Genomic DNA, 72,089 nt, shown 5'->3' with positions numbered 1-72,089 from the left:
GATATTTAAAGGGATTTTCAATCTCATTAGTTTGATCAGTCTGACTTGTATTTTCTTTTATAAAACGTGCAAACTGGTCATTTTGAAACCCATGTGAACTGTCTTAATAGTTAAAGAATCCCTTAATTGGGTCAATAACTTAAAATCATTAAAAAAAGTGTACAAATAAATCAATAGTCTACAAGCCCTTTGGGGATCCTGGATACAAAGAGTTAAAGGTTCTGTGATTCACTGCGAATAGAAAAAAAAATAACAAGCTAAAAAGAACAGACTGTTCTGCATGATCACATTTGAATCAAAGCCGCTCCACAGCAGACCGGTCCTGTGGCTCACCTTTGATTCAAATGTGATCATGCAAAACAACTCTAGATATGTCACATGGGGGAAAGCAACCTGTTTGCAAATCAGAACTGGTGTCCTGCCTTTCACCTTGCTGTGGAGGCCTGGGGTCCTAGCAGGGGGAGGGGCGGGGGGCTAGGTGCTGCACTGGGTTTATGTTAATGTTAAGAAATACTTTCTTTTAGTATTTCTAAATGTAGCACTATTGAGTCTTTAATATGGCTATTGTTAATGCATCAGGTTAGTCTGTCACCTTTCTCTGGAGGCCTGGGTTCCAAGGGGCTGAGGGGCTAGGTGGTGCAGTGGGTTAAATTCACCTCTACAACACACGTGGTTATACATTTTATATGTGTTTTTGCTCAAATATAATATGTTTACTTAGTGCAAGAAAAGTGTCCTGATATACAGTTTTAGGAATGTTATCTGAACTGTTGAATAATTTCAGAAAATATATTTATTTGGACACAGAGAGACAGACCCCAGGTGGTCAGTGATGTAATTGTAGTTTGTATCTTTTCAAACAAGAAGGCGATAATAATAATAATAATAATAATAATAATAATAATAATAATAATAATAATAATAATAATAATAGCAAATTATACATTATTGTTTTGAGATTCAGCTTTTATTACCTTAAATACCTTGTTTAGAAAGACATTAATGTTTGTGACAGAGTAGTCGTCTGCCGTGTATTGAGACAGAGGTTGAAGTTGATACGCCCCCTGCAAGCGAACAGGATTTATTTTCACATCAACACACTGAACAGCTCATGTGACACTACCAGCAATGGCAGTGCACGGAATACATACAATACAGTATACAAAAACTTTGGTGGGATCTACAATCTCTGAATTAATCTTCTCTGTTCAATAATAAACTAACGTTGCTGAAGAGGTTTATCATGGCGGATAAACACTTAGGATCAATCAATGAATCAATCTTTATTTTATATAGCGCCTTTCATAGTGGACCACCATTACAAAGCGTTTACAAGATGCAGTAACAAGAAAATTCATAATATTTTAGATACGGAGAAATGCATAATTCATGATATACAGTTTAAAAAAAAAAGCATAATACATTAAATACAGTGGAAAGTGCATGATACATGATAGCAGCATAATACATGAAATAGTACATTAAATACAGTGGAAAGTGCATAATACATGAAATAGTAGCAGCAACACAGCAGCTAATAGCAGATATCAGGCTCAAAGAGCATGGAAAGCAAGAGAGAACAGGTGGGTTTTGATTTAACGCGACTGACGGTGGGAGCATCACGCTCTAAAGCTGGGAGAGCGTTCCAAAGAATCTGAGCCACAAAGCTAAACGAGCGTTCTCCCAAGTGTGGTGCACTTTTGCTTGGGGATAACATGCAGGCCAGAGTTGGAGGACCTCAGCTTGCGGGCAGGGACATAGCGGGTCAGCAGGTTGAGGAGGTACTCAGGACCTGTGTGATGAAGGGCATTGTAGGTGAGCAGGAGAGTTTTGAAAATAATCCTGAACTTTACAGCTAGCCAGTGCAGCTGAGCAAGGCGGGGGTTGATGTGTTCACTGTTTTTAAATCTGGTACGGATCCTGGCAGCAGCATTCTGAACTAGCTACAGTCGGTTGATGGTGCATGCCGGGAGACCACCATATAGAGAGTTGCAGTAGTCGAGTCGAGAGGAGACAAATGCATGACAAAGTATCACCGCATCCGGGAGGGAAAGGTAGGGATGGACTTTGGAGGTGTTTGGAAGATGGTAGAAGGAAGATTTGACCACGGAGGAGATGTGGACATCAAAGGAGAGGTTGCTGTGAAGAAGTACCCCAAGGTTTCATACTGTTGGAGAAGGCAGCAGCAGAGAGTTTCCGAGGTTCAGAGCAGCTACATTGAGATTCTTAAGTTGAGTTTTAGGAGTTCAGGTTTGCTAGTGTTCAGCTGAAGAAAAGTGGCAGACATCCAGGCCTCGATGTCTTGAATGCAAGATGAGAGCCGGACCGTGGCAGAGGGGCTTCCAGGGTCTAGTTTTAACTAGAGCTGGGTGTCGTCAGCATAGGAGTGAAACATGAGGCTGTGTTGGTAGATGAGGTGACCCAAGGGAAGCATGTAGATATTGAAGAGAATGGGCCCAAGAACAGTTCCTTGGGGGACACCACAAATGACTGGGTTTGCAACACCACTGCGTCCAGCATAGAAAACAGACTGCATGCGTCCGGATAGGTAAGAGGACATCCAGGAGAGACAGGTTCCACAGATCCCAGCATACTTATGAAGGTGGTCAAGATGAATGCCATGATCTATGGTGTCAAAAGCGGCTGTTAGGTCAAGGAGGACAAGCACAGAGGGAGCACCAGCATCAGCATTAAGCAGGAGATCATTCACAATCAGGAGCAGAGCAGTTTCAGTTCTGTGATGCGGCCAGAAACCAGACTATAGATTCAAGCAGATTGTTATCCGTGAGATGTTTCATCAGCTGACTGGCTACATCCCTTTCGAGAGTTTTTGGAGATGGGATGGAAATTAGATAAGTCATCCGCGTCAAGGGAGGGTTTTTTGAGTACCGGCGTAACTCGGGCAAGCTTAAGGGCAGCAGGAACCGAGCCAAAACTGTAAAGTAAACCTTAGCTTCTTGTATTTACTTTCATCATATCCCAGTTTCTTGTCGAAATATGTAGATTTTTTTATAAACGGTTTTGTGATTAAGTATTGTTCTTTAAGAATGGAGATGGTTGTAGAACTTTTTTATGTTATGTCTGCGCGGTCGCACAGGCATAGTTTGAATGAAGGTCCTGTTTAAAGTCGATTTTACAACCAGCTCAAAACGGGGGTGAAACCCCACCAATATGGATGAAAATGTTTATGTGTGGTCGGATTGGCAGGCTCAACAAACCCTGAGAACGGGGTAGCATTTGGTTGAATCCCTTTTGAGATACAGAGTGGCAAAAAAACTGCTGTTTTTCTTTCTTTTTTAAAAAAATGATTAAGACGCTTTTTTATACACCTGTATCTCAAAGTATAGCAAATTAAGAAACCCCGCTCAACATACAAATAGCCCCCCAGGGTGTACATGTGGAACGGGGTATTCATATATTTTGGGTGGACCCTAGTTTTACAGAAACTGAACCCCAAAGATAACGGTCTGACATCACTGCTGCCTGACGTCGTTGCTAGGCAGAGGAACTAGCGACCGTTCCATTGCACTGAATAGGGAGACATGGAATATACAATTCAGGTCACATCTGTGTTTCTGTCTGGATAAAACATTGATAACACTATGTAACACAATTTTTGTTCCTGGGTAGTAAGTGTTATTTCCTAATTGCTTATGCCTCAAAAGTATAGAAAATGGCTATTATTCCCCACAAACTTTGCTTTTGTGACCAGGACAGTGATATTTTGAAATTTACCTATTTTCCAGAACATTCCAGATAGATTCAATGCTGAGTAAACTTGGAGTAACTTCTAGAACTTTCAACGATTAATACAGCACTTGTCAATTTCAAGCATGACAGGGTTGTAATTCCCACAAAGGGAAACCATCAGCCACGGTCACTGTGTTGCCTGGGTGTGAAAAGATGAGCAATGGTTTCAATGTAATGATAGCCATGCACACAACGCATCAGACTGCCTAAAAACCTGCAGGATTCTTACATGATCTTTCTAGAGAGAGTGAACAGAGCCATACAACATGAAGAATCACTGCTCTCAGCACTACTATTCAAATGAGTCCCCACCTCTTCAGCCTCAGGGGCAGGGATTAACATTTTTCACATTTGATTTGGTGTCAATAAATCTAGCGTTTTTTTTTTTTTTTTTTAAACTTAACATACTTGGTGTGTGTCTCTTTTTTCTGTGCTGTTTAGTGTCTCAAGTTGTATTTTCACCACTGCATTTATGTGGAAGATGTGGTTGTTTGATTTTCCAGGTGGGGGGACACTGCTGCTGTACCCTTGAGCAAGGTACTTTACCTAGATTGCTCCAGTAAAAACTGTATAAATGGGTAATTCTATGTAAAAATAATGTGTAAAAAATAATGTGATATCTTGTAACAATTGTAAGTCGCCCTGGATAAGGGTGTCTGCTAACAAATAAATAATAATAATAATAATAATAATTTTGAAATGTTGACCCTAGTAAACATGAAGACCCAGTACAGGGCACGTTATAAAATGTCATATATTTACTTTTTATTTGGTTCTATTTGTAATGCTCAAGCCAATCTTTGTTAAGAACACCAAAAAAGAAAACTATTAAAAGCAATTATTGTCCGACTTTCATCGAACATGTTTTATTACCCAGGGTGCACCTCGTTTTCAGAAAGGAAACATTGTTGATTGTTGTCACCTCACTTTCAGGCCTTTGTAATATTTCATGGATGTGTTACCAATACACATTTTTACCTAATGAACCGATTAATTTTTTAAGACAGATTCATTATTTTATTTAGACTCAACAGAATTGGGAAATCATTCAGCGCTTTCCTTTTTAAAGCTGTGATAAGCATCTAGTGCTGACAGCATCACTGATGTGCTCCTCACACACTCTTACAGCTAGCTGTGAAATGGTAGCTTTAGAACACTTTAGAACACTTTAGAACACTTTGTAACCATAATGGGTTCTTATAAATGTATGTTACAGTATCAGGCCCATAGAAGTGATTTGTTAATATTTTTCAGTTCCATACACTGAGGTTATTCAAATAGGTACAGTTCCAGGACGCGGATAAGGTGTTTTCCCCTCATATTCTACCCATCGACGGTCTGGGCCTTCTTTATGAGCATACAGGTCATTAAAGACAGCTGGTATATCAGCCATTCTGCACACACAGACTGCAGAGCCTTTAAACATAGAACTGAAGTATCCGAGCATCGGATTTAATAGAAATATCTTGTGACCGCAGCGCATTGCAGACCACTTTCATTCCTTCTTCAATTTGAACTGTAATTGTTTTAGCATTTTTTACATGGGTTATACAATAAATGTACGATGGTTTGTGCCATGCTTGTCTACGCTTTGTCATGCATCCACTATGCTTTACTACACTTGCTATGGTTTTAGCATGAGTTTTATTTTGTATTGTAGCAGGTGGACTGCAACAGATAGGATTGTAGGACCCAGGGGAATCCTGTCTATAGACACATTGGCTTCCCTATTAATTTTTGTTTCTTATTATCATTGACTCATTTTTTATTACCAATTTGGGCGAGTTATATAAACCTATCGTTTTGTTGCACTATATTCAAACACGACCTGATTAGAGACACTGTGGGGGTTGCGCCATACTAGATAGAACGGTTCGTTTTGCTGGCTTTGCGTGATTGCATCGTCTACGTTTCGGTGTATTTTTGTGGATTTGTTGTTTATTATGTTGGTAATTTGTGGGGCAAGGCTGGGTGGCGCACTGATTATGCGTCCCTGCTGTGTTTGCCCGAGGTAAATATTGTTTTCTTTCTTTTTGGTATGTTACTGTAAGGTTTTTTAAGCATGGTTTGATTCCTGGGGAAGTATTGCGGGTTGTGTGTGTGTGTGTGTGTGTGTTTTTTTTTGTTTGTTTTGTTTTTTTTAATTGTATTTTTATAATGGCAATACAGTTAAGCATGCAATGATTTGATTGGGATTGAAATTGTAAAATGTATTCTTACGAGACTTTAAGGATGTGTGCAATAAAGGCAGCTATCTAGTTTTATTCTGCATCAATAAACGTATAGGCACAGTGTCTGAAGTAGGGGAATATATCGGTACGTAACTTGATAGCAGAGCTGATGTTTGTGTGTTTTTGTTTCTGTTTTTAGCGAGCATCAATCGCTGTTTTCATCTTAAAGATTTATTTTTGTTGTCACGGATTGTGTTTTGGGATTTATATTGGTTTTTATTTTCTTTAGATTTGTTTTGATGTATATTCGATCTGCTGCTAATTCTTTCTTCTGTGCAATAAAACATTATTTTAATTGACTGTGTCCTGGTTGCTCTCTTCCCTGATTTGCCCTCTGGGGGGGAAAAAAAAGAACTTTAATTTTTGAGGGTGCAAGTCCATCGGTGACCTAGTCAGGGCTACCTTGCAGGTGTTACAGTATGAAAGATACAAAAAGTGATAAAGTAAATGACATGGGATGTGTGACGAACCTCTATATATAATTATGCAAACACCCATGCAGATGTAAGCATGAGTCAAAGGAGCAGTAGTAATAACGTTGAGCGTGTGGCATGCAATTAAGAACATAAAGTTTACAAATGAGAGGAGGCCATTCGGCCCATCTTGCTCGTTTGGTTGTTAGTAGCTTATTGATCCCAGAATCTCATCAAGCAGCTTCTTGAAGGATCCCAGGGTGTCAGCTTCAACAACATTACAGGGGAGTTGGTTCCAGACCCTCACAATTCTCTGTGTAAAAAAGTGCCTCCTATTTTCTGTTCTGAATGCCCCTTTATCTAATCTCCATTTGAGCCCCCTGGTCCTTGTTTCTGTTTTCAGGTCAAAAAAGTCCCCTGGGTCGATATTGTCTATACCTTTTAGGATTTTGAATGCTTGAATCAGATCACCACGTAGTCATCTTTATTTCAAGACTGAATAGGTTCAATTCTTTGAGCCTGTCTGCATACGACATGCCTTTTAAACCCGGGATAATTCTGGTTGCTCTTCTTTGCACCCTTTCTACAGCAGCAATAACCTTTTTGTAACGAGGTGACCAGAACTGAACACAATATTCTAGGTGAGGTCTTTACTAATGCATTGTAAAGTTCTAACATTACTTCCTTTGATTTTAAATTCAACACTTCTCGCAATATATCCAAGCATCTTGTTGTTTTTTTTTTTATAGCTTCCCCACTTTGTCTAGGTGAAGATATTTCTGAGTCAACATAAACTCCTAGGTCTTTTTCATAGATTCCTTCTTCAATTTCAGTATCTCCCATATGATATTTACTGCCTGTATGCAATACTTTACACTTCTCTATTAAATATAATTTTCCATGTGTCTGCCCAGTTCTGAATGCTGTCTAGCTCATTTTGAATGACCTTTGCTGCTGCAACAGTGTTTGCCACTCCTCCTAATTTTTTGTCATCTGCAAATTTAACAAGTTTGCTTACTATACCGGAATCTAAATCATTAATGTAGATTAGATTAGGAAGGGCAGATGACCTAATACTGATCTCTGTGGTACTCCACTGGTTTCCTCACGCCAATTGAGGTGTCTAAAACAATTGCAGTTCATGGATGTACAGGTGAAGGGCATGGCAGTGACGTAAAAGTACAAAACAAGTCACACCTTACTGTGAGATTTAAAACAAAAAAATTCACTACAAGGAAATCTACGTTCCTAGAAGCCCGGGGCAGACAGGAGCGGCACGGCGTGGCACTGCTGCGCATTTCCACAGTGCGGTACCGCTAGTCTGCACCCGGACACACAGGAGCGCTATGCACTATGTGGAACAATAGTTGTCAGTACCACACCGTAGGCTATGTACTGAAATATAATTTACATACAGTTTTGCATCACCTAGAAGAATATTAGGATGCAGATAGAATTTAAAAACAAAAAACAAAAAAACTACCTGAACATAATTGAGATTTTATTCAACATCATGCAATCTAAGAAACTACACAATGGTATCTCAAAAGTCTACCGGAAACTACAATAGTAGTACAGTATTTCATGTTAGATTTTGAAATGTCACATTTTTCAATGTTTGGAAAACTACAAAGCGATATGTAATTAATATGTCAGCGTAAGATCATTAATTCTATAATATGTAACCCAAAACTTTTGGCCATAGCTGTAATGCCCCCCATATAATCTATTAAATAAAAACACTGGTTTGTTTTTCAACGTTATCTATATGCAGGTGTATGAAATGAGCGATCTGAGTTTAGTGTGACAAAGTGGCGGGTTAAACGAATGAATATTCGACTATTTCACTTTTGGAATTTCACCCAAATAAATCTTTTTTTTTCCTTTTATTAAAACAGTTTTATAATGCGTAAGGTAAGAGTATACATATTGTGATAAAGTCTCAAGTGCCACCAGGCGGAGAAGGGTTAGCAGTGCTATTCCAATTAAAACGAAATGAAAACAACTCCAACCAAAATAAAAATGTGCAAACAAAATAAGAAAGTGAAATAATGAATCAATCCAAATCAAACAAAACCACAGTGATCAACAACAAACAAATTAAAAGAAAACCCAACCACCTGTTCAACAAGAGACACAGACTAACAGAGGCAAATTAAATATATGATTACCCCTCGCATTTACCAATACCAAAAGAAAACAAAACTGTATAAAATAAACGTAAAAGAAACAGCAGCTGACAATTGCTCCATCTGCAAAAACAAGAATGACAATTAATAGCAATGTCAGCACTACATTAAATCTGATTACCTCGGGATCCCTTTAACTCACCCTACAATACCCGCTACACTTTAACTAAGATATTATCCACATTACCTTGGGCAGCACCAGGCTTACCCTACCAGTACCTGTAACCATCAAAATAAGTTGAACATTACCTCGATAAGCAGCAATATTAGCAGCGTCCTGCACAGTTCAACCTACAAATACCAGTAAGTAATTATAGCAATGATTATTACAAACATTTTAAAAATAAAATAAAACAAATATTGTACTGAGACACTGGAACATACCTTCAACACAGGTAGGACTCGCTTCAGCTGTTAGCTAGCAACCCCAGCCTTGAGCGAAATGAATGCTTTTTTTCTAACAAAGCTGAGGTGCCAGCTTATAGGCACAGAAGCTGTTAATGAGTGCTTGTTAAGCACTCAAATAGAAACGAGTCCCACCTGCTACAATCTACCCCCAGGTTTTGCATCGTTGTCACGACGATGGCTACCATTACTGTCAAGGTCGAAATATGGCAGAAGCACTAAAGCAGCTACTGGAACCCCTCTAACATAGTTCCCAGGACTGCAGAGACTGTGGTTCTAGGAAGGTGCTGCACGTTATGGTGCCTTCCAGCAGTGCTGCAAGTTGTTCTTCACAGGCTTACCTCTCCTGCAAGGGGAATGTTTTCTTCAGCCACTGGTGGCACTTCAGACCATGCAGCAGACTCATCTTGCGTCACCAGTAGCCACAGGTCATTGCCCTTGGAATCGTCTTCCTCTGCAACACCTGAGGAATCCAGGCCTGGATCTAGGGAAATAGCACTTTACTGCTCGAAGGGTACAGATTTAGGTACTGGGCGCATCTGCGTTCAGTGCACATGTTTAATATTTCCAATGTTATCCAAAGGTACGACAGTGTAAATGACCCCTCCATCCTTTGGAGCTTTCACTACTCTGTATACTGTTGGGCCTGAATGATCCTGAATCTTATTCCTTTCCCGTACACTATGATCCCTTAAGTATACCAGTTGCCATTCAGGTATTGTAACATCCCTCACTTTGTCGTTGTGCCTTTCCCCTCTCTGAGCTGCAGCTGCCTCCAAGCGACTTCTTGTCCCTTTATAGACCACTCTGAGTCTTTTCTGATGCTCCATCATCCAATCTTCCACCTGGCCACTTGTTGGTTCCTCAACAGCACCCACTCACCGGTGGACTGGTGTACTGAAGTGTTGTAGGCAAACGTCACCTGGGGAATATGCTCAGTCCAGTTCCGCTTCTGTACAGGGAGGAGGGTACGCAGCAAGTCGGTCATGATTAGAACCTGTTCTCTCCCATCACTAGATGGTTCTAAGAGTGTGAAATCAATAGCTAAGACTTCAAGAGGCTGGGAAGCTAGTAGATGACTCAAATGTGTATGAACAGAGGGGTGCCTTTCCTTTGCCAAGGTACAGCACTCACAATCTCGACACCACTGCTTAATATCATTGTACATACCTGGCCAATAGCAGCGATTACAAACTAGCTGCATCGTTCGTTCCACCCCTTGATGGCCATGACCATCATGCAGTCACGTTTACACCTATTTTTGTAAACCTTAGGAAGCAGGAGCTGGTACACTTCTTGATTGCCTTTCACCTTGGTCGGGTCCCCTCTTCCTCTGCCAGAATTCTATTAATTTACTCCTCTTTTGAATCCACTATGTTACTATTTCCAACATATATTTTATCACATTTTATCACATGGCTTGCTGTGTTCTTTTTGGCCATTTGCCATTTTTCGGGACATGATTCTGATCATTCGTTTGTAGAAATTTATTTTAAAAACATGCCAAGAATTTTTCCTTTTTGATGCCATGTTTTTTAAAAAATAATTTTTACAAACGGTGCCGTCCGCTGACTGTTTTTAATTAGAACCTCTGTCCTACCGCCAAACACAACATTTGTGATATGCATGTGTTACATGATCAAGCTAAAGTGCTTTCATTGGGCGAAATTAATTCAAACCAAACAGTGTCTGTATTGATTCATCTACCAGCACACGTTAAAAACAATCATGCTGGCAGTCTTGCACGAGTTCATTTTTCAAAGCCTTTGCCACCGTGGCGAACTTGATGCAAAATAGTTGAGCCAGAAGGGAAAACGTTTTGCTTGTGGTGACGCGGCGGGAACTTAGCAAGGAAATCTATTTGTGTTTTTTTTCACTTATTAATGTACTGGATTGGAAAGGCTGAATAACAGATAATACATCCTGTACCTGGTAGTAGTAGATAATGAGTAGATAATGAATTGCATTCTAACTTTAACAATGTAAAAGACATATGTTTGATCTGGAGCATCACTTACGTAATTAATCGAAATGTGCATCTGGCCCAGGAATGGAGCAAACCAGTCTGGCTTTAAGAAATGTTGTCCACTTGTTTGTCAAGCTCCTCAGACCCCCCTGGAATATTACAGAATAATATAAGAATACATACATTTCCATGAAGACATTCTAATAGCTAATCCAGTGACAGGGAGTTTGCTGAATGTTTCCTACTGTTATAAGTAAATATGACAAGAACATTGGAAACTGACCAGCAGTGTAGAGACCTCAATCTTGTACCCCTCGTCAGGATTTTGAAGCCATCATTACTGCTTGTTTGTGTTAACCCACTGTGCAATCTAAAAAGACAAGCTAACCACTGCTACCTATGCAGTTAAAGCAGCAAACATATCAAAATAAACAGGCAGTTAAACTAAAGACCTTCTGTACCAATTATAAGTATCCTGAGGCAAGTGAGGGACAAGCTGGCCAGGTCCCCACTGAGCTGTACCAGATTCAGTGTTGTCAGACCTAGTCCAGGATTGGCTCTCGCATTATCCTGGAGTCACACTTCAGGGATACACTTTGCGTATTTTCCAATAGGTTCTAGGTCCGCTGAACCCAATGTTTTCCAGGTCCTGTTACCAAGAGGTGAATTCATACATACAAACATAAGAAATATAAAAACCTTTACTTCAAACTGGGTCATTCATGTAAACTGTATTAAAAGCGTGTATTCGAAAACACTGAAGGCTCACTATGTTAAGAAAGCAATGCTGAAAGAGCATATACTTTACAGTATCTATATGTGTCTTGTTGATGCAGGTTTATTTTGAATAAAAAAAAAAACGGGCTACAACAAATGATGAACATGAAGACTAGAACAAATGAAATGCAAGAAAAATACATTTCAACAAGTGTTCAAGAGTTAAAATCTCCTGCAGTTAACTTTTAAAAAGCAGATGCATTTGATCCTGTATGATCTCCTCTATTAACCAATGGATCTCTGGCCTGTCCCATTAACATACAAACGAGAGGAGGCCAATCGGTCCATATTAGTACATATGCTGGTACCAACAGGAGGTTGTGTGGTCCAGTGGTTAAAGATAAGGGCTTGTAACCAGAAGGTCCCCGGTTAAAATCCCATCTCAGCCACTGACTCATTGTGTGACCCTGAGCAAGTCACTTAACCTCCTTGTGCTGCGTCTTTCGGGTGAGACGTAGTTGTAAGCGACTCTGCAGCTGATGCATAGCTCACACACCCTAGTCTTTGTAAGTCGCCTTGGATAAAAGCATCTGCTAAATAAACAAATAATAATAATAACAGTACAGATGGAAACTGATCACCACACATTTTATTGTGTGTCTAAAACAGTAAATTCGCTCTTAGCGGGACAGAATGTGTTCAGTTGCATAGAAAAACCAGGCACTAGAAAAGACGAGGGGCATTGCTGCAGTCAAAAAGGGAGTCCGAAAGACGGTGCATTTGGCAATTCACTTTCACCTTTTATATATTACAGTAGTCACTAAGTTCACATAAAACAGAACAAGAAAGCGAGTGATTAATATAATCGCTGTACCGTTAAAAAGCTGAAATAATATTTTTTTTTGTTGTTTTTTAAACTCCATTTCTGTCTTGGGTTAACACACACACTGGTCCAAAAGAAAACCCAAACTGTCAAATTACTTTGGCATGGACTGTAAAATAAAGTAAGAACTGTTTTTGGAACGCAGTTTTATAAATTGTCAAATAGTGTATTACAATGCTTTGATTTTAGTACTGCACTTCTTTTGCAGTCAGTTTTACAGATTTTCTTTGTATAGTATATGTGCAATACTGCACTGCGGTGTTTTAGACACACTGCTCTATCTGAATTTGTTCATTTATAATGCACTGACATTAAGAAACTACAAAGTAGTATAACAACTCCCTCTGAGTTATTGTCACATATCCAGCAGACCCCTGGAACCAATTAAATTGGATATTGCAGGTTCCTATTGTAATTGTTAACAAGTAAAACATAACTGTGAAAGTACCAATACATCATGAACCAAAAGAATTTTTTTTTTTTTTTTTTTATGTATTTAAGCATGGGCATACATCAAACTCTTCAATACTGAACACTGAACTCAACAAAATAAAATATTCAGTTCTAATTATATTATTTCTCTTCAGCACTGTGGTATCACAGACCTATCAAATATATTGTGGTCTTTATTTTGCAAACCGCAATCTTGGAACATGGAACACATATACAATGTAATTCCTCCATAAATAATAAAATAAAAAATTATATTGAGGTTCGAATGTGTGAATATTCTTTTTGTAGTGTTTTATTGTTATTTTGTTTTGCTGTTTTTTTATATATTTGAAGCTTTCCCTCTATGAAGGTGATTAATAGAAAGTCTTGTCTTTCTAATGCAGAGTCTGCTGTGATGGGGGAGAGAGGGCTGCTCATCCTTCTGCTTGCAGGTGGGTTTCCTTTATTTCTGTTTTTCTCACTATATGCTTTGATATTTTCACATTCCTTGTCTATGTTACACATTTTTTTCCATATATCAAGAGAGGTTCCCAGTCCTCTTGTGTTCAGTCTGCCTGTCACAGGGTGTGTGTGTGGGTGTGTGTGGGTGGGTGGGTGTGTGTGTAGGGGGTGGGGGTTGGCAGGGAGGGAGGGGGTTACATTTCTCCCTGTCAGGACACGTGGGAATGTGGCTGGAGCTGACAAGTGAATACATGATTAAATGATTAATTAGGATCCAGACACGGGTGTATAAAATAGGTATTCATGGGTGGTAATTAGTAAGGACACAGATCTTCTATCTACACAAGATGGTCAACTCTGCTGATTTAACATTGGAACTTCCATCCGTGTCTAAGCGGTGCATCATGGGAATCCAAAGAGTTTTGGTAGCGACTTTTCCTCTATCTATATAATGTAAAATCTGCCTCATTTCTTATTCCATGCCTTCTCTTTTTAAAACAATTGCATTTTTAAACACAATTCACCTATATTTATTTAGAGATAACACTCCTTAACACATACGTGTTATTACACTGTGTAACAATTATTATTATTTTTTATTTTTTTTGTTATTTCCTAATTGCGTATGCCTCAAAAGTATAGAAAATGGCTATTATTCCCCACAAACTTTGCTTTTGTGACCATGTGGCAATGTGCCCCGCCCCTGTGTGCATGTGTGTGTTAAGTGTTGTATGTTGCGTGTGTTAATGTTGGTGTATAGAGATTGGTACACAGGATATAAACGGGTCTGTGTTTCACGTGTATTTAAAAATGTAGATTTGTATTTAGGCACGAGGAGGGCACAAATAACTTCACGTGCTGGTTAAATGTAATATGTGAGCACGGGGTTGCACAGAATTAATTCACGTGCTGGGATTCAAGTGAATAATTAATTAGTAATTGAATCCCAGCACAACAGTATATATATAGAGACATGTAGCACTCACTCGGGGTTGGGTGTTCGAGAGTGGAGAACGGGTGAGAAAGAGAAGGAGAAACGTTAAAGTAAAGTGAAATAATCTATAAGTGTTTGTACTCACCGTGTTTGTTTGTCTCTCCGTGCACCGTTTGTTAAGTGTTTAGTACGTTTTCTTAGTCTATTTATTTGGCTCAAGTGCCGTGTCCTGTTTTGTGTTTAAAACCTTTTATTTTCTGTTCTGTTTAATTATTAAATGCTGAGCGCGATCACGCGCTCAGCTTCATCAAAACCCCAAGTCTCTGTTTATTTCCTGCTTCTGTTCTGACGCCACCCACTCCGGCCGTCTTTGTGACAGACCAGGACAGTGATATTTTGAAATTTACCTATTTTCCAGAACATTCCAGATAGATTCGGTGCTGAGTAAACTTGGAGTAACTTCTAGAACTTTCTAGAACTTTCCAGTAATATAAATAGTAGTATAAATACAGGGGCCTTAAGCCCACCAGTTCAGTTTAGTTCCAGCTGCCTAAGTGGATACATATCTGCATTTTTCTGAGATGGCATCAAGAGGCTGCAAACATCCGGCAGACGCATTTTGCTATGTCTGCGGCCAATTTATCAAGACAAGAGCGAAAAAGTACTCCGTGGAAGCATCTGCTAAGATGTGTGAGGCCTACAAGGCATATTTCGGCATGCCTGTCGGGGATCAAGACAAACCTTGGGCACCTCATTTCACCTGTGAGCACTGCAAAAAAACTCTGGAAGGTAAGATGGACAATTGTTGCTCGGAATTTTATGTTATAAAATGTGTTAAAATTTTTAAAATTGTAAAAGTTTTTAATTTTAAAATGTTTTACAATTTTCAATGTTACTGAAAAAATATATCATATATGAAAAATGTTGCGAGAATCTCTTAGACATTAGTCATGGGTGAAATAAATGTATTTTTGTAGGATGGTACAGAGGGGAAAAGAGAGCCATGAAGTTCGCTATCCCAAGAATTTGGCGGGAACCCACTGACCACTCAAGCAACTGCTACTTCTGCATGGTGGACCCTTCCAAACGTCGGACTGGCAAGAATGCACCTGCTATCACGTATCCGGACCTTCCTTCATCCATCGCCCTGGTGCCACACTGCCATGAGCTCCCCGTACCCACTCCTCCGGAGAGAGAGCAGCTGTCTTTAGAAGAGAGCAGCAAGTGAGAGAGCGAGGAAGACGTTGTAGATCCAGATGACAATTTCAGAGGTGGAGCTGAGGAGAGAAACCCATACTACCCCAACCAAAAAGACCTCAACGACTTGATTAGAGATCTTGGTCTTACCAAGTCCAATGCCAAGCTTTTGACGTCTAGGCTCAAGCAGTGGAACTTGTTGAATGAAAATGTGCAAGTCGCAGATCAGAGGAAGCGTCACCAACCTTTTTCCAGCTTCTTCACCCGTCAAGATGGGCTCTGCTTCTGCCACAATGTGACCAGTCTGTTCGAGGAATCACCTGTAACCAGAATGAGTGGCGCCTCTTCATTGACAGCTCATCCAGGAGCCTCAAAGCCGTGCTGCTCCATAATGGTAACAAGTACCCGTCTCTTCCCCTGGCTCACTCGGTGCACCTCAAATAGGATTACAACAGCATCAAGACCTTGCTGGACAACTTGAAGTATGATGAGTACGGCTGGGAGGTCATAGGAGACTTCAAAATGGTGGCATGCCTGATGGGTCTCCAAGGCGTTTACCAAGTTTCCCTGCTATCTTTGCCTTTGGGACAGCAGGGACACCAAGGCGCACTACCACAGGCGGGACTGGAAACAGCGGACCGAGTTCTCTGTGGGTAGGAACAATGTCAAGTGGGAGCCACTGGTGGACCCCCGGAAGGTGCTGATGCCACCACTGCACATCAAATTGGGCCTTATGAAACAATTTGTCAGAGCTCTAGATAAGGAGTCGGCAGCCTTCAAGTACCTTCAAGACTTCTTCCCTAAGCTGTCTGAGGCAAAGGTCAAAGCCGGTGTCTTCGTCGGACCACAGATAAAGAAGATCCTGGAGTGCAATGAATTCCCCAAGAAGCTCACTAGTAAGGAGAAAGCGGCTTGGAACAGCTTTGTCGCAGTGGTTCGGGGCTTCCTGGGCAATCACAAGGCCGAAAACTATGTGGAGCTGGTTGAGACTCTGGTGAAGAACTACGGCACAATGGGCTGTAGGATATCCCTCAAAGTCCATATCCTTGATGCTCATCTTGATAAATTCAAGGAGAACATGGGAGCGTCCTACTCACTTCTAAATCTTTTGTAGTCATTTTTGTATTACTTTAGTATAAATACATGTTAATTTGGATTCATATGTTGTTTTTTTCTGACTTTATGTGAACGAAAAGACACAAATTCGCCCGTTTTCTCATTGGAAATAGGTAAATTTCAAAATATCACTGTCCTGGTAAGAAAAGCAAAGTTTGTGTGGAATAATAGCCATTTTCTATACTTTTGAGGCATAAGCAATTAGGAAATAACACTTACTACCCAGGAACAAAAATTGTGTTACATAGTGTTATTTCTACAATCAATGTTTTCACCTGGCCTGACAAGCTGTTTATCGCCAAAGTGCTGTCTGAAATTGCCACTGTCATGCATATTCATGAGCAGTCAAGACTGGGGTGTGGTTTGGTTTGGTAGCAGGTAGATTAGGCCTATTATTATCACTACTACAAATAGTACTAATGCCTCGGGGGTGTTCCTCATTTAATTGTGGCAAGCCAGAAAAAAAATAGTAATATCTCCCTTTTCAATTTTCCACGGGATGATCTTTTGTAAGTTTTACAACTCCTGAATTCAGCTTTTTATTTATATACAGTAGATGCTGCTTGGTAGCCATCAAAAAGTTGTCATTATCTGAAAGTTGTTAAGCGAAAAAACAAAGGTTAGGATTGGTTCCTGTAAAAATGTTAATAACCAAAAGTTGTCTTTATCAGATGCTAATAAGCGGCATCTATTGTAGAAATTATATATCTGTTTATAATGTTTATCTGTACGAATTGACAGTCAGGTGATTTGAAATGGGATACATATAAATTGTTTCAGATTTAATTCTATGTTAATACCATTTAAAAAATATGTAAATTTGTCTCTTTTTAAAATGATCAGCTTGAATTTATATTCTTAGCTCAGTTCTCAGTTAATGGTTGCAATTCATGACTGAACAGTTTTTAATACTCTAACAATAATAGTTAATATATATATATATATATATATATTTTCTTCAATATTTTATTTATATAATTTTTTCTTATAAGTATACTCTGTTGGGGTAGAACAGAGCATTAACATCAGATTACAGGTTACATAGATCATTACATACGTGCACATACACACCTATGCTCTTCCATGTCAATGCTGTCTAAGGTAAGTAAATTGCATGTGTTTCCAGTCATTCCCCCTACGAATAGATGGGTCACAAACTCAAAGCATTTTTGGTTCCAATGTTTCATAAAATAATTAACGAAGAAACAAATGTTACTGCTAGATAACATAAATGTCTTTAAGCATGCTGATTTGGTATATGGGATGATTTCTTTTTTTAGTAATAATCATCCCATATACTACAGCACTCTGTTCCTCCTTACTTTTATTCATAATGAGCTCAGAACACCCCAGTATATTATTTAATATTATCATTTATTTCTTAACAGACACCCTTATCAAGGGCGACTTACAATTGTTACAAGATATCACATTTTGACATACAATGACATTATTTTTACATACAAATACTCATTTATGCAGTTGGGTTTTTACTGGAGCAATATAGGTAAAGTACCTTGCTCAAGGATACAGCAGCATTGTCCCCGCCTGGGATTGAACCCACGACCCTCCGTTCAAGAGCCCAGAGCCCTAACCACTACTCCACACTGCTGTCTCTGGATCAGGTGGAAAATCACATTGAAATATCTGAGTAACACCTAAATATATATCACCAGAATTCATAAAGCTTAGGGCATGTCCAGAAATGGTGTAGCAAAATACTCTCATAAATTCTACATGATGTCTGGCATTAACAGAACAGGATGTATTTGTTATTGTCCAATCCCCTTCTCCCATACGCTTTTGATAACATTTATAGAGCTATCTGTTTGTTTTGAAAAAAAGTCATAGAAACAGGTTAAACGCTTTTTTGCATCAGGAGGACACAGTAAAAGTCTATATACCTCGGGTTCTTTTGGTTTTATTTTTTATTTGTAAATATCTGAAAAAATTGTTTGCCTGCAAGGTATATTTTTTCCTCAGCTGGTCAAATGAGGCAAAGTGGCCATCTACTGTACGTACAGATCTTCTAAAGTTTATTCCTAGCTTTCTCCAAATCTTAAACATAGCATCTGACTGGGATGGAGGGAAAGAGTGATTAAAACATATAGGGCTGTGGATTGAGGTGCCTGCTAAATTAAGGGCAGTCTTTATCTGTTTCCATATCCTCAGAGATTTGTGTAACACAATTGTTATTCGTTATTTTATATGATGTTTCCAGTGAGAATAGCAATGCAGGAAGTGAGGATTTAGAGTTAACATCTGCCTCAGGAAAGCCATCTTGCCAGCACACCAGTGCTTCTAGATTGGCTGCCCAGTAATAGTGCTGAAAGGAAGTGCCAGACCTCCTACTGCTCTTGGTTTACACAAGTGTTTCTTACTTATTCTGTGCGCTTTAAACCCCCAAATAAATGGCATTACTATAGAATCTACAGTCTTAAAGAAAGATTTTGGTAAAAAAAAAAGGTACATTCTGAAAGAGGTATAGCATCTTGGCAGAGAGACCATTTTAATGGCATTTACACGCCCGATCAGCGAAAGTGGTACAATTCTACACTCTTCAATGTTCTGCTTTAGACTATAAGATTTTTGAATTATATTAGATTTTTGAATATAAGTTTAGGATTTTTAGGGACTATAATTTCCTGTGACCGGGTCTTACTCGTGTCACTTGCGTGGATAACCGCTGTTTACAAACTACAGAGAGACAACTGGGGGGTGGAGTTGAAACGCCGGCACAGGCGCGCAGGTTTTATTCACAAACAAACAGAAGAGAAAGTAAAGGTGGTCATGTGACGTTACCAGCCATGGTAACGCACAGAGGACACCTACAGCAAATTGTACAAAAGGCAAAATAAAGCACAGTACAAAAACTACAAATGAAAGGTGCCCCAGAGGGCGAGCGCTAGCCTTAAAACGAGGCGTCCCGCTCCAGGAACCGGCTACACTACGTAACCCTCGCTATACATCACATGGGATCACTATCCCCTAACTAACCTACTCATGAGCCGGTATTCATACAACGACTCGTGCTGCTTCATACGGCCTTGGCTGGGCATTGCCTTCACAAGCACCGCTTGCAGTCTCAGGGTTGCGTAGCTGTCGTTCCTGCAGAGCGGACCCTCTCCTCCCGAGTATACGCCGCTCCCCTCTGGCAATGGCGTTGCAGTCGCCTCGAACCATCTCCCGCGGATGCTTTTGAACTGACGGACACTCGGTCAAGACCTGCCCACCTGCTGATTGAGGTCCAGCACAGCCAATCACTTGCTGCCCTTCCCCTCAACCAAGCCTAGCAGGCAGCAAGTCTCAATCGAGCGCCCGTCTGTAAAACAATAATTCAGTTAAACAAATCAACTCCAAAACAACACACAAACCCATTTCCCCATACAAATGATACCCACACTAAATACACACGTGCAGGGCAATCGCCCTGCTACATACCTCCCATTTAATATATAACTACTACCATATTACAATTTACACTAACAGACACCTTAAACCTACAAAAACACCCAGTCTAAAACAAAACAAAAAAATTACTCTTTATATCTACTCCCCCATCCCCCCCAATTTTTATTTTTTTTTATTTTTTTTTAAATATACTATTCTAACACATATGGGCGGGTGGGAGGGAACATTAGAGCCCATCCAGCCACCAGACAGCTCACTGGCTCCAATGTTAATCATCACAATTATAACTATACTTTATCATTCACTATTATTTACCATCATTATCATTTATCAATATTCCCATCACCACAAGTATTACTATAAATTTAACCATAATCCTTATTACTATTACCTTCACCATACACATCACTAGTTTACTATTATCATTATAATTTATCATCATTATTATCACTATTTAACTATTATCATTTAACCTTAATTTATCATTCCTATAATTACCAATTATTAACATCACTACAATAATCTCACATTATCAATAACTATCATTTATCCAATAAATCATTTAACAATAAACAACTAACATTTATAACTATTCACCAACAATTAATTACCCCTGGGCTTCTGTGAGGGGGCGCCCATTCAACCCCGCTTACCCCCTAAACCCAGTGTCCCTTCACGGGGCTCCGCTCCGGAGGATTGCCCCGCCTCCTTCTGAGACGATCTCTCACGAACGACAGGTCCTCCTTCGCTGACGCTCGGCAGGCAGTTCCTCCCGCTGGCTTCCAGGCAGGCAGTCTCTCCGGCTCCTCCCTCGCCAGCTTCCAGGACCGGAACTCCTCCTTCTGCAGCTCTCGGGGACGGACCTCCCTCAGCCTCACTGACATTCGGGATCTCGCGGCTCCATCCATCTTCAGCAGCCCCTCAGGGTTACCTGCGGTCTGCCCTTGTCCCCCCCAAAAAATTTCAGGGGTTTGCTCCTCCATGTCTCTCTGTAGCGATCTAGCCTTGCTTCGGCAGGATGCAGCGGAATCCCCTTCCGACACCATATGGTACCGGGTCTTCCTCGTGTCACTTGCGTGGATAGCCGCTGTTTAGCAAAACAGAGAGACAACTGGGGGTGGAGTTGACACGCCGGCACAGGCGCACAGGATTTATTCACAAACAGAAAAGAAAGTAAAAGTGGTCATGTGACGTTACCAGCCATGGTAACACACAGAGGACACATACAGCAAGCTGTACAAAAGGCAAAATAAAACACAGTACAAAAACTACAAATAAAAGGTGCCCCAGAGGGCGAGCGCTAGCCTTATAAACGAGGCGTCCCGCTCCAGGAACCGGCTACACTACGTCACCCTCGCTATACATCACATGGGATCACAATCCCCTAACTAACCTACTCATGAGCCGGTATTCATACAACGACTCGTGCTGCTTCATACGGCCTTGGCTGGGCATTGCCTTCACAAGCACCGCTTGCAGTCTCAGGGTTGCGTAGCTGTCGTTCCTGCAGCGCGGACCCTCTCCTCCCGAGTATATGCCGCTCCCCTCTGGCAATGGCGTTGCAGTCGCCTCGAACCATCTCCCGCGGATGCTTTTGAACTGACGGACACTCGGTCAAGACCTGCCCACCTGCTGATTGAGGTCCAGCACAGCCAATCACTTGCTGCCCTTCCCCTCAACCAAGCCTAGCAGGCAGCAAGTCTCAATCGAGCGCCCGTCTGTAAAACAATAATTCAATTAAACAAATCGACTCCAAAACGACACACAGACCCATTTCCCCATACAAATGATACCCACACTAAATACACACGTGCAGGGCAATCACCCTGCTACATTTCCAAATAACTAATCTGATCCCATGCAATCTTTAAAAAAATGGGATCTATATCAGTGGTAAGTGGCATTAGTTCACTCCTCTGCCAGTTTATGGTATACCCTAAAAATTCACCAGATGTTTCAATAAGGTTTAAAAAAGGAGGGATAGATAGTTCTGGTTGTGATATATATAGCAGAATATCATCTGCATATAGAGAGATGCGATGTTCAATATTTCCCACCTTTAGAGCTCTAATACCTGTGTGTTTTCTAATACTGACTGCTAATGGCTCTATTGCTATTGCAAATAACAGTAGTGAGAGGGGGCATCCCTGTCGTGTTCCTCTATGTAAATGAAAAGGGGCCAACTTGTTTTGATTTGTGAGAATCAATGCCGCTGGACATGCATATAAAGTCTTTATCCATGAAATGAAAGTCTCCCATCCCAAACTCCTCCAGCGCTATAAGAATATATTTCCATTCAATTTGGTCCAAAGCTTTTCGACATCCAAAGCTAAGACAGCGGCACTTACATTCTTTTCATACTTACTGTACACAATATTCAGCAGTCGTCTCACGTTTAAAGAAGAGAACCTATTTGGAATGAACCCTGTCTGATCGGAGTGTATAATAGATGAGATGTGTTTGTTTAATCTGTCAGCTAAAAATGTTCTAAATATTTTTATTTCTGAGGTCAATAAGGACACTGAACGGTATGATGACATATTAGTTTCATCTCGGTCTTTCTTTAATAATAAGGAAATGCTCGCTTCATATAGTGTAGGCGGGAAACATGAACTGCAAAGGGAATGCTTTATCATTCTTAGTAGTAGTGGGGCTATTTCCTTATTGTACTTGCAGAATTATATAACAAACCCATCTGGTCCAGCCGCTTTACCATTCGGAAATGCTTTTATTGTGTCTTGTATTTCCTCTACTGTGTAATCTTAATCAAGGGTCTCTCTGGCTATGTCATTCAGTTTTGGTAAATTAAGAGATTTTAAAAAGTCTGTAATAGTTGTGGTACTCGAGATAGATTTAGATTTATACAATTCAGAATAAAACTCTTTGAAGCACTGGGAGAGAAGTACAATGATTCTTGGTTGTAAATCTCCCTCCCGACCTGTGAAGATGCTAAGCAGCAAGAACAGAGTTATCTGGACGGGCTGGTCTGACAGTTCTTTCCCAGGGTTCAAAGGAAGTTGGCCAGTCTGGAAATGGACGAGACTCAGTTGCAAAAACGCATTGACCCGGAAGGGAAACGATGTGGCAGCCGCATATTGGAGAGGTGATTGCACTCATTTACCAAGGGGTCATGTGTGACAGCATAAAAGGGGATGGAGAATCGCAATGTGTTCCTTAGTTTTGAATCTTAAAACTGTAAGGGCCCACCAGAGACCCTGTGATATAAGTACCGTGAGTGTTTTGTTTTGTTTATCTATAATTGTTTGTTTGTTATTATTAGACGGCTAATACGTTCTGGAGCTGTCACCAAGGGCCAGCACAAAAACCGGAACAGCACTTCACTTTTGGCATGAATAAACTTGTATCACCCACCACGAGCACTACAGCATGCACCCAGGACTGCTGACTGTGTTTTGTGCATTGTGGGAAAGATACATGTGTTTATTATTTGGGACTGTAACCCGTTTATTTACTTCCATTGTTTGGTCACCAGGCTGGGATTATAATCAATAAAACCTGTTCCTCTGAAGCCGAGGGAAGGAGCTGCATCTGTAAAGAGTTGAATGTATTTGAGGAACAGGAGGCAGTCATCATAAAAAATATGATTCCGTTCCATTCTTTCAGCAAGAGTTCCCAAAGGCGGAGATCCTCACGGCAGAAAGAGTCTAGACATATAACATAATTGAGAGAATCAACAGATGAGACTAATTGGAGAAGATAGGATATGAAATCTCTTCCTTGGGGAATTATCCTCATGGCATAATTCAGATGGCCTAGTAGAGACAGGAGATCATGTTTGGTAGGAGGAGGACCTACATGGAAAGTAGAAATGATAGATGTGATGCAATCTATTTTTTCCTGAGGTAGTGAAGCTGAAAAAGATTGAGAGTCCAGAGTGTTGCCTAGAAACCCAAATGGAAGTGAGTGGACCCAAAGTTTTTTCTGATGCTAGGGGTACACCTAAATTTGAAAACACATAGGAGAGTGAGGAAAATCAATGAGGAGAAAGTCATCCAGGAGATGCAGCAGGAAGGGAATGCGGTTGTTGTTTAGAAGAATCCAGCACAGGGCTTCTGACAGTGTTAAAAATCTTGGGGCTGCTCTACAGCTGAAAGTCAGACGAGCTGAAAAAAAGAATTTGGAAAGCCACTGTACTCCTAAGAGGTGCCATAGAGTAGGATCTATGGGCATGATCTTAAATGCATTTGAAATGTCAGCCTTGGACAAACATGCATTTCTCCCAGCGACTTTGGTTAATGAAATTGCATGGTCAGTTGTTGCATATTGTAGTGAAAAATCTTCATGGGGAATTAAACTATTGATGCTGGGAGTAGAGGAGTTATGGAGAGCAGAAAGGTCAATTATCAGTTTCTTTTTGCCAGAATATTTTCTTATTGCAATGCCAATGGGGTTAATGCAAAACAGAAAAAGGAGGAGATTCAAAAGGACCTATCATGAATTGATTTTCTAACTCACAGTGGCTGCAGATGTGGAAGAAGTTACAGGAAGAAAAGGAGCTTCTTTGTTGAAATTATTACAAATCTGATGGCCGCCAGAGAAAGTAATACTACGGCCATGTCCATCCTTAGATCTGGAAGGATTGAAAGAAAAAGAAGGATTGCGAGGAAGGGACAGAAAGGGGGGGCTGAGGGGCAGTAAGGGAGCAGGAAATGGTGGAGTGAGAGGTGGAGTTACATATGGAGCATGCCAACAGCCGGAGAAAAAAAAGAATATAAATCTTGATCCAAGGCTCCCCAGTAAATCCTTTGGCTCCATTACTGGAGACGTTTTTGCAGCGGCTTTTGCAGAAAAGGCTTTATGGTATTCGAAGAAGTATGATCCTCCGAATCTAACGGAAAGGTCTAGAATAATTGACATGTAATCATCCAGCTCACGGCGCCGGTCAGGATAGAATTCACAGATGATGGTGAATGGTGAGAGTTTTGAATAAGCGGGAGTTAGATGTTCTGAGGGTAACAAAGATCTGTGCACTGAACCACTCTGGTAGTGGCTGAATCTAGGGTGTTTGTAAGGAGGGAAACCAAATTAATATCTGCACCTGCTAAAATCTGGTGGAGCAGGAAAAGGGAGACAGGCTTGGCGTTGAAGATCAGGGAGTTTTCAGGAGGAGGCGAAGCAACAGCATTGTTTAAAGAAAAAACAGAACTTGCTGAGGGAGGAAGTAAAGGGTGGTTATTAAGAAACTGGACAGCTGGGGGAAAAATGCTGAGGGAGAGTAAGAGGAGGGTGCAGTTATGGGGGCCTGTTGGATGCCCATAGCTGTGGGGAAAGAACAGGAAAAAAGAGCTGGGCCCAGCTGAGATGGGAGTGAGGAGCCTGCTGTGTGGGTTTGCTGGGAACTGGGCATAGAAAGAAGAAATGGAGGAGCCTGTTGCAAGCCTGTGAAGGAGGAAGGGCATGCTGGGATAGAGGAAAGATTGGACAGAAAGGCTGGATGCCCGTGAGAGGCAAAGAATAGGAAGTGGCTGTAGGGGCCTGCTGGACACCCAAAGTTGGAAAGGCAGAAGAAAAGCATGCAGGGGCTTGCTGAACACCTGCATTGGACAGAGAAGGAACTGCTGTGAGGGCCTGCTGGACGCACACAGCGGCCACAGTGGCTGCAGGGGCCTGCTGGACACCTGAATTAGACAAAAAAGGAACCACTGAGGGGGCCTGCGGACACCTGTAGTGGTCCTAGATGTAACTGCCGAGGCTTGCTGGACGTCTGGACTGAGGAGAATAACCTGGGAGGTTATAGTTGAAGGCAAGGCAGGGGCCTGTAGAATACCCGCAGCAGACACTGAAAACCCGGGACGAATCACGGGAGCAGCCGCTTCTGACTGTAAAAAAAAGCCTCAGTACTCACTTGCCCAGGAGCTGCTGTGTGAGCCTTTGATAGATGGCTGCTGTGGTGCCTCCACCCACTGGGTCTTCAGGAGGTGGAGGCGGGGCTTTGAGAGGCTGATTCAGAGGGTGCGGAGGGGACTGGAAAGCGACGATCCGAGGTTTTGTCATAACGCCTGCGACAAGGGGAAATCTGAAGACTAGATAGATACATGTTAAACAGTTTTTCCTTACGTGCTGTCGATTTGAATGGAATATTTTTATTGCGGAGAAACTGCTGAAGCTTTGGGATTGTCCAGTTTTTGATGTCTGAAGCTGGAGCCGATCTAGTATACAGGCGGAAGCTACGGTGAACAGGAGAATGACCGGAATGTTGTGCTGATCTGCAGTTGTGGCGGAGAGCAGGCAAAGGATCCGATGAAGGTGATGGAGAGGCGGACATCTGGGCTGAAAAGGTTGGAGTTGGAAACTGTAGATTGCAGTTGCCTTTGAGTAGATACATCTGAGATGGGGAGAGCTGGTTGAACTGAAAGAAGGGATTTCTGCTACGGGGAATGAGCAAACAATTCGTCGTCCGACGAAACGCAGAAATCCAAAATATTATCCACGATTGTACGAGAACGAATGAATCAAAACGCATACAAGGAGTAAGTGGAGAGAGTATTTATAATGTTTGCAGGAATTAATTGCTGACATGTAAATGGAATGATTCAATTGGTGACGTGGAGATTGGTGCGTGCCCCTCCTCCTTTTAATTATAAATTTCATTTATTTAGCTGAGAATACTGCTGACGCTCAGGGGCGGCAGTAGGGGGGGCTTGAGGGGGGCTTGAAGGGGGCTTGGGGGGGGCTGATTAAAAAGGGATATTATTATTATTATTATTATTTATTTCTTAACAGACACCCTTATCCAGGGTCACTTACAATCGTAAGCAAATACATTTCAAGTGTTACAGTACAAGTAACTCAGATGAATGATTTACTGACATGACAAAGTTGTGTAAGACTTTCCAGACTTCATGTGGGTTTCAACAATCGAAAACCATTCCAGGTATCGTCTACAACAAAGGGACTTTAAATCAGAGACCAACAATACAGTACAGACATTCAACATGAACTCAGGACTGGGTGCTTGCTGTGTGAGCACCCACAACAAACTACTTGCTATTGTGCTGAAGGGGGAACTGTGTTACTACTAGCATTTCCTGGAGGAAACGTACATCTCAGAAACTCGTGTTGATTCCATTTCAGCACGTTCAAAAATTCCTACTAGTTTCTATTAAAAATATATATTATTATTATTATTATTTGTTTATTTAGCAGACGCCTTTATCCAAGGCAACTTATAGAGACTTACAGAGAATTTAGAGAATTTAGTAATTCTTATTGGTTTACTTTTAAGTATTAGATTTATTTTCACTTTTAGTTGTAAACAATCAATGTTATTTAACGATTCTAATTATTTAAACTTCTAACCCTTGCTTAAACGTTTAAATATAACCTGTATTAATATAAACTGTTATAGGACTCAGCAGAACACTCATTGTATATGGCTAAACCCTATTATAACTTCGATCAGAATTAATAAGACTAATTGATTACCCTGCTCCATTTATTAACAGCATGATCTTCAATATTTCAATATGAGCACAGCTTTCATTTCACAGTATTAATACATTTAATAAATGTTAGAATACATCTTTAAATAGAAAGTCATTCAAGTTAATCATTTGAACACATTTATAAATATCCCAGATGTTTCACTGCTATTATGCCATGCCATTTATATTCTGTTAAAACCCCAAAAAGATAACTAGGTAAATAACAGTAACATTTTATACCATCAGAAAGACAAATAACTCTAAATAAATACTCAATACTATTTAAAAATGTCATGGCATAAAACAGTGAATATGCAATGCATTGCATTTAGAAAAAATAATTAAATAGCACAGCACCATAAAATGAACATGGGAAACATTCTAACCAACAACATGTGTGCATTTAAGCAAGGACAACTATAAATGTTGTATTAGCAAGTTAGCAACATAACACATTATAAATATGTGTAAACAGTTAATCAACAATAAGTTATTCACAACTGCAAAATGCAGACAGTCTAAAAGAATTGAATCTGTTCAGTCTTGAACAAAGAAGACTACGCAGCGATCTGATTCAAACGTTCAAAATCCTAAAAGGTATAGACAATGTCGACCCAGGGGACTTCTTTGACCTGAAAAAAGAAACAAGGACCAGGGGTCACAAATGGAGATTTGATAAAGGGGCATTCAGAACAGAAAATAGGAGGCACTTTTTTACACAGAGAATTGTGAGGGTCTGGAACCAACTCCTCAGTAATGTTGTTGAAGCTGACACCCTGGGATCCTTCAAGAAGCTGCTTGATGAGATTCTGGGATCAATAAGCTACTAACAACCAAACGAGCAAGATGGGCCGAATGGCCTCCTCTCCTTTGTAAACTTTCTTATGTTCTTATGCCCCACGCACTCTATCCGTCCTTAGCGCTTAGCCTTAGCCCTTAGCGGTCCATTTATTCAGCGCGTGTCAAGCGCGTCAGGCCCAATTTATTTTCACACGAGCAGTTTATTTTAGACACGCTGTTTAAAAGTGTTTTTTTCACAGTAAAACAGGTTTAAAAGGCACTGCATATCAACAGGACACTCAGTACTGCATCTCCAGCACCACCCCACCCCTCGTTCACTATAGTTTTCAAATAACTCTTAATAATAGTACATACCGATAAATATGATCACTCGTTTTATCACCAAACTCCTCAATAATGTGATCCAAGTCGTTATTTTATTACTATAACATCTAAAAAAAGCTCTGCAAATGTCTGTGATATTCTTTGAGTGCTGGATGCGGAAGCAGCTATCTTGTTTGTTTGTCCGTGTTATCTATGTGGAATCGGGTCTATCAGTATTCATGAGATACGCCCCCTTTTTTTTCGGCTTCTCTCGACTCCTATCAGTCTCACTCGGCCATTGAATGGTTTTCTTAGCTTTTTCCGGAGAAAATACGACTAGAGACCTGTTTTTTGCGTCTTTTTGATGATGTCGGACAGGGTCCGACATTGGACCGGAAAGGAAAAATTGCGATGTCGGACCAGGTCCGACATAGGACTGCAAAGGGCTAGTCCTACTACGTCAGAGGCATTACTCTGCCGGATGAAATGTATGAATAAGGCTCAATTTACGTATTCACTTATTTCAGTTTTAGGGCCAATTTACAGTGCCTTGCATAAGTATTCACCCCCTTTGGACTTTTCCACATTTTGTAGTGTTACAACCTGGAATTAAAATGGATTTAATTGAGATTTTTACAATTTGATTTACGCAACATACACTTTGAAGGTGCAAAATATCTTTTTATTGTGACACAAAAGTTAATTAAACAAAAAAAAAGTCATTTGTTGGTTGCATAAGTATTCACCCCCCTGAGTCAATACTTGGTAGAAGCACCTTTGGCAGCAATTACAGTCTTTTTGGGTAAGTCTCTATCAGCTTTGCACATCTGGATCCTGCAATTTTTGCCCATTCTTCTTGGCAAAATTGCTCAAGCTCTGTCAAGTTGGATGGGGACCGTTGGTGAACAGCAATTTTCAAGTCTTTCCACAGATTCTCAACCGGATTGAGGTCTGGGCTTTGACTGGGCCATTCTAAGACTTTCAGGTTCTTGTTTTTAAACCACTCCAGTGTAGCTTTGGCTGTGTGTTTAGGGTCATTGTCCAGCTGGAAGGTGAACCTCCGCCCCAGTCCCAGGTCTCTTGCAGACTCAAACAGGTTTTCTTCTAGAATTTCCCTGTATTTGGCTCCATAAATCTTGCCCTCAATCCTGACCAGTTTCCCAGTCCCTGCCGATGAAAAGCATCCCCATAACATGATGATGCCATCACCATGCTTCACCGTGGGGATGGTGTTCTCAGGGTGATGAGCAGTGTTGGCTTTGCACCACACATAGCGTTTTGTGCTAAGGCCAAAAAGTTTGATTTTGGTCTCATCAGATCAGAGAAGATTTTTCCACATGTTTGCTGTGTCTCTGTGGCAAAGTGGCTAGTGAAGGGGAACAGGTGTAGCGGTGATGCGATGCAGGAGTGACAGGCAGACAACGGTATACAGTGGGAAAGAAAGTGCTTTATTTATAATCCAGGTCTGGTGACCGTCAACTAATAAACCCCCGGCTATACACACCAATGTGTAAAGCACAGGGATAACAAAACGGGGCACAGTCCCGAACAAAAATAAACACACAGTCACCAGTCCTGGGTGAGTGCAGTCGTGCTGGTGCTTAGTGCAAACACAAGTATTTCGTGACAGTTAGTGCAGTCGTGCTCCGGATTGTGCTGACCCTCGGCGACAGCTCCGGAGATGTGCTCTAACTGTCTGGTGAAGTAAAACACAAACAATTACTACACAGACAAACACAACACAAAAAACACGTATCACGTCTTTTTTTATTATTATTATTATTGAGAGCTCCTCTCTCAGTCCTTCTCTCTCTCGCGCTTTACCCAAAACGAAGGAAAAGAACAGCGTTACCCTGGCCCCTATATGTAATCCCGCATGATATCTAGGTAAATGGTTGCAGCTGCCTTATTACTTGCAGCTGCCCCTCGTTTACCTGTCAAACCAATATGGTCTTACAACAGAGTCTCGCTTCCTTCCAGGCTGACCCACTTCCCGGTCCTGGAAACGAACTGTCAGGCCAGCCCTTCCAGATACTTCTCCTCCCGTTCTTTAGCGCCCTCACAGCTCAGGAGGAAGATTTATCACCAGAACTCATTGTATTTCTGTCACAGTCTCCCACATGCCTTTTGACAAAATCCAAACGGGATTTGATATGGGTTTTTTTCAGCAATGGCTTTCTTCTCGACACTCTTCCATAAAGCCCAGCTTTGTGGAGCGTCCGGGTTATAGTTGTCCCATAGACGGTTTCTCCCATCTCAGCTGTGGATCTCTCCAGCTCCTTCAGAGTTACCATTGGCCTCTTGGTTGCTTCTCTGACTAATGCCCTCCTTACCTGGTCACTGAGTTTTGGTGGACGGCCTTCTCTAGGCAGAGTCGCGGTTGTGCCATATTCTTTCCATTTTTTAATAATGGATTTAACGGTGCTCCAGGGGATGTTCAAAGTTTGGGATATTTTTTTATAACCCAACCATGATTGGTGCTTCTCCAGAACTTTATCCCAGACTTGTTTTGATAGCTCCTTGGTCTTCATGATGCTGTTTGTTTAGATATGCTCTCTAACAAACTCTGTGGCCTTCCAGAAACAGGTGTATTTAATCTGAGATCATGTGACACTTTAATTGCACACAGGTGGACTCCATTCAACTAATTATGTGACTTCTGAAGGCAATTGGTTGCACCAGAGCTTATTTAGGGGTGTCACAGCAAAGGGGGTGAATACTTATGCAATCAAGACTTTTCAGTTTTTTATTTGTAAATAATTTTGAAAAATAAGTAGATTTTTTTCACCACTTCGACATTATGGACTATTTTGTGTAGATCAGTGACAAAAAATCCTAATTAAATCCATTTTAATTCCAGGTTGTAACACTACAAAATGTGGAAAAGTCCAAGGGGGGTGAATACTTATGCAAGGCACTGTAAACACATGTCCTGTCTCAGATGTGCACAGCATGCCTCTTTTAAATTTTGAGAAACTTTCCTTTTTCATTTGGGGGTTGGAAATTTAGAAGAAAGGCGGGTAAAAGTAAACGTGTACAATGCGGGAGGCTGAAGGAAATTCAAATGTGGATTTTTGCAGCCAGCAAGAAGGGTTTCAGACCATAGTGTTTGTTTCTCTCATTACAAAAGAAAACCCAAAAAGAAGTAACGAACAGAAAAGTTATTCCCTTTTTTTGTTAAACTACATTGTTTTGTTCTATCGAATGCAATGCTACTACTGGTCCGTTCTGTACTGGTGTATTGGGACATAATCGTAGAACTGTATAAGAACATGTGGCAAAGTGGTTAACAGTGTGCAGGTGATCAATGAACAGACAGAGAATTATAATCCAGGTGCAAAGTTGTTTAATGGGTTTGTATGTCTAGTGCCTGACAGCAAAACAAACAGTAAACAATAAATGCTGCTAAGTAATACAGCGGTGTGTGTTACTTAAATTGTAATCCCTGGGTTTGTCTCGAAATAATAGTCCTGTTCTTTATACACCCACACGAAACACAAAACACATACACAAGTCTGTTAGTGAGTGAAGTAGTGCTCGTGGTGCAAACACAGTTGTTTGTGATACAAGTGCAGTGCTGTTCCCGGATTGTTGATGGAAAATACTATATACTGACTGCTTCTTTTTTCTTTAATTTCCTGTGCAAACTCCCTGGCCAAACATGTATTTAAGAAAAATCAACCCGTGTTCAGTTGTTAGTGCTGTGAAAGAGCAGGCTCTGCTCCCCCGCTCCATATACAATGGGCTCGCTCCGCTCCACACACAGCCTGGCACCGTGAGCTGTCAAGGCTGATTGATGGGCTATCAGGAGGCTCATTGAAACAATAGAAATGTCAACAGACCGCTCACTTGAGGAATGCAGACTGATATAATCAAACTTCAATACATGTCTGCAAGTCCTGACTGATGAATACAAATAATACCGCAACACCTCATTGTTTTAATATGTTTTCTATGTAGCGGTCGATTTGTCTGCTCCTGGTCGGAATAGGTATGACATTATTTTATCTCTCTAATTTTTGCAGCTACACAATTCTTTCTTTGTCAGGGTAATTGGTACATATATTTAGTAAAAGTCAGGAAAGCACAGCTCTGTATCTTAATATTTAAATTTAAATCCAAAAACCGGTCAAAATGCCCACCTTGCTCGTTCTAGTGTTAATCATGCTGTTTTTTTCTTTATCAGGGTTTTGTGTGCCTGCATACAACCAGATCAGAAAACACGTGTTTGTGAAAACTGTGAAGAGCTGGTCTGAAGCTCAGAGCTACTGTAGAGAGAAGCACACAGACCTGGCCACTGTGCGCAGCCAGGAAGAAGCAAAGCAGCTCTTAACTATTACAGGAGCTTCTCTCGGGGATTCCTGGATCGGGCTGGATCGTGATGACACACAGAACTGGCAGTGGTCTAACAGCGATGATGTCATCTACTCCAACTGGAGGGCAGACCTCTTCTGTGCTTCAGTCAATTCAGAGGGAAAGTGGATTGATTTACCCTGCCACCTTCAGAAAGCCTTCATGTGCTACAAAGGTAAAGGCATAATTATTGCTATATTGCAATTGATTATTCATTTATTTTAGTTATTATAATTATTAAGCATCCATGTGAGGGGAGCTTGTAGAGTTTGCAAATCCACCCACTCCTACAGCTGCTAATATCTCATAAACTATTTCAACTTGCAAATATTTTCAGTCAAAACCTGAATCCAAGTTACCCTTGAAAGGATACAAAAACATATAGTCAATGATGTGTTTGTGTTTCAGAGGCAGTTCCATAAAATACCTACATTTCGTTAGTGATAGAGGGATGGATCTATAACACTGTGTTTCCCCACTCTGGTGAGGTGTAGGGCTGTCAGTTTTACCTTCCCCTCTGGGCTGGGGTTTGCTGTGGTTTGGAGCATTTCCCTGTTAAGGCAATGCACAGTTTATCAGTTTGTCCTGGTCTTAGCTGACACTGTAGATGTCCACTCCAGTACAGTGTCTACAAGTGTGAGAAAGAGCAGTCTGGCCTTATGCAGATCACTTGTCAGTCTCCAATCGTCAAAAATGTCCTGGATATGACTGGTGTGTCCCTCAGTGGTGATGCTCTTTTTAGCTGCTGATAGTTGACGCTAACTTGTGGTGTAAACCATTAGTTCTCAGTTCAAGTTGGCGTGCTTCACCATTGCGCATTGCAGAGTTGTAGACTGGGCTCTGGGCTCTCCAGGGACTTGCCTTCTGGGTTGTGCAGTGTATTCAGGGAGTGAGGTTACACTCTTAGCAGTGCTTGGAACAGCTTCTTGGAGACGTTGGTCTATCCTGGAGCCATGCTACTTCCCTGTAGAGTTTTTACTGAGTCCTTTAGGCTCTCTGCCTCAGTATTGTTCACAATTGGAGAGGTTGTTTTAATTCCAAGTAAAAGTATTTGAGTAAAAATCAGTTCCCGATGACCCTTTCGGAGGCTGCAAATCTCTGCGTTAGCTTTCTCGAGCTCCTCCTCTCCATGTTCTAGCTCTGCATGGAGTCTGGGAATGTCCTCCTCTTGTTGCAGCAGCGTACTTAGTGGTTTATTTGATGCTCCATCTGTTGCTGGAGATCTTCGATCTGTTCCTCTCAGTTCTGTAAATCCTCGGCTGCAGTGCTTAGGTCAAGTTCACCCACTCTCCTCTCCAATCTTGTTACATCAGAAGTAAGGAAGGAAGTTAGGGTTTTTCTTTTGGACCATGTCCTTTTGCCCCACACATCACACACTCAGCGTCATTAAATTAGGGTTTTTAGAGCTAATTGATCTTTTCCTTAATGAGTAACTGGGTTATTCCTAATTTTTGTATCAAAATTAGTTAAATCATTTCTCCATGCAAGTCAAGAAAAAAAGAGAATTCCACAAACGATTGGTTATCTGACTATGTTCAAGGCGTCTGAACTTTGTAGTTTAACAATAATAGTAAAACTGATTTAAAGGATAATGCAAATAATAAAGGTAATAACAGCTTCAAATATTGACTGTAGAAAATATTAAAACAGACAGTTAAATAATCAAGCTCCGGAACATGTTAGCCGTCTAGTTAATACACTCAACAACAGACAGTACAAACAAACACTCCCGATTTATTTCATCAACAGTACGGGTCCTTCCAGGTCAATGACACAACCAAAATGAAGGAACAGATAACATTGCTTTGACCCCTATTTACATCGTCACTCATGACCCCTTGGTGAACGATTGCAGTTGCTTTTTATGATCTGCAGCTGCCACATCATTTCCCCTACAGGTCAATGAATTAGTGAACCGAAGCTCTGTCTCTTTTCTATGTGACCGACTTCTTTTTACCCCTCGGAATTAAGTGTCAAGCCACATAGTCCAGAGTTCCCTGTTCCTGTTACTTCCTCATGAAGCCAATGACGCTTCTTTGAAAATGGCTGCCTGTATGTCATGGATGATTCAAGACTGGACAGGAAGGTTTTGGTACTTTTCTCAGCAGTCAGTCACGTTGCTGCTTGTGTATTCGGGCAGTGATGTCTTTGTTTCTCATTTCTCAGCAGTCAGTCACGTTGCTGCTTGTGTATTCAGACAGTGATGTCTTTGTTCCTCTTTTCTCAGCAGTCAGTCACGTTGCTGCTTGTGTATTCGGGCAGTGATGTCTTTGACTGCTGAGAAAAGAGGAACAAAGACATCACTGCCCAAATACACAAGCAGCAACGTGACTGACTGCTGAGAATTGGAACAAAGACATCACTGCCCGAATACACAAGCAGCAATGTGACTGACTGCTGAGAAAAGAGGAACAAAGACATCACTGTCCGAATACACAAGCAGCAACGTGACTGACTGCTGAGAAATGAGGAACAGAGACATCACTGCCTGAATACACAAGCAGCAACGTGACTGACTGCTGAGAAAAGAGAAAAAAAGACATCACTGTCTGAATACACGTTGCCGCTTGTGTACTCGGGTAGACACATCTTTTGCTGGTGATTTTAATACACTCATCACTATACTGTACTCATTTAAGACACAGTCTATTTGAGAAGCAAAAAATGGTTCAGAAAGTGCGGCTTAAATTTGAAGGAAAATGGTATATTAAAATATAGACAAATATTATTGATGGTTATTATGATTTCCATTACATGAGAGTAGATTTTAAAACTTCATGCTGATTTGAACTCGGCTCTTGCCAAGATAAGCACCAACTAAGACGTAGCTTCACAGTAAACTAATGTGATCCATATGTGTCTCCATCCATTTGTGTTTCCTTCCATATTTCCTTCTGTCTGGTGTTAATGGCTGAAGTGTAATGCTGGTTCCAGGGATCAGCTTATTTTGCCTCCCTGGCGCATCAGCACACACAACGGCTGCGATGCTGGCTCCGGGGATCAACCACAGTGCGGCCTCCCCAGCGCATCAGCATGACAACCGTCTGGATTGAACTAAGTAGGGTACATCTCTGGGGTCTTCAAGTGGGCACCTTCCATCCTCAGTGTTTCGTCGACTAGCCCACGACACCTCAAGAGGGCTCGACTGTGATTCTGGTGTCCCAGCATCACCCCCCTCCATCCCCCACTCAACTCAGCCCAGCTTACTTACCTGTACATCAGCGTTTCTTTCTTTCTATTGTGCTTGAGATCCCCAGCCAGAATCTTTCCGTCTCAACCACAGCCAGTTGCTGCTCCTCTCTGCTGCTTCAGATAAGTTCTTCGCTGTGCAACGCCACTCTTGGCCACTGAATCCGACGTATCTGAGAAACCGGGTTGTAGAGTGTGCCACAAATCCTCGACAACCCACTTCCACTGGGTAAACCCGGACTCTCCATCCTCACTGTTCCGTTTCAGTGGCGAGTTGAGCATAGCGCAGTTTATTCCTCTCATACACCTCATCTACAGCATCCTCCCATGGCACTGTTAACTTTACCAGGTGAACAAGGTGTGCTGATCCAGACCACAAGACAATATCTAGTCAAAGGTTAGTGGTGGCAAAAAAATAAGCCGTTGACCAACATCTGCCAGCATTTTCCAGTCTCTAGCAGCTTCCAGTTGTCCTGGGCGAGGATTGGTTTTAACACCTTTACTTGGTGGTTGCTCTCCTGGGCGGAGGAATGTTGTCTTTTGTGTGTAATGTTTTGATGGAACAGGTGGCAACTTATTGGTCATGTTACGCTTGTCTTCCAATGCTAAGGCCAAACATCGCAGCACCTGGTCATGGCGCCAAGTAAACCGTCCTTGGCTGAGAGCCACCTTACATCCTGTCAAAATGTGCCTTAATGTTGCAGGTGATGAACACAAAGGATATGAGAGATCCTCTCCTACCCAGAGGTTTAGGTTCTGTGGTGATGGGAGAACATCATATGTTGACCTGATGAGGAAACTGATCCTATTCTGTTCCATTGACCATAGGTCTTGCCAGCCAATCTTGCGTTGTTCCACACTCTCCCATCTCATCCATTCTCCCTGCTTGGCCTGGGAAATGGCCTTTATACACCTCATCCTCTCCTCCTGCACCTCGTTGACTACCAGCTTCCTCCTTTGAGCTGGGGCTGCCTTGTGCCATGTAGGAGGAGCTGAACTGAGACCAAGACCCCCTCTTCCATGCTGAACTTGCTCCATGATATCACCGATTCGAAGGGCAGCCTTTGCATCTTCCACAGATTTCTTTGCCGCCCACTTTCTTCCACTTTTCAACACAGGTGCTGCCTCCCTTACGCATTTGTCGCGTGACTCTACTAATGTCATTTCCAGTCTGACCTTGGCGCACTTAAACTCCTCGGTTACAGGGGAGACTGGTAGCTGCAGTATTCCTTTACCATAAAGTCCCACTCTGCTGAGGCAGCGTGGAACTCCCAACCATTTCCTGATGTATGAACTGATTAAAGCTTCCAGCTTCTCTACTGTTGTCAAAGAAACCTTGTACACAGTCAGTGGCCACAGCAACCTCGGCAGTAGACCAAACTGAAAGCACCAGAGTTTTAGTTTGCCTGGTAGAGCGCAGCTGTCTATGCTCTTTAACCCTTCCACTGCTTGTTGTCTAACTTCTCCCACACAAACTGTGTCCTTTAGATCCCCGTCGTACCATCTCCCAAGACTCTTCACTGGCTTCTCAGACACTGTTGGTATTGCCTCACCATTAATGAAGAATGTTTTATCTACTACTTTGCCTTTAATTATAGAGATGCTCCTTGATTTAGTGGGCTTGAATTGCATTCGTGCCCATTCAAAGTTATTGGTTAATTTGCCCAATAACCGATTAGTGCAGGCTACTGTTGTAATCATGGTTGTCATGTCATCCATGTATGCTCGAATTGGTGGTAGTCGCATTCCAGAAGCCAAGCGCTCTCCTCCTACTACCCATTTTGATGCCCTAATGATTACTTCCATTGTCATGGTAAAAGCCAGTGGAGAAATGGTGCGTCCTGCCATTATTCCAACCTCTAGGCATTGCCATGTAGTGCTGAATTCAGAGGTTGAAAAAATAAATTGCAAATCTCCAAAGTAGGCTTTCACTAAATTTGTTATTGTAATCGGTACACTGAAAAAATCAAATGCTGCCCAAAGTAGTTCATGTGGCACTGAACCATATGCATTAGCCAAATCCAGGAATGTCACATGAAGCTCCTTCCTCTCCTTTTTAGCTGATTGAATTTGTTGCCAGACTACATTGATGTGTTCTAAGCATCCTGGGAAACCTGGAATGCCCGCTTTTTGTATTGAAGTGTCAATGAAGCAGTTCTTTAATAGGTAAGTTGACAATCTCTGAGCAATAATGCTGAAGAAAATCTTGCCTTCTACGTTTAATAGGGAAATAGGACGGAATTGACTGATACTTGTAGAATCTTTTTCTTCAGGTATAAAGACTCCACCTGCTCGGCGCCATGCTCTTGGTACAACCTGTTTTTCCCATGCCACTTTCATCAATTTCCCCAGAATTCGTAGAACTCCTGAAGCACTCTTGTACACTCTGGTGATGATGAAGCCCTTGCTTTTTTCACCGCTTGCTCTACTTCTTTCCACTTAGGTGCACAGTCCTCCATTTGGTATTCTGGTGGATTGATAGGTGGGATGTCTGACGGAATTGACATAGGCTCCTGCCTTTTTGAATCTGTATGTGTTTCCTCCAAATATCTCTCCAGCTCAACCTTAGATGCTTTTAGTGTGCCATTCTTCTCACTGGTGAATAACTTCTTTACAAATTTGAATGGGTCTTTATAAAAGTTAGCTCTCGCACGCTTCTTCTTTTTGTAGTGTTTCCGTAGGCGCTCAGCTCTGCGCAATGTTGCAAGTTTATCTTTTATGACCCTTTGTAAGAGATTGAGTCCCTCCTTCTGACTTTGTTCTGCTCTTCTCCATTGCTTCCTCAGCTGTCTCCTTTCTCTAACTAAGCGTTCAATCTCCTGTTGCCATCTAGACTTTCCAGGAGAAGTTTGTACTTTTTCCTTCCTTTTTTCAACTCTAAACCTCTCACTTCCATATGCGTCTGACCGGGTTGACAAGGATCATTAAGTTCATCACTAACTGTGTCCATGCAAGTCGTCCTCACGTCTATGACGGGGGTGCTGATATCCTGCGAACTGTGGTTTGCTTCCTGTCACTGGATTTCATTCGACTGACTTGACTGACTTTGTAAGAAGTACTGATCAATGCGAGGCCCTTGTCCCTTCTCCCTCAAGCATTTTATTCTCCCTTGATGAATCTTCAAACCCCTGACCGTTGTCGCCTTGCTCCAGCCGCAGACACAAACCTGGAGTTCCATGTCTTTGCTAACTGCAGATCTTGAACTAGTCTTTTGTGAAGTACTCTCCATACTCATATCCGTTTCCGTTCCTAAGTCGTTACCCGTGTTGTCTAACGTTGAGTCATCTTCCACCCCCGCTCTCAGACTCTAGGGGTATTTTTCTCTTTAATTTCTTAGAAGCCTTGGGTGTCTCTAGCATCCTGTAAACACAGAGCTGGATACTGCCGACAAGGGTAGCTAACCCTTACCAGCCCCAATGGGGTCTTTTTCCTCCTGTCAGCTGTCTCTCCAGGCTGTCACAAGGTCTTTCCCTTGTTGCCAGCTGCACTATTCACAGCAGTCGCTGGATGTATACAGATCTTCATGATTTCCATTACACGAGAGTAGATGTTAAAACTTCATGCTGATTTGAACTCGGCTCTCGCCAAGATAAGCACCAACTAAGACGTAGCTTTACAGTAAACTAATGTGATCCATATGTGTCTCCATTCATTTGCGTTTCCTTCCATATGATGATGTAGATATCCTTCTGTCTGGTGTTAATGGCTGAAGTGTAATGCTGGCTCCAGGGATCAGCTTATTTTGCCTCCCTGGCGCATCAGCACACACAACGGCTGCGATGCTGGCTCCGGGGATCAACCACAGTGCAGCCTCCCCAGCACATCAGCATGACAACCGTCTTGATTGAGCTAAGTAGGGTACATTTCTGGGGTCTTCAAGTGGGTAAAAGTAAAAGTTTAGTAAGGAGAAATGAGGGGAAAACATAATAGGCAATAGAAGAGGCATAAGGATTCTACTCAACAAACTACAAATAGAACACAATCTAGTTCATAAATCGAGGTTGTTACACAGGCAAATGATTTATTAGGAATCTATTAAAACAAGGGGATTTATTAAACATGCATTCAATCTAATAGTATGTTCAGAAAAATAAAAACAAGCAATGTAAAAACATCAGAATGTCAACATAAACAATGAAGCAGGCAATACATTAAAACAATTGCACAGTCAATATTTCATTGAGCAACGTTACGACAAACAAGGCATTTAGACAACAATATATCAATGAACTAACTAATAACATTCGAGTCAAAGCAACTTCTATAGATTTCACTGTAAGAGATTCTCTTCTAATCGCTTAGCTTCAAAACTGTAAATTGCATGCAATTACAATAGAAACTCCTTCATAGCTTACCATACACAAAACAAGGTTTTCGGCTCTTCAAATGCAATGTTCTACTAGCGAAACATCTGCCTCCGTATCTTAAAATATTTTCCACTAGTACTGCAGACGACATTGTATTACTTACATAAGCCATTCTCTAAAATGACTTCACAATGAATACCGCTGGGAACTCCCATCCATGGTCATCAGTGGAATAGCCTTGACTCGAACTGATGACCACCAGGCTATAGGGTGCATTCTGCACTCCACACGGAGTGCCTTTACCGAATGTGCCACTCGAGAGCCCCTGCCCCTTATTTTTAAACAACACAAACATGTACTTGACTGTAGACAAGACACAGTTTGTGATAAATTGTAGAATTGATTAAAACACACCGTTTGTTTTGGGTTTAGAGCCAGCTCACCTCCACAGCTCCCAGCCTCTCAGCTACTGTTTGTTTGTGTTTACAGAGACCACCAACATCACTGAGAGATACACCCTGATTGAAGAACTGAAAACCTGGACTTATGCTCAGCAATACTGTAGAGAACACCACACCGACCTCGTCAGTATAAAGAACGCCAGTGAAAATGAAGAAATACTGAAGAAAGCGCAGGGCAAGCCCTTCTGGATAGGCCTGTTCAATGAGCCCTGGAAGTGGTCACACCAGGGGGATAACTACACATTTCACAGCTGGAGCAACGGGGAACCAAACAATGTGGGAGGGGATGAGAACTGTGTGGCGATGAGTAAGACTGGTGGATGGAATGACTATGGCTGCAAAAATCAGAATTCCTTCTTCTGCTGTGAGGGTGAGGACCCTGTTCAGACTGTGTTCTCATTTAATTCAGTGTAAACCTTCAGGTTGAAAGAGGGAAGCATGATTAGATCTCTTCAATAGGTCCTGGTGGTGACAAATCTACCAGTTTCCACTTTGAGATTCAATCATAGAGAATCAATCATAGTCTAAATGGGGTAAAAGGGTAAACAAAACACCAGTTATATTTCCTTAGGCTTTAAGGTATTGTGCTGTGCTGTGCAATATCCTATAATAACAAGACATGTACCTTTACACATTCTAAAATAACATTAGCATTAATTGACAGTGAATTGAGTGTTTCTCACAATGATTTATTTGGCTAGCTGGTGTTTCCATGACCTTCGTCACTCATGCCAGAATGTTACTCATGTTATAGTACAGACCACAAGCATGTTGTTAGTATATTTATAATCACCATACAGTTCTACTAGTATCCCTGATTCTTACAAGACCAGTAATCTGTGACTTTTGGTTCCATTTCCAGTGGAAATCTTTTCTGTGAAGAACACGTTTTCACTCATCTTTATTGTGCTGTCCCCTCTCCCCAGGCGGCTCCTCTGGTCAGTGTTTCTATGAAAGAACTGGGAAGACATGGCAGGGAGCTCAGAGCTACTGCAGAAACCAAGGCAGAGACCTGCCCAGCATTCAAGACCAGGCCAGGGTTAATAAGCTTATAGGTCTTATACCTTCAACTAGTAACTCGGGTCACTGGATCGGGCTGTATCATGACAAGGAGAACTGGCAGTGGTCCAGTGGAGGTGATGTCATCTACTCCAACTGGGAACCATACCTCTTCTGTGCTTCAGTCAATTCAGAGGGAGAGTGGGATGATTCACTCTGCCATCAGATAAACTATTTCATGTGCTATAGCGGTGAGTTGAGATTCAATTCCTTTGTTAATGAAACAGCTGACTGGACTGAGGGTTGAAGCCAGGTCCCCTGGATACTGCACAGGGGCCATAATCTTGAAACGTTCAAAAGAAGAAACACCTTCTTAAATACAGTGTTTCTAAGTTTGTTATTAAGAAACATGTTAAGAAGATTTGTTATTCATACATATTTTCTTCTTATTTTTTTTCCTTCATAAGAAACATAAGAAAATGTGTATTCTTCAAAGACAGTTCTTATTTTTGTGTTTATATTCTATATATTCCTGATAGCAAAATCCTTGTCTTAAATATGTAGCACTTATTAGATGTGTAGAATAAATATGTTTAACAGTTAAAATAACTATTTGTATTAGCATAAAAGGTGATTAAAGGGGGTGTAGTTTTGCTGTATTATGTGTAGTGGGCTGGCCTTCACACACATGAATGTATATCACACACATACATGTATAGTGATTGAACCAACTGTATATATGGGTAATTGTATGTGAAAAACAATGTGTAAAAAATAATGTAATTGTATGTCAAAATAATGTGATATCTTGTAAGTCGCCCTGGGTAAGTGCGTCTGCTAAGAAATTAATAATAATAATAATAATAATAATAATAATAATAATAATAATAATAATAATAATAATAATAATAATAATAATAATGGGTCTGACAGGTATTGTGCAATATATAAAAGTTGCATTTCCATGTTACAAGTTATTTTCAGTCACCATGAGCAAAGGATCTGACAGACTGATAGCACAACATGTGCTCGGTTGGCAGGTGCTTCCATAACCAACACTAGGCTACATAAATGCCATGTTTCATGAGGTACAGCCTCCACAGTGATGAGCCAGTCTTGTTGCTCGTGACAAATGTAACTTGTATTTCTCTTTAAACAGTGTTGTTGTGTTCAAGGACTGGTGGTAGAGTTTGTTTTTAGAAATTGAGGTTAGCAGTTTTATCATCCCGCTTATCATACACTGGCAATCTTATGACACCACCGTGTACAATAAGACTGTACAATAACAACGATTATAGGAAATTATTGTTCACCATGTATAATAAAAATAAAAATAATAAATACCACAGCCACCTGAACTAAGCAGTCATTGCACTGCCTCAGTAGGGTGCTCATTATCATGCAGTCGACCCTCTCGGAGCTTTAGAATGTTGAAACTGTCATTGGAACATGCTTACTTCGAAACAGACAAATAGCAGCCAGTACAAAAAAGACATGAAAGCACATGGGAGGGAAATGTGCTCCTAATGATACTGTTTGCTTCATATTGATTGTGCACCGACTGTGAGGAAATTATGAATGGTCAATTTGATAAAGAACAGTCATTATTCCTAAATCATTAAATAGACTCCCCCATCCCCCACTTTGCTATAAAATGCTTTTCAGACATAAATTAAAGAGACTCCTATGCACTGCTAGAGATGCTGCTTTTCATGACCTTGATAGCTGAGCCGGGTGTGACTCGGGTTCAATCACTATACAACAGGAGATCTGACATTGATTTTGATCTGCTGTTTGTGTTTACAGAGACCAGCAACATCACTGAGAGATACACCCTGATTGAAGAACTGAAAACCTGGACTGAAGCTCAGCAATACTGTAGAGAACACCACACCGACCTCGTCAGTATAAAGAACGCCAGTGAAAATGAAGAAATACTGAAGAAAGCGCAGGGCAAGCCCTTCTGGATAGGCCTGTTCAATGAGCCCTGGAAGTGGTCACACCAGGGGGATAACTACATATTTCACAGCTGGAGCAATGGGCAACCAAACAATTGGGGAGGCGATCAGAACTGTGTGATGATGAGTAAGACTGGTGAATGGACTGACTATGGCTGCAACAATCCGATCTCCTTCTTCTGCTGTGAGGGTGAGGACCCTGTTCAGACTGTGTTCTCATTTAATTCAGTGTAAACCTTCAGGTTGAAAGTGGGAAGCATGATTAGATAACAGTTTCCACTTTGAGAATCAATCACAGGCTCCCTGCTCAGGCTGATGGGATGGTCAATATCCTTCCAGAGGTAATGGGGTGATATGGATTGCAGCTATCAGTACCCCTTGTTCTGCTGTGACTGAAGGCTCCCTGTTCAGTCTGTGCTCTTGTTCAGCTCAGTGTTTGTACCCCAGTCTGTGAGCAGGGACTCAGAGGCTCAGTCCATCTGATCCTACAGTAGCTGTCTGACCTCCAGAGCAGGGCAGGGTGTAGCATAGAGATCTGAAGAACCAGAAACCAGCCCGGTCATTAAGAGCGTGAGAGGGGACAGCTACCCCTCATTGTTATACCCAGGAGAGACATACATTCTTACTGTCTATTTATTATATTTATTTGAAAACAATAAACCATGTCATTCTCAGCATTGTCCTGGTGGAGACAGCAGCACAGTTTCATTTAAATGCTTTTGAACAATACACTTGAAACAGGAAACACTAAATCTTGTTGTTGTGTGTTTTCTTTACAGATTCAGACCCCACAAGCTCCCCTTCCACTCCGGTCTCTCAAGGTATGCAGTGTAATCACTTCAGTGGATTCACAACCCACTGCAGGAATCTGGCTTTGTTATAAACATTTTTTCTCTTTTTTTTTTCTTTTTAATGAAGGAGAATCCTCGAGCCCCCCTTCCACTCCGGTCTCTCAAGGTAAGTGCAGTTTGGCAGTTTGTTTAGTGTGATTGACAGCCCAAACCATGAATCTTAGTGTTTTATCAACCTCACTAATTTAACAGTTTGTTCACCATTGCCCTGGTGATGACAGCACCACACACACACACAATGTCACTCAAATATATTTAAACAGTAATGTAGAAAGGCAAATGATGTATTTTTACCTCCTGCAAATCCAAACCTCTCAAGCCTTCTCTCAACACCAGCCTTTACAGGTATGGAGTGTATCAGAACAGTTTGAATGTGGCTTTGTAATAAATTACTTATTGTTTGAATGTATTAGTATTTATTTGTCCTGGTGGAGACAGCAGCATAGACACAGTTTCATTGAAATGCATTTGAACAATACACTTGAAACAGATAACACTAAGGGGTAGATGCACTGAGATGGGCCAGTCAGAGCGCGAACATATTGCAATTTGCTTTTTCATTACAACATACATTACATTTTTTCATACTACTAAGAGAAAACATGTTAACGAAAGAGCCGCAATATATTAATTTAAATATGTGTTGCGTCTTCTTAGTACAATCTCTAGCATTATACATTGCGAGAGTCGGGCGACGTTGTCCAAATAAATAGCAGCAATTGAGTTGTGGTTTGCTGCAGCAGAGGGTGCCCGAAGGATAACATCTATACATGCAAGGCTGCAGAATCAAAATAACATGGTGTTTGTTATATATATATATATATATATATATAAGAGAGAGACTTTGACGGTCCTTTATTGAAACATTTGGAAAAACATTAAATAGAATAATTTACAATAAAAACACAAAATTCCTTTTTTAAAAACAGATCTTAATTTTATATATATACAGTACTGTGCAAAAGTTTTAGGCAGGTGTGAAAAAATGCTGTAAAGTAAGATTGCTTTCAAAAATAGACATGTTAATAGTTTATATTTATCAATTAACAAAATGCAAAGTGAGTGAACAGAAGAAAAATCTACATCAAATCAATATTTGGTGTAACCACCCTTTGCCTTCAAAACAGCATCAATTCTTCTAGGTACACTTGCACACAGTTTTTGAAGGAACTCGGCAGGTAGGTTGGCCCAAACATCTTGGAGAACTAACCACAGTTCTTCTGTGGATTTAGGCAGCCTCAGTTGCTTCTCTCTCTTCATGTAATCCCAGACAGACTCGATGATGTTGAGATCAGGGCTCTGTGGGGGCCATACCATCACTTCCAGGACTCCTTGTTCTTCTTTACGCTGAAGATAGTTCTTAATGACTTTTGCTGTATGTTTGGGGTCATTGTCATGCTGCAGAATAAATTTGGGGCCAATCAGATGCCTCCCTGATGGTATTGCATGATGGATAAGAATCTGCCTGTACTTCTCAGCATTGAGGAGACCATTAATTTTGACCAAATCCCCAACTTCATTTGCAAAAATGCAGCCCCAAACTTGGAAGGAACCTCCACCATGCTTCACTGTTGCCTGCAGACACTCATTCGTGTACTCCAGCTCTCCAGCCCTTCGGCAAACAAACTGCCTTCTGCTACAGCCAAATATTTCAGATTTTGACTCATCAGTCCAGAGCACCTGCTGCCATTTTTCTGCACCCCAGTTCCTGTGTTTTCGTGCATAGTTGAGTCGCTTGGCCTTGTTTCCACGTCGAAGGTATGGCTTTTTGGCCGCAAGTCTTCCATGAAGGCAACTTCTGACCAGACTTCTCCGGACAGTAGATGGGTGTACCAGGGTCCCACTGTTTTCTGCCAATTCTGAGCTGATGGCACTGCTGGACATCTTCCGATTGCGAAGGGAAGTTAGCATGATGTGTCTTTCATCTGCTGCAGTAAGTTTCCTTGGCTGACCACTGCGTCTACGGTCCTCAACGTTGTCCGTTTCTTTGTGCTTCTTCAAAAGAGCTTGGACAGCACATCTGGAAACCCCTGTCTGCCTTGAAATTTCTGCCTGGGAGAGACCTTGCTATTGCAGTATAACTACCTTGTGTCTTGTTGCTGTGCTCAGTCTTGCCATGGTGTATGACTTTTGACAGTAAACTGTCTTCAGCAACCTCACCTTGTTAGCTGAGTTTGGCTGTTCCTCACCCAGTTTTATTCCTCCTACACAACTGTTTCTGTTTCAGTTAATGATTGTGTTTCAACCTACATATTGAATTGATGATCATTAGCACCTGTTTAGTATAATTGTTTAATCATACACCTGACTATATGCCTACAAAATCCCTGACTTTGTGCAAGTGTACCTAGAAGAATTGATGCTGCTTTGAAGGCAAAGGGTGGTCACACCAAACATGGATTTGATTTAAATTTTTCTTCTGTTCACTCACTTTGCATTTAGTTAATTGATAATTATAATCTATTAACATGTCTATTTTTTAAAGCATTGTTACTTTACAGCATTTTTTCACACCTGCCTAAAACATTTGCAAAGTACTGTATATATATATATATATATATATATATATATATATATATATATATATATATATATATATATATATATATATTAGTCATCTCCAAAATTATTGGCACCCTTGATAAAGATGAGCAAAAAAAGGTTGTATAAAATAAACAACACCAAGGTAATGAGCTATATTTTATGCTCAAATATATGGGAAAACCATATTTTTTATTCTAATACAATTGCTCAGAGTTTTTTTTATTAACAAGTAATAAAAAATGTTCTCAAAAAGATAGGTGTCAGAATTATTGGCACCCCTAAAGTTTCTTATAAATAAAATCAAACAAAATTAAGTTTAAGTTCATCTCAGGAAGAAGGAACTGTATTGTGGCCTTCCATGGCTTCTTGTTTCACTGGGGTATAAAAATGAGGTAACACGAATATGAAATCCATTTGTCATCCATCACCATGGGGAAAGGAAAAGAACTCACAAATGAAAAGAAACAAATGGTTGTTGACCTTCATAAATCAGTCAATGGGTATAATAGCTAACAATAGCTAAAAAACTAAATATACCACTTACGACTATTAGGGCAATAATTAAGTTCAAAACCACTGGAACAGTGGTAAACTTGCCTGGTAGAGGACGCAAGTGTATCTTACCCCCACGCACAGTGAGGCAGATGGTTCGGGAGGCAAAGGGAAATCCAAGGGCCACAGCTGGAGAATTACAGAACTTGGTTGCATCTTGGGATCACCAAGTCTCCAAATCTCCAATCAGACACCACCTCCATGCCAATAGGCTATTTGGAAGGGTTGCCAGAAAAAAGCCTTTACTGTAAGCACCTGGAGTTTGCTAAACGGCATTGGCACTTCGATTGGAACCGGGTGCTATGGTCAGATGAGATGAAAATAGAGCTCTTTGGCCACGCACACCAGGGGTGGGTTTGGCGTCGAAAGAAGGATGCATTTGCAGAAAAGAACCTCATACCTACTGGCAGCAGTGTGGAGTAGTGGTTAGGGCTCTGGATTCTTGACCGGAGGGTCATGGGTTCAATCCCCGGTGGAGGACACTGCTGTTGTACCCTTGAACAAGGTACTTTACCTAGATTGCTCCAGTAAAAACCCAGCTGTATAAATGGGTAATTGTATGTAAAAATAATGTGATATAATTGTAACAATTGTAAGTCACCCTGGATAAGGGCGTCAGCTAAGAAATAAATAATAATAATACCGTAAAATATGGTGGTGGATCTTTGATGTTATCGGTCTGTTTTGCTTTCACTGGTCCCGGGGCCCTTGTTAAGGTCAACGGCATCATGAACTCTACCCAGTACCAGGACATTTTAGTCAAAAACCTGGTTGCTTCTGCCAGGAGGCTGAAACTTGGCTGCAAGTGGATCTTCCAGCAAGACAATGACCCCAAGCACACATCCAAATCCACAAAGAAATGGTTAATTGACCACAAAATCAATATTTTGCAATGGCCATCTCAGCCTCCGGACTTGAACTCCATTGAAAACCTGTGGTTTCAATTGAAGAGGGCAGTCCATAAGCAGACCGAAGGATATCAAGGATCTGGAAAGATTCTGTATGGAGGAATGGTCGAAGATCCCTCCCAATGTGTTCTCCAATCTCATTTAACATTATAGAAAAAGACTCAGTGCCGTTATCCTTGCAAGGGGAGGGTGCACAAAGTACTGAAAACAAGGGTGCCAATAATTGTGACACTTCATTTTTTTGGAAATAAATTTATAATTTGAGAAATGTTTAATTTTGGTTGATTCCATTGACTCATTAATAAAGTCAAATATATTCCATATGTTGAAAAATTACAATATAGCTCAGTACTGGTATTTATTTTATACAGTCTTTTTTGTTCATCTCTATCAAGGGTGCAAATAATTTTGGAGGTGACTGTATATGCAAATACACACATTAATTTCACACAAAAAAACTGTAGCTCTCCGTCCTCCCCCAGCACACACAATCCCTCATTCATACACCAACACTGCTGAAAACTCTGCAGATCATGGTGTGGAAGGGTGAGGAATTCAGAAATTTGTCGTGCTAAACACCACTCGGTGTTAATTATTGTTTATTATTATTTGTTACTAATGGTCTGTCGTTCCCAGATACCAGCAATGGTAACTAAGAATGGCCATATAGACACTTGCAGGTGCATAAATAAATAATAATCAAAAACAGAAGGTACAAAGAAAAAGAGAAAATAATACACTTCTAATCAAAACTACAAAATAAAGTTGCTGCACTCCGCAGCATTTCCCGGACCGTCGCTAGCCGTATGGCCCGGGTCTCCGTCCTATACCTCTATCGTTCCCTCCACCTATTCTTATACCCTGTTGGGGGTCTGCCCAAGGGTTCCCCTCGCTCTTTTTTATATTCTTCCCTTTGTTTTTCTTTTGTTTTCTTTCTCCGTCCGTTCACAGTCTCTTAGAGCAGTGCTTCCGCTAGACAATTGTTGGTCTGGAGGGGCAGATCTGAGGGAACAACAGAACGTTATTTTATAGGTCCAGCAATCCCCCAAGGCCCGCCTCTCAGCCACTCAGAGAGAGGGAAAGCCAACACACCCTCTTCCCCACCTCTTCGTGTCATCGCCATGACTGACAGGCAGATCTTACGAGGCTGCTGCCCTCTTCCTGCAGCACCATACATACAGTGCCTTGCGAAAGTATTCGGCCCCCTTGAACTTTGCGACCTTTTGCCACATTTTAGGCTTCAAACATAAAGATATGAAACTGTAATTTTTTGTGAAGAATCAACAACAAGTGGGACACAATCATGAAGTGGAACGAAATTTACTGGATATTTCAAACTTTTTTAACAAATAAAAAACTGAAAAATTGGGCGTGCAAAATTATTCAGCCCCCTTAAGTTAATACTTTGTAGCGCCACCTTTTGCTGCGATTACAGCTGTAAGTCGCTTGGAGTATGTCTCTATCAGTTTTGCACATCGAGAGACTGAAATTTTTGCCCATTCCTCCTTGCAAAACAGCTCGAGCTCAGTGAGGTTGGATGGAGAGCATTTGTGAACAGCAGTTTTCAGTTCTTTCCACAGATTCTCGATTGGATTCAGGTCTGGACTTTGACTTGGCCATTCTAACACCTGGATATGTTTATTTGTGAACCATTCCATTGTAGATTTTGCTTTATGTTTTGGATCATTGTCTTGTTGGAAGACAAATCTCCGTCCCAGTCTCAGGTCTTTTGCAGACTCCATCTTTCTTCCAGAATGGTCCTGTATTTGGCTCCATCCATCTTCCCATCAATTTTAACCATCTTCCCTGTCCCTGCTGAAGAAAAGCAGGCCCAAACCATGATGCTGCCACCACCATGTTTGACAGTGGGGATGGTGTGTTCAGGGTGATGAGCTGTGTTGCTTTTACGCCAAACATAAAGTTTTGCATTGTTGCCAAAAAGTTCGATTTTGGTTTCATCTGACCAGAGCACCTTCTTCCACATGTTTGGTGTGTCTCCCAGGTGGCTTGTGGCAAACTGTAAACAACACTTTTTATGGATATCTTTAAGAAATGGCTTTCTTCTTGCCACTCTTCCATAAAGGCCAGATTTGTGCAGTATACGACTGATTGTTGTCCTATGGACAGAGTCTCCCACCTCAGCTGTAGATCTCTGCAGTTCATCCAGAGTGATCATGGGCCTCTTGGCTGCATCTCTGATCAGTCTTCTCCTTGTATGAGCTGAAAGTTTAGAGGGACGGCCAGGTCTTGGTAGATTTGCAGTGGTCTGATACTCCTTCCATTTCAATATTATCGCTTGCACAGTGCTCCTTGGGATGTTTAAAGCTTGGGAAATCTTTTTGTATCCAAATCCGGCTTTAAACTTCTCCACAACAGTATCTCGGACCTGCCTGGTGTGTTCCTTGTTCTTCATGATGCTCTCTGCGCTTTAAACGGACCTCTGAGACTATCACAGTGCAGGTGCATTTATACAGAGACTTGATTACACACAGGTGGATTCTATTTATCATCATTAGTCATTTAGGTCAACATTGGATCATTCAGAGATCCTCACTGAACTTCTGGAGAGAGTTTGCTGCACTGAAAGTAAAGGGGCTGAATAATTTTGCACGCCCAATTTTTCAGTTTTTTATTTGTTAAAAAAGTTTGAAATATCCAATAAATTTCGTTCCACTTCATGATTGTGTCCCACTTGTTGTTGATTCTTCACAAACAATTACAGTTTCATATCTTTATGTTTGAAGCCTGAAATGTGGCAAAAGGTCGCAAAGTTCAAGGGGGCCGAATACTTTCGCAAGGCACTGTACATCAGACAGTCAACACAGATCTCCCCTGTTACACATGGACTAAAGAAAAATAAGCAAAGTCAATTTTAATTCTTGTTTTCAACAACAATTTCAACATGAATGCAGCATAATAAATTCTGGATCCCTGCAGCTTGTTTTTCCTGGTTTTTCAGATTGCCAGTTTTCCTTGGCCAAATATAATATTAATTAAAGCAGTTTTTAAATTGTGTCTTGTCACTGTAAGGAAAGTTAAAAATGAATAATTCTTTAGTAAAAAAAATCACATTTAAAGAATTCAGCAACTTGGTAAAAACATTAACCAAGGAGTCCAGCCTTGTACAGCCAGTAAAGGTGAAACACTGTTTATTCCTCTCTACTCAAAACACAGTCTTTACTAACCGCAGGGTCAATACGGTGGACATGGCGCCCAGTGGTGATGATGCCTGAGTGATTAGGCAAAGGCGGTTTATACAAGGACCTCCAGGCCGGAACAGTGTTGTCTGCACAGTCTACATGAGCTCTCCACCTGAAGTCAGGCAGTGTTTTTAGCGCAGTCACATGACACACTTTAACACAGAGTGTGTACAGCTCCTTTTTTCATGAGAGGGTGCAGGAAGCTGTTGCAATCTCTCAAAACTGTGCAATCCTTCCCCGAGGTTTTTAAAACACTAAACGTTATTATATAACAGGGACATGAAATTAGGCCCAAAGACATATGATTGTAATGTTTTAACAAGATCCTATTATCAAATATTGTCCTTCCAAGAATGCAATATGACTGGTCTTTATGAAACACGGTGTGAATACATTCCCTCAGTCTTTTGGCCAAGGCTTTTGAAAATATTTTATAATCCGAACACAAGAGTGAGACGGGGCGCCAATTCTTCAGTTTTTTAGATCTCCTTTTAAGAACATAAGAAGAACATAAGAAAGTTTACCAACAAGAGGAGGCCATTCAGCCCATCTCGCTCGATTGGTTGTTAGTAGCTTATTGATCCCAGAATCTCATCAAGCAGCTTCTTGAAGGATCCCATTAGAACATAAGAACATAAGAAGAACATAAGAAAGTTTACAAACGAGAGGAGGCCATTCAGCCCATCTTGCTCGTTTGGTTGTTAGTAGCTTATTGATCCCAGAATCTCATCAAGCAGCTTCTTGAAGGATCCCAGGGTGTCAGCTTCAACAACATTACAGGGGAGTTGGTTCCAGACCCTCACAATTCTCTGTGTAAAAAAGTGCCTCCTAGTTTCTGTTCTAAATGCCCCTTTATCTAATCTCCATTTATGACCCCTGGTCCTTTTTTCTTTTTTCAAGTCAAAGAAGTCCCCCGGGTTGACATTGTCTATACCTTTTAGGATTTTGAATGTTTGAATCAGATCGCCGCGTAGTCTTCTTTGTTCAAGACTGAATAGATTCAATTCTTTTAGCCTTTTAAACCTGGGATAATTCTGGTTGCTCTTCTTTGCACTCTTTCTAGAGCAGCAATATCCTTTTTGTAACGAGGTGACCAGAACCGAACACAATATTCTAGGTGAGGTCTTACTAATGCATTGTAAAGTTTTAACATTACTTCCCTTGATTTAAATTCAACACTTTTCACAATATACCCAAGCATCTTGTTGGCCTTTTTTTATAGCTTCCCCACATTGTCTAGATGAAGACATTTCTGAGTCAACATAAACTCCTAGGTCTTTTTCATAGATTCCTTCTTCAATTTCAGTATCTCCCATATGATATTTATAATGCACATTTTTATTGCCTCCGTGCAATACTTTACACTTTTCTCTATTAAATTTAATTTGCCATGTGTCTGTCCAATTTTGAATGCTGTCTAGATCATTTTGAATGACCTTTGCTGCTTCAACAGTGTCTGCCACTCCTCCTATTTTTGTGTCGTCTGCAAATTTAACGAGTTTGCTTACTATATCAGAGTCTAAATCATTAATGTAGATTAGGAATAGCAGAGGACCTAATACTGATCCCTGTGGTACACCACTGGTTACCTCACTCCATTTTGAGGTTTCTCCTCTAATCAGTACTTTCTGTTTTCTACCTGTTAACCACTCCCTAATCCATGTGCATGCATTTCCTTGAATCCCTACTGCGTTCAGTTTGAGAATTAATCTTTTATGCAGGACTTTGTCAAAAGCTTTCTGGAAATCTAAATAAACCATGTCATATGCTTTGCAGTTATCCATTTTCAATGTTGCATCCTCAAAAAAGTCAAGCAGGTTAGTTAGACATGATCTCCCTTTCCTAAAACCATGCTGGCTGTCTCCCAGGATATTGTTACCATATAAGTAATTTTCCATTTTGGATCTTATTATAGTTTCCATAAGTTTACATATAATAGAAGTCAGGCTTATTGGTCTGTAGTTACCTGGTTTGGTTTTGTCTCCCTTTTTGTGGATTGGTATTACATTTGCTATTTTCCAGTCTGTTGGTACAACCCCTGTGTCAAGAGACTGTTGCATGATCTTGGTTAGCGGTTTGTAAATAACTTCTTTCATTTCTTTGAGTACTATTGGGAGGATCTCATCCAGCCCAGGGGATTTGTTTATTTTAAGAGCTCCTAGTCCCTTTAACACTTCTGCCTCTGTTATGCTAAAGTTATTTAAAACTGGATAGGAACAGGTCGACATGTGGGGCATGTTGTCCGTGTCCTCCTTTGTAAAAACCTGTGAAAAGTAATCATTTAATATATTTGCTATTTTTTTTTCTTCATCTATGATTTTGCCATTTGTGTCTCTTAGACATTTAACCTCCTCTTTGAATGTTCTCTTGCTGTTATAATATTGGAAAAACATTTTGGAATTGGTTTTAGCCCCCTTAGCAATATTGATTTCTATCTCTCTCTTGGCCTTTCTAACTTCCTTTTTGACTTGTGTTTGCAGTTCCAAGTACTCTTTCTGTGTGCTTTGTTTTTCCCTTTTCAACGCTCTGTAAAGTGCCTTTTTTCGCTGAATATTTTTTTTAATTGATCTATTAAACCATTTTGGCCATTTTGTTTTAGATTTAGATTTGTCTACTTTTGGGATGTAATTGTTTTGTGCCTCTAGTACTACATTTTTAAAAAACAGCCACCCTTTTTCTTTGGATGTTTTCTCTATTTTACTCCAATCTACTTCTGTTAGTCTCTGTTTCATACCTTTGTAGTTTGCTTTTCTAAAATTGTAAACCTTAGCTTTAGTCATTACTTTTGGGGTTTTAAAAAATATTTCAAATGAGACCATGTTGTGGTCTGAGTTTGCCAATGGCTCTCTGACCTCTGTTTTAGTTATTCTGTCTTCATTATTTGAAAAGACTAAGTCAAGGCATGCCTCCCCTCTAGTCGGTGCCTTGACAAATTGCGTTAGGAATCAGTCATTTGTCATTTCCACCATTTCAATTTCGTCCGTCGTGCCCCCCATTGGGTTTTCCCATTTTATACAGGGGAAGTTGAAATCCCCCATTAGTATGGCTTCTCCTTTTCTACACGCATTTCGAATGTCATTGTATAACAGATTATTTTGCTCAGCGTCTGAATTTGGCGGTCTATAGCATGCTCCTATTATTATGCCCTTTGTATTTGTGTCCATTATTCTGACCCATATTGATTCTGCATTGTTTTCTTTGTCCTGATTTAACACCTGGGCTTCAAGGCTATTTCTTATGTATAGCGCTACCCCTCCGCCTCTTCTGTCCTGCCTGTCTTTCCTATACAGTGTGTACCCACTAATATTATATTCGTCTCCATCACTCTCAGACAACCAAGTTTCTGTAACACCTATCACGTCGTAGTTACTTGTTAGTGCAGTAGCTTCAAGTTCTAACATTTTGTTTCTGAGACTTCTAGCATTAAGATAAATACATTTAATAGTGGTCTTACCTGTGTCGGCTTCAACAACATCACTGGGGAGTTGTTTCCAGACCCTCACAATTCTCTGTGTAAAAAAAGTGCCTCCTATTTTCTGTTCTGAATGCCCCTTTATCTAATCTCCATTTGTGACCCCTGGTCCTTGTTTCTTTTTTCAGGTCAAAAAAGTCCCCTGGGTGGACATTGTCTATACCTTTTAGGATTTTGAATGTTTGAATCAGATCGCCACATAGTCTTCTTTGTTCAAGACTGAATAGATTCAATTCTTTTAGCCCGTCTGCACACAACATGCCTTTTAAACCCGGGATAATTCTGGTTGCTTTTCTTTGCATTCTTTCTAGAGCAGCAATATCATTTTTGAAACAAGGTGCCCAGAACTGAACACAATATTCTAGGTGAGGTCTTACTAATGCATTGTAAAGTTTTAACATTACTAACCTGGATTTAAATTCAACACTTCTCACAATATATCCGAGCATCTTGTTGGTCTTTTTTGTAGCTTCCCCTCATTGTCTAGATGAAGACATTTCTGAGTCAACATAAACTCCTAGGTCTTTTTTTATAGTTATCTTCTTCCATTTCAGTATCTCCCATATGATATTTATAATGCACATTTTTATTGCATGTATGCAATACTTTACACTTTTCTCTATTAAATGTAATTTGCCATGTGTCTGCCCAGTTCTGAATGCTGTCTAGATCATTTTGAATGACCTTTGTTGCTGCAACAGTGTTTGCCACTCCTCCTATTTTTGTGTCGTCTGCAAATAATTTAACAAGTTTCCTTACTATACTAGAATCTAAATCATTAATGTAGATTAGGAATAGCACATTAATGTAGATTAGGAATTTGGCAACAGTGTAATCACAGCCTGACGACCACTCAAAGGCAGCTCTCCTTCTCTAACACACTCTTGCAAAACCCGGAAAAGGTCTCCAATCACTGGCCAGAGCTTTTTATAAAACTCTGCCTGAAGGCCATCAATCCCAGGGGCTTTCCCTGGTGACAGCTGAGTGACTGCCTCCGTCAACTCCTGCAGTGTCAAAATGGCTTCTAGGGGTTCTTCTTGAGACAAGCTGGGCAGGTTCTGGTGCAGTAGAGCGGTTTGCTCCTCATCTCAGCACTAAACAGCTGGGTGTAGAAATACACAGCTGCTCTGTTCATTTCTTCTTACAGATGCACACAAAACAACTGCTTACTCTCCACCTTCTTCTCTAGATTGAAAAATAATTTGGTGGGTGTGTCCATGTCCTTTAGCTGTGTGAAACGAGAACAGATGAGGGAACCCTTCACTCTTTCCTCCAGCTGGCTGCTCAGAGTTTATTTTTTCTCTCTGAGACCGGAATATGTTTTCATCACTATTGAGAGTAATTTTTTATTCTATTCTCAATATCTCTATCAAGCTCTTCAACTGTCTGGTTCAAAACCCTGGTTGTATTTAAAGTATATTGGTGAAAGAATTTTTTATTTGTTTTTTTCCAATGTCTCACCATTGTCGTATACTACTATATCTCATACTCTGCTGCCTCCCGGAGACCCAAAATGCTGTTAAAAATCTAAAAACTGTTTGTCTTTGTCACAAAGACGGCCGGAGTGGGTGGCGTCAGACCAGATGCAGGAAATAAACAACAGAGACTTGGGGTTTTGGTGAGTCTGAGCGTGTGATCGCGCTCAGCATTTAATAATTAACAGACAGAACAGAAAATAAAAGGTTTTAAACACAAAACAGGACACGGCACTTGTAGCCAAAATAAATAGACAAACAAAACGTACTAAACACTTAACAAACGGTGCACGGAGAGACAAACAAACACGGTGAGTACAAACACTTCTAGATTTCACTTTACTACTTTTACGTTCTCCTTCTCTCTCACCCGTTCTCCACTCTCGAACACCCAACCCCGACTGAAAGAAACGTGCATCTATATATACTGTTGTGCTGGGATTCAATTACTAATTAATTATTCACTTGAATCCCAGCAAGTGAATTAATTCTGTGCAACCCCGTGCTCACATATTACTTTTAACCAGCACGTGAAGTGATTTGTGCCCTCCTCGTGCCTAAATACAAATCTACATTTTTTAAATACACGTGAAACACAGACCCGTTTATATCCCGTGTACCAATCTATACACCAACATTTACACACGCACGCAACACACAACACATAACACACAAATGCACACAGGGGCGGGGCGCATTGCCACATATACCCCCCCTTGTGCGCAGCACACATGGCCTCAACGGCCACCTCCCCCCTTAAAAATCCAGCAGTCCAGGACAAAGTCTCAGGCTGGGAAGGGAGGCTTCAGTGGGCCCATGGCTGGCAATGCTGTCAGCACCCCTGCCGGTAGTGGCACGGCTGACAGCCTGCTGGTCCATGCTTGCAGCGAAATTGCTGCGGGGGATGCTGGTCTCCTGACCTCTCCCCCTTCCTTCGTAGCCGGTAGCTCCCCTTGGTGGGGCTCCGACCACAGTACTGCCAGCAGCGAAGAAGCTGCAGTGGGAGCAGGTCTCCGGACCTCCCCCACGATCTCCGGCAGCGAAACTGCTGCAGTGGGAGCAGGTCTCCGGACCTCCCCCACGATCTCCGGCAGCGAAACTGCTGCTGGGGTTGGTGGTCTCCAGACCTCCTCCCCCTTCTTCGTGGCCGACAGCTCCCCTTTCTGGGGCTCCGGCCACCGTACTCCCTGTGGTGGAGGTACGGAAAGCAGAGACAGCTCCTGCTGTTCTGCTTCTGGCAGTGGCGGAGGCAGCTCCTGCTCCTCTGCTCCTGGCGGTGGTGGTGGTGAAGGCAAAGGCAGCTCCTGCTGCTCTGCTCCTTCCGGTGGAGGTGGCGGAGGCAGAGGCAGCTCCTGCTGCTCTGTTCCTGCCGGTGGAGGTGGCGGAGGCAGAGGCAGCTCCGGCTGCTCTGCTCCTGCCGGTGTAGGTGGCGGAGGCAGAGGCAGCTCCGGCTGCTCTGCTCCTGCCGGTGAAGGTGGGAGCAGCGTGTAGTCTCCTGCCGATGGAGGTGGGAGCAGCGTGTAGTCTCCTCCTTTTCCAGGGGACTGGTGCTGCTCTGCCTCTCTTGCAGGGAACTGGTGCGGCTCCGCCTTTGACGGGGAAACCAGCAGGCATTCTCCCTCTGCTGGTGGAGGTGGAACCAGCAGGCATTCTCCCTCTGCTGGCAGCTTGGGTCCTGGGGCTGTGGAAGCCCCGACTTCCCTCTCTTCGGGCTGTGGACGCACCGACTCCTCCCTTTTGGGCTGTGGACGCACCGACTCCCCCCTCTTGGGCTGTGGACGTTCGGGCTCCCCCCACTCAAGCGTAGGACGTTCGGGCTCCTCCCACTCAGGCGTAGGACGTTCGGGCTCCTCCCGCTTGGGCTGTGGACGCTCGGGCTCCTCCAGCTTGGGCTGTGGACGCTCAGGCTCCTCCCGCTTGGGCTGTGGATGCTCTGGCTCCTCCCGCTCGGGCTGTGGACGCTCTGGCTCCTCCCGCTCGGGCTGTGGACGCTCAGGCTCCTCCCGCTTGGGCTGTGGACGCTCAGGCTCCTCCCGCTTGGGCTGTGGATGCTCTGGCTCCTCCCGCTCGGGCTGTGGACGCTCTGGCTCCTCCCGCTCGGGCTGTGGACGCTCTGGCTCCTCCCGCTCGGGCTGTGGACGCAAAACCAGCAGGCATTTTTCCTCTGCTGGTGGAGACGGGGACAGCAGGCATTCTTCCTCTGCTGGTGGACCTGCTACCTGGGCTGCTGTTCCACTTATAATTGCCTCCAGGTAGCTGAGGACCAACCCCACACCTTCCTCCCAGGTGCTTACGGTCTGTTCCCTCTCGTAAGCCTCCCATCGTTCCCTATCCATAAACCGCAGGAACCGGACGACTACTGGTATAGACTGGGCCTCCAGCCCAGCATTTTCCAGCATCCAGTCCCGCACTTTGATGGCGTCTTCTGCCATTTTTTTTTTTTTTTTTTTTTTTTTTTTTAATCCAAAAATGCGGTTCCTGCTCTGGCCTGAGTCCTGGAGGCGCTGTAGATCCCACGCAGGACACCACGTGTCACAAAGACGGCCGGAGTGGGTGGCGTCAGACCAGATGCAGGAAATAAACAACAGAGACTTGGGGTTTTGGTGAGGCTGAGCGTGTGATCGCGCTCAGCATTTAATAATTAACAGACAGAAAATAAAAGGTTTTAAACACAAAACAGGACACGGCACTTGTAGCCAAAATAAATAGACAAACAAAACGTACTAAACACTTAACAAACGGTGCACGGAGAGACAAACAAACACGGCGAGTACAAACACTTCTAGATTTCACTTTACTACTTTTACGTTCTCCTTCTCTCTCACCCGTTCTCCACTCTCGAACACCCAACCCCGACTGAAAGAAACGTGCATCTATATATACTGTTGTGCTGGGATTCAATTACTAATTAATTATTCACTTGAATCCCAGCACGTGAATTAATTCTGTGCAACCCCGTGCTCACATATTACTTTTAACCCAAGTGTACTGCTTTAATATAAATTCCTCCAGACATCAACCAGGCTTTGAACTTTTAAAACAGCAGAAAGTTCTTTTGAAGACTGGGGATGTGGATCTTCACACATACATTTATAGAGCTTTATGCATTTTAAATGTAAATCATTGTGCTGAAATAACACTAATGTGTTCTGGGTATGCTACACATTACATTATGTAAACATAGAAATCTGTACAGTAGGCCTATACAGTATACAGTACATCAGTAAAATCAAATGAACACCACATAGCACACTTTCTTTTTACTTTAGCCTACCGGTAACACAAAATACATCATGCTGCTGCATTGCATACATTGGTGTACAATGTGAATAAAAGATTATTTTAAATTGAAACTAAATGATTTTAGCGATTTAAAAAAAAAAAAATTACTATTTTTTAACATTGCCTAGCCAATACAATTAACACACAATAGATCACGGTCCTATACAGATGCTCAGAATGAGCTGGAGGGGTTAGTGGCACATGTGTGCAGTCTATTGCTCCCAAGGCTTGTAAGTACACCGTCTTTAATTAAAATGAGGTACTTGGGTGTTCACTACAAAAATGCATTGAGCACAACTAGCAACGCACGAGAAAAAGCAGACTGGGAAATGCCAGCAACAATTGCGACTGTTTAAAACATGCTTTCAAAAGTTCTTAAATTGATGCAACTGTAATTGTCGCAATTGTCAACAGCTTTAGTACATCTTATTATATGGAACCCTCATTTGCACTAGCTCCGCCCCTTTATGTGAATTTATGCAGGAACACCCATAATTACATATTCATCTAAAGAAAAACTGCTGCCGGAAAGCATTCCCTAAAAAGTCGCTAACAGCATTGTGCTTGTTTAGTACATTTCACCCTGGACTTCTGACTCGTTTGAAACTGGTTTGCGATTATTGCGACAGGCACAACACTTTAATACATCTACCCCTAAATCTTGTTCTACATTCTTATGGTCCATTTATTTTATTTATTTGAAAACAGTAAAGAATGTCATTTTCAGCATTGCCCAGGTGGAGACAGCAGCATAGACACAGTTTCATTTAAATGCATTTGAAAAATACAAACACTAAATCTTGTTGTTGTGTGTTTTCTTTACAGATTCAGACCCCACAAGCCCCCCTTCCACTCCGGTCTATCAAGGTATGCAGTGTAATCACTTCAGTGGATTCAGAACCACAGCAGGAATCTGGCTTTGTTATAAACGTTCTTTTTTTTTTACAGAAGGAGAATCCTCGAGCCCCCCTTCCACTCCAGTCTCTCAAGGTATGCAGATTAAACACTTCAGTGTGATTCACAACCCACAGCAGGAATCTGGCATTGTTATAACTTTCTTTTTTCTTTTTACAGAAGCAGAATCCTCAAGGCCCCCTTCCGCTCCGCTCTCTCAAGGTAAGTGCAGTTTGAAGATGGCAGATTGTTCAGTGTGATTGACAGCCCCCCTCATGTGTCATGTGATCCACTAGAGCTATATGAGTTGTGGGAGAGTGTGTGCAACTATTCAGCAACAACACTAGGAGAGCAGAAGGTTGTCTTTCGGTTTGGAATCCTAATGTATAGAGTTACATTATATTGTCCAGGACACATAATCTTAGTCTTTATTTTAGCAAAAAGTATTGCCTGACAATGGCACCCTGCACTCAGATGATTTTCTCATCAGTAGGCTATGCTGCAGTGTCTACAGTTAACACTGTTTATACTGTACTGTTGAAAACTTCCCTAACATTAGCCACTCATCTGAACATCTAAACACAAGAGTTCATCCTTGAAAATCTACCTCTACAGGTCTGCTTCTTGTGTTCTTGTGTACCAGCACTAGGTACTCAAGTTCAGCGTTTCCTCTAAGGTTAAAATGCGCACATTTTACACAGTAACTGGCAACAACCTTCCACTCAGTTTACTAATTTTTACAAGTTATCACATATCAACCTCACTCGAGACTCCAACATCTCATTTTGAGAGCATTCGTGCAAAGCATTAACATAAGCATATTTGCGTGTGTCTTGCAGGTGATTCTCTGATTTCTCTGTTAAAATGCGCGTCACATTAATACAGAGCTCGCTGGGGCTCCAGTGAATCCAGTAGTTCAGGGCGGGTGAAGCAGGCGTCTGGAGATTCTGCCTCTATGGAGAGGGCTGCTCGGTGCTGTTTAGGAACATCGCAGTTTTTAACTCGTCGTATAATGGAAAACGTTTTTGAAGCATAATCTTACTGCATTATTTAGAAGTATAAATAGTCAACATAAATAAAAACCACAATACTCATACTTTGATATGAGAAATATCATATCAAGCATTTAGAAACTGGTAAAAATGTAATCAAAATATTAATTTAGAGTCGAAAATACACATTTAAGTGTATAGTAATTGAAGACGACATACATATGCATTTTTTTGCAAGTTGAGTTTAGGTGACTTCATTCACGTGTCTCTGCTGAAACTCAACATGACAGCTGCACAAACTAACAAAATCTGATTATCTCTATGAGGATGGTGGGACACTATTGTTCAAGTTGTGCTGCCGTTGATCATGTATGAGTCAATACCATTAAAAGATCATATTGCCAGTCATAAACATGTAGAGAGAACAAAAAAGCAAACAAGACGGCAACAATGACAAAGCATGCATTCACTATACTGAAAACTGAGGTCTAAGACACTGCATTCACTATGCTGAAAACTGAGATCTAAGACACTACATTCACTATACTGAAAACTGAGATCTAAGACACTGCATTCACTATACTGAAAACTGAGATCTAAGACACTGCATTCACTATACTGAAAACTGAGGTCTAAGACACTGCATTCACTATACTGAAAACTGAGGTCTAAGACACTGCATTCACTATGCTGAAAACTGAGGTCTAAGACACTGCATTCACTATGCTGAAAACTGAGGTCTAAGACACTGCATTCACTATGCTGAAAACTGAGGTCTAAGACACTGCATTCACTATGCTGAAAACTGAGGTCTAAGACACTGCATTCACTATGCTGAAAACTGAGATCTAAGACACTGCATTCACTATGCTGAAAACTGAGGTCTAAGACACTGCATTCACTATGCTGAAAACTGAGGTCTAAGACACTGCATTCACTATACTGAAAACTGAGGTATAAGACACTGCGTTCACTATGCTGAAAACTGAGATCTAAGACACTGCATTCACTATACTGAAAACTGAGGTCTAAGACACTGCATTCACTATACTGAAAACTGAGGTATAAGACACTGCATTCACTATACTGAAAACTGAGGTCTAAGACACTGCATTCACTATGCTGAAAACTGAGGTATAAGACACTGCGTTCACTATGCTGAAAACTGAGATCTAAGACACTGCATTCACTATACTGAAAACTGAGGTCTAAGACACTGCATTCACTATACTGAAAACTGAGGTCTAAGACACTGCATTCACTATACTGAAAACTGAGGTCTAAGACACTGCATTCACTATACTGAAAACTGAGGTATAAGACACTGCGTTCACTATGCTGAAAACTGAGATCTAAGGCACTGCATTCACTATGCTGAAAACTGAGGTCTAAGGCACTGCATTCACTATACTGAAAACTGAGGTCTAAGACACTGCATTCACTATACTGAAAACTGAGGTCTAAGACACTGCATTCACTATACTGAAAACTGAGGTCTAAGACACTGCATTCACTATGCTGAAAACTGAGATCTAAGACACTGCATTCACTATGCTGAAAACTGAGATCTAAGACACTGCATTCACTATACTGAAAACTGAGGTCTAAGACACTGCATTCACTATACTGAAAACTGAGGTATAAGACACTGCGTTCAATATACTGAAAACTGAGGTCTAAGACACTGCATTCACTATGCTGAAAACTGAGGTCTAAGACACTGCATTCACTATGCTGAAAACTGAGGTCTAAGACACTGCATTCACTATACTGAAAACTGAGGTCTAAGACACTGCATTCACTATGCTGAAAACTGAGGTCTAAGACACTGCATTCACTATGCTGAAAACTGAGGTCTAAGACACTGCATTCACTATACTGAAAACTGAGGTCTAAGACACTGCGTTCACTATACTGAAAACTGAGATCTAAGACACTGCGTTCAAAGTGTTTAATTATTGTTTACTTTATTTCTTGCTATGCTACCTGTGTTTTAATAAAGCTGTAATTAGCAATATTAAACCAAGGCATTTTTTTAAATTAAATTAGATTTTCTGACAATGAAGAAACAAGCTCAAAGCTATTTTTCTAGCTATATGTTCCTTAAAGGAAAGTGATTGCTTTACTGTGTAAAGGATGTGGTCACTACACTACACACCATTTGTTTCATAAAGACATTCTGTCTGGAGACACGCCTCTTGTTAAATCTTGCAAATAACAAAAATGCAGAATTAGCAAAGAAACAACTGGGAGGATTAATTCTGCGTTTACATTAAAAGGGGCGCTATTTAAATTACAATCGGGTGATAAACAGCAGTGAACCAGTTTAGAGCAACGAGTCACTCAACACGCCTTTATCAGTGTTTCATATTTATCCTGGCTATTGTAATATCAGTAAAACGCTAAACTGAAGCTGTGCAGTACTGTACAGATAGGATTATGTTGCAGGGCATGCTATTATACAAGTTCCGACTACGCCACTGGGGATTTGTACCCCAGAAATATATTTGAGTATCTAAACAATTCAGACTAAAGAGAGAAACACAGGTTCAATTATATTCTGGAGGGGAGCCACACCACCGGCTAACCAACACCCAGTAATGGACAGCACACCAAAAAAACTGTAATTAGTGGACAGCAGTTTTATTTTGTTAGATACACCAATTATTAAACCCACTAATAACAAAAGAAAACAACAAACGATTAATATAAAAAACAGCAAAGTAATGAAAAGACACTGAATAAAACAAACTAAATCAAATACACACACAAAACACAACAGGGTTAATACAATAATTAGACACAATACACAGTAAGACCACACAGTCCAAATGACGAAACGTCAGTCACAAGGCAAGGACCATTTATTAGAAATAGAGAGTCGGTTTGTTGCGTGGTTCTGCAAACCAGTGGTTCCAATCCACTAGAGTAGCTGCCGGTCACGTCAGAAGCCAAAGGATCTTCTCTGTGCAAACTCACAATAAACTAACAAATAAAACAAAAACACGCAGCCAATCTGTCTTAAAAGAATAAAAACCCAGGCAAGTACTGTTTAAAAAAAAAGTGAAAAACTAAGTTCAGGACGGTAACAGTAGAATTGTGGTAGTATATTTATGCAGAACTAAATCATTCAGACCAAAATAGGTAACTACTAGCAGCCAATCAATAATTAATATTATCTACAGCAGCGATTCAATACACATATTACGACTACAGCAGCAAATCAATACATATATTACGACTACCGCAGAGGCGGAACCAAATTGGGTATATTGAGTATAAAATTGTGTATGGGAGTAAGTACACAGCACACTAAAACCAGATGCAGTGGGTATCTAAAATACTAATTCACAGTGGTTTCTGTTTTCAGCGTTCCTCTATGGTGCAAAACACCAAAACAAAGGTTGAAAATCTGAGAGGCACTTAACTCTGCAGAAGGGCTAGTCGACACGCCCTTCCTGTTGTACTTTCTCGCCTTCCTCTCAAATCCGCCGCTTCACCACACCAGCCGAATCCTCCAGTCAGCTCTTCTCATAAATACTCGTTCCACTCGCTCAGCCACTGCATCCAATTCACCCGATCCGCCACAGCTTCTTTCTATCCTGGTTCCTGCCTCTGCTCTTGGCTGCGTCCTCTGTTTCTGTATTATTATTATTATTATTATTATTATTATTATTAGTAGTAGTAGTAGTAGTAGTAGTAGTAGTAGTTTAAACCAGTGCCTCGCCCAATTACCGCTACATTACATTCCCTGTCATCAAGGTTCTGCCATAACTGTCAGTCTGGGTTGGCAGAGAGAGAGTGTACATCAACAAAACAAACAATCTCGTGCAACACAAACAAATAAATACATATCAAAAAATACACACAATAAATATAAACCAAATAAAACGTGCAAACACAAATAAATAATAAAGGGCCCATATAACACTTAAACTCGTCACCCCGTGACAATTACTCTCACGTGACATTGCTGCACTGTTACTAAACGGTTTAATATTTTGGATTGTTATTGTTCTGCCAGCAATAAGATAAACAGGTCTTTTCAAAACACCTTCATTTGTAGACAGAACTACAGTGACAGTGGAAGAGTGTAAACATGATTCTCACAGCTGTGCTGGACATGTGGTTTCTGAACTGAACTCGAATAGAATTCTTAGCCATGATGTCTATCAACATTATAAGAACATAAGAAAGTTTATAAACGAGAGGAGGCCATTCGGACCATCTTGCTCGTTTGGTTGTTAGTAGCTTATTGATCCCAGAATCTCATCAAGCAGCTTCTTGAAGGATCACAGGGTGTCAGCGTCAACAACATTCCTGGGGAGTTGGTTCCAGACCCTCACAATTCTCTGTGTTAAAAAGTGCCTCCTAGTTTCTGTTTTGAATGCCCCTTTATCTAATCTCCATTTGTGAACCCTGGTCCTTGTTTCTTTTGAAGTGACTTCAGGTACTTCACTTACTATTACAGAAACAAGAGTCTTGTTAAAATAACTCTTGGCTTAGTAAAATAATTGTGGTAATATGAATTAATTTACTTATTTTACATTATATTTGTTCAAATGAAAACCCCAGAGATGTACCCTACTTAGCTCAATCCAGATGGTTTTCATGCTGATGCGCTGGGGAGGCCGCACTGTGGTTGATCCCCGGAGCCAGCATCGCAGCCGTTGTGTGTGCTGATGCGCCAGGGAGGCAAAATAAGCTGATCCCTGGAGCCAGCATTACACTTCAGCCATTAACACCAGACAGAAGGATATCTACATCATCATATGGAAGGAAACATAAATGGATGGAGACACATATGGATCACATTAGTTTACTGTAAAGCTACGTCTTAGTTGGTGCTTATCTTGGCGAGAGCCGAGTTCAAATCAGCATGAAGTTTTAACATCTACTCTCGTGTAATGGAAATCATTTTAGTTATTCATACATTGATAAAAATTGTGGGGAAAAAAATTATTTGCTATTCCCAAGAATGGAAAATCAGTATCCCTAAAGATAGTTCCAATTGAAGGCAGAGCAGACGCCCGTGTTTGATACGGTAGGATAAAGCAAATCCATGCAGCCTCCAGTTAAGCATGCTGTCTATATCTATGAGAACAACTGACAGGGCTGCAGTTATGATAGGATCTCAGACAGGCTTCAGAAAGGTAAATATACACTACATAAAAATTCTATATGCATTTTATATTTATAATCAGCGGATGATTCAGAATCAGAGGCAGATCCACAATAAATGTCTTGTTTAAATCTATAGCAAATTGCAAAATTTGAGATACTTGTGTTGGAATATTGTTTCAAATTTGTGCAAAAAAATGAATACATTCAATGGGTTAATGCGTGGCAGAAGGTTTCTCACTGATAATGGACCCTTTCTCAGTGAAAACGGCAAATTTCTCAGAATCTAAAAAGCTTTGAGGGAACGCTGCTCCCGTTCTGTGCTGCACATTACAGACTACGTGGGGTCTCATTGTTTTACATGGGGTTTATTTAATGGCTGTGTGAACTCTTCTGTGCTGCACATTACACACTACGTGGGGTCTTATTGTTTGACATGAAGTTTATTTAATGGCTGTGTGAACTCTTCTGTTTGTCTGCACAGATAAGATGGCAACAGCAAGGATCAAACTAAACGTACCCAAAGGAATGAATCTTGAGGACCCCAAAGTGAGCGAAGCCATTTTAGAGCAGGTAGGTGACATTCCCTTTCAGAAATCCAAACTGACACTGCTTCCTGTGTACTGGACTTTGTGTGACACTGATGAGCTAATCTCACGTTGACTTTGCTTCCCTTTTAGTTCCTTCTAGTGTCCTCTTGTTTCCCTGATAGATACACAGAGAGATGTGGTGCTCCTTGATAACACTGTGTTTCTTGTGCTGCTGTTTCAGATTCGGGAGCACCTCTCCAAGAACATTCCAATGGACGGTGTTAATCTGCGCTGGAGAAAACAAGACGGGGAGATATTCCACAAGGAGGAAGAGGAGGAGGAGGAGGAGGAGATGGAGAAGTACTTCAAGCCGTGAGATACCAGCACCCACAATGACAAGCGGGGGCTTTTCAGAGCAGCACTGGTTTATAGTAATCTGACATTATCTACTGGTTTATATTAATCTGACATTATCTACTGGTGCAGCACTGGTTTATATTAAGGTGATGGGGGTGTTTTTTTAATTTAATGATCATTTAAATATAAGTTAAATTATTTACTGGTGCAGCACATATTTATATTAAGGTGAGGTGTGTGTGTGTTTTAATGTAGTAAATGATTCTAATAGAGGTTACATTAGTTGCTGGTGCAAGTTTCTTTCACCTTGTAAAGAATATATTCAGAGTGCTAACAGAGTAACAGGCCTCTTCACCATGGCATGGCAGAGCATGGATTTACAGAATGAATGTACAACTTGCAGTGTACTATTAAATCCCATAGAGGGCACCACAAACACATTTACTGAGGGAGGAAGGGAGCAAGCTCCTGTATAATTATACAATCACCTGGAAGGTCTTGATGCTGCAGTACATTAAAAACAACAACTTATGATTTCAATGGAAATGTCTTATTTTTACTGATGATATTTAATTTACATTACTGTAAAAACATAAAAATAACAGGGTCACTGGAAAATACTTTCCCATTATAGTGTATGGGGAGCAGGGGAGCAGGGGAGCAAGGGAGGGGGCCCAAATCCATGCATTCATGAAACACATTCATCTCATGCAAACACATAGAAATCACACGAGCTGTACCAAAGAAAATATGTGATTCATGTCATTGTATTGTATGAAGGGATGTGCATGATAATGATACTCTAATATTCTGTATTTCTGAATGTATTTTTTCTGATTTATTTCAATAAAGTTTTAATCTCAATCTTTAGTATCTTTTTTATTACCATTTTCACAGAGACTGCAGTCCTCTGACAAGGCTGCTCTATAGCGAGGGATCCCTTTCTATACAGTGTGGTTCAGGAGACTGGGTGATGGGCAGCACAGGGGCTGAACAGAGACTGCTCTATAGCGAGGGATGCCTTTCTATACAGTGTGGTTCAGGAGACTGGGTGCTGGTTGAATGGATCTATATCAGCTGTTTGTTGTCTACACTCCTAAATTAATCTATTTGCTGTTCACTTTGTAACAATTCCCAAGTCATAGCTGATCACCATCTCACCAGCAGTTACTGACATTGTCTGCAGGTTTAAATAAATAAGTGACTGGTCTTGAAAGGGTTAAAGCATGGCCTTTATTCAAAGCGTCTCCTGTCATGAAGCAGACTATGCCACTTAAGGTCACATATCTGGTACTGTTATGCATTTTTGTGTTAATTTTGAGTTTTTCTCTACTCTGTAGATTGTTTAGCCTAGTGGGGCCCCCAGGGTCTAAGAATGGGTCCTCATTCCCATCATGACCACTAGGGAGCTCTGTCCTGCATATCACCTAACGTTGCCGCAGGTTGTACCGACAGGGGTTTTTATTTAAAGTGTATTTTCATTCGACAGAGTGTAAGGATCACTGCAACCCTGATCTCACAATAAAAATAAAAATACAATATTTATACCATCGGATTTGCACAAAGCGTACTGTTGTGATAAGCAATAAAAGAAGCAGCAGCGAAAGAGAAGTTGCAGGCTTCTTGCTTTCGAGTCCAGATAAGTGTAGTTTATTGAAGATAAAAGTTCTGAGTTGCAAAGTTACAACCAGGCCTCTTAAAGGTTACATGGTGACACCAGTTTGCAGGTATCCTCTCTCCAAGCACGGATCAGAGCAATACAAAGAACATTTCAGTATTCTCAGTTTATATGCAGTCTTTCAGTGACATCATGATTTTTTTTTAAACCAATCAGACAAAGACACAAATCTCTCATCACTTGGTTAATTGTCCATTGTCCTAACCCTAGCTTCCAAGCATCTGGTTCAATCCAGTTTCTCTTTGAAGTAGCTAGTTTTTTTTTTATAACCCTCCAGTCTGTAAATATGTTTAACAATGTGTTGGTACCTCTAACACAAAACCAATGATCCACCCTAAATGGCAAATGCCTTTCTTGTTAGAACTGGACATCAAAGGAGAGGCCAACATCTATTTCAGATTGTCTTGGAGCCTTATCCTAGCAAAGACAAAACTGACCAGAAAGATCTTTATCAACTTAATGTCTAACTAGGAACTTAACCAGAATCTGATTTAATGTTTAACCCATTCTGTGAGGTTGTATTCGAAGACCAAAAAATAATTTCTATCTAAATAAAATGTTCCAGCATGCACTACCCTGGCCCCTTGCAATAATAATAATAATAATAATAATAATAATAATAATAATAATAATAATAAATTTTTTAAAAAATGGCATGATCCAATCCTGATGGGGCGACTGTGGCAGTTTACAGGAGGCCAGTTCAGGAGAAACGATCACAGATGGAACGATTTGCCCTGACATAGTTCAGTTTCCATATTACACTGTGAAAACAGAGATAATATTTTGTTGCACAACCTTTAGAGGCAATCACTGCAATCAAACGTTTTCTGTAGCTCTCAATGAGACTTCTGCACCTGTTAACAGGTAGTTTGGCCCACTCTTCCTGAGCAAATTGCTCCAGCTGTCTCAGGTTTGATGGGTGCCTTCTCCAGACTGCAGCTCTTTCCATAGATGTTCGATAGGATTCAGATCAGGACTCATAGAAGGCCACTTCAGAATAGTCCAATGTTTTGTTCTTATCCATTCTTGGGTGCTTTTAGCTGTGTGTTTTGGGTCATTATCCTGTTGGAGGACCCATGACCTGCGACTGAGACAGAGCTTTCTGACACTGGGCAGTACGTTTCGCTCCAGAATGCCTTGATAGTCTTGAGATTTCATTGTGCCCTGCACAGATTCAAAGCACTCTGTGCCAGGCGCAGCAAAGCAGCCCCAAAACATAACCGAGCCTCCTCCATGTTTCACTGTAGGTATGGTGTTCTTTTCTTTGAAAGCTTCATTTTTTCGTCTGTGAACATAGAGCTGATGTGACTTGCCAAAAAGCTCCAGTTTTGACTCATCTGTCCAAAGAACATTCTCCCAGAAGGATTGTGGCTTGTCAATATGCATTTTAACAAATTCCAGTCTGGCTTTTTTATGTTTTTCTTTCAAAACTGGAGTCCTCCTGGGTCTTCTTCCATGGAGCCCACTTTCGCTCAAAAAGCGACGGATGGTGCAATCAGAAACTGACGTACCTTCACCTTGGAGTTCAGCTTGTATCTCTTTGGCAGTTATCCTTGGTTCTTTTTCTACCATTCACACTATCCTTCTGTTCAATCTGGGGTCGATTTTCCTCTTGCGGCCGCGCCCAGGGAGGTTGGCTACAGTTCCATGGACCTTAAACTTCTTAATAATATTTGCAACTGTTGTCACAGGAACATCAAGCTGCTTGGAGATGGTCTTGTAGCCTTTACCTTTACCATGCTTGTCTATTATTTTCTTTCTGATCTTCTCAGACAACTCTCTCCTTTGCTTTCTCTGGTCCACATTTAGTGTGGTGCACACAATGATACCAAACAGCACAGTGACTACTTTTCTCCATTTAAATAGGCTGAATGACTGATTACAAGATTGGAGACATGTGTGATACTAATTAAAGAAACTAATTAGTTTGAAATATCACTATAATCCAATTATTTATTATCTTTTCTAAGGGGTACCAACAAATGTGTCCAGGCCATTTTAGAATATCTTTGTAGAATAAGCAATAATTCATCTCTTTTCTCAGCTTCTTTGCTTTATTCTATGACATACCAAAGGCATGCAAGTATACATGATAAAATAGCTTTTAATTTCAGGAGGAATGAAGCATTATTTCAATGAGCTGTAAGGGTACCAACAAATTTGAGCACGTCTGTATATATATATATATATATATATATATATATATATATATATATATATATATATATATATATATATATATATATATATATTTCATTGTATTAATTCTTAAGTATACAAAAGTAATATAAAAGAGAATACGTAGTAC

The 72,089-nt window shown here is 41.1% G+C and overlaps 1 protein-coding gene across 1 annotated transcript; it reads left to right on the top strand.

The window, feature by feature from the left end:
* The first annotated feature begins 25,329 nt into the window (after positions 1-25,329).
* On the top strand, positions 25,330-68,753 carry LOC131709433 (macrophage mannose receptor 1-like). The gene is made up of 12 exons (XM_059011970.1): positions 25,330-25,342; positions 32,842-33,183; positions 40,994-41,335; positions 41,892-42,215; positions 43,771-44,112; positions 44,702-44,743; positions 44,841-44,879; positions 61,032-61,073; positions 61,155-61,196; positions 61,281-61,322; positions 67,698-67,786; positions 67,985-68,753. The coding sequence occupies exons 1-12, from the start codon at positions 25,330-25,332 to the stop codon at positions 68,117-68,119; spliced, it is 1,794 nt and encodes a 597-aa protein (XP_058867953.1). The 3' UTR covers positions 68,120-68,753.
* Positions 68,754-72,089: the final 3,336 nt, after the last annotated feature.

The sequence above is a fragment of the Acipenser ruthenus genome, chromosome 43, assembly GCF_902713425.1.
Source record: "Acipenser ruthenus chromosome 43, fAciRut3.2 maternal haplotype, whole genome shotgun sequence".
NCBI lineage: Eukaryota > Metazoa > Chordata > Actinopteri > Acipenseriformes > Acipenseridae > Acipenser > Acipenser ruthenus.
The sequence above is the reverse complement of the archived record's forward strand: the minus strand, read 5'-3'. Positions and strand labels throughout refer to the sequence as shown.

Bases quoted from the DNA above. Each gene is read 5' to 3' on its own strand.
- LOC131709433 (XM_059011970.1), top strand. The intron at 41,336-41,891 runs GTGAGGACCCTG...CCCTCTCCCCAG, and splicing joins TTCCTTCTTCTGCTGTGAGG to GCGGCTCCTCTGGTCAGTGT. The intron at 42,216-43,770 runs GTGAGTTGAGAT...TTGTGTTTACAG, and splicing joins CTATTTCATGTGCTATAGCG to AGACCAGCAACATCACTGAG.